The sequence below is a fragment of the Anolis sagrei genome, chromosome 1, assembly GCF_037176765.1.
Source record: "Anolis sagrei isolate rAnoSag1 chromosome 1, rAnoSag1.mat, whole genome shotgun sequence".
Classification (NCBI taxonomy): domain Eukaryota; kingdom Metazoa; phylum Chordata; class Lepidosauria; order Squamata; family Dactyloidae; genus Anolis; species Anolis sagrei.
In genome coordinates this window covers 327,239,433-327,311,521 of record NC_090021.1, presented here as the reverse complement: position 1 = coordinate 327,311,521, position 72,089 = coordinate 327,239,433, and the positions used below count along the sequence as shown (strand labels likewise).

The following is a 72,089-nucleotide window of genomic DNA, read 5'->3' as shown; positions in this document are numbered from 1 at the left end:
GACAACTGGAAGGTTGATAGTTTGAAGCCTGGGGTCAGGGTGAACACCTGACCCTTAGTCCAGCTTCTGCCTACCTAGCAGTTCAAAAACAAATGTGAGTAGATAAATAGGAATCGCATTAAGTGGCGAGGTATTTTAGGCACAGCATTTCGATCAGAAAAAAGGAGGAAGCTAACAAACAAAGAAAGCTGTTTGGCAAGGAAATGGAGCGACAGCAACCCCTGTGGCCAGTACTGAGCACAGTCTCCAAAAATGCCAAAAGATGGGAAAGCCTATGTATATACCTCTATCTGTTGTCTGTCTTGCCATTGTATAATCGGCACTGAATGTTTGCCGTATAAGTGTTCTGTGATCCTCTATCTGTTGCTGTCTTGCTATTGTATAATTGACACTGAATGTTTGCCGTATATGTGTTCTGTGATCCGCCCTGAGTCCCCTTTGGGGTGAGAAAGGTGGAATATAAATACTGTAAATACATAAGGGAGGAAGAAAAGAGCCACAAACTAAATGCAACCCCGGGCAACTCTGAACTGGATAAAATTACCTTCAGGCTATGTGTATAAGATATATGTGAAACATTATTGATACTTGTTTTCATATAATATGCTATCCTTTACATCTTCAGGAACACGAAATCTGTTTGTTTCTTGTTAATTTGTACCATAGGTCCCACAATCTTTAATATACTTGGAATGATGAATATTAAAGTCCAAAACACTGAAAGGGCAACAGATTGAAGGTCCAACTTCAGCGCATGTGATCTTCCAGACATGGGGTTGCAAATCTCTAGCTGCAATCGCTAGTGCTGAGAAATGAGGGGCGTTACGGTCAGGCCCGTAGCCAGGATTTCGTTTCGGGGGGGGCTAAAAAATTTTCAGGGGGGGTTTCGGGGGGGGGCTGAGTTTCGGGGGGGGCTGAGTCTGAGTGAAAGAGGGTCTAACCTAGCAAACCTTTTGTATCATTACCCCAATACCCCCATACATATGGGATATATTGAGAATGGTGATCAAATCATGATATTAATAAACATAACAGTTTAAATAATGCACCAGTAAGGCCTTTTCGCGAACCACCATGAGAATTTCGGGGGGGGCTGAAGCCCCCCGAGCCCCCCCCCCCCGGCTACATGCCTGGTTACGGTTCACAAACACCTGGAAGGTTTCATGAGCCCTTTCTATATTCTTGGTATTACATGTTCAAATGAATTATTCAGTATGGTTGCTCTGGATGCTATGAATTGGCCTTGTTCCAGTTTTTATTAGGTCTTGAGTAATCGCACATTCTCTTTGGCCTATGTCCAATAATACACTATGCTTTATGTGCTGGGATCTGTCTCTTGCCATAAATTTGCTTCATATGGATGCTGATATCGCAAAACATATTGTCATGAGCAACAACATCCACTTAATAATTTGACTTGCTACTTTATCTTGTATGATGTTAGGTTAAATGCAAGAGAGAGAGAGAGTAAGGTAGAAGGACGGGGCTATTGTTCATACAGTAAAGTGGGAAATATTAATAAAAATTATTTAACTTTACTGGCATTTAGATAAAGGATTGCTTTAAATAGAGTCAGTGTTGGTCTGTGAGCTGTATTTTCTTACTGCTAAAAAGCAATAGGATCAAAGGAGAAAAATCCATATCTACTGTGCACATGTGTGCCACTGTGAATGCAGTTGGTTATGAATTTTTAAAAGGAAGAATATCCTCATTCCTGCCCCTTCTTGCCAACCTTAGCCTAGCCTAATAGCAGATATAAAAATAGCCAGTGTAGTTTCAAGATAACAAAAGAGGATATTTCCTTGCATAAACCTGCATGCTGAGTAGGACTAAGGCAGATAAAGCCCAGGAGGACTATATTGTCTCGACAGTCACAAAACATTATTTCTATAAGAATGAGTTCATGCCGATTATAGCCGATGGCCAACAGCTAGCTGGACCTCTGCAGTTCATTTGTTATTCATTTATATTCCGAGCGCCAGCTTCAGCTGCACTGTGCTTTGTTGGAGCTCAACCATTCCATCCAAATTGGAATAGTAGTATCGGGAAACATGATTAAATGTGTTATCCATAGTGTCATGCAACAAAAATTAAAGTTTGACTAATACTGTATGGTCCGTAAGCTTACTTACTTATGGTCCGTAAGCACATCTTACTTGACTCCAAGGTTTTCCTCTAGGCTAAATATATATATCTAGAGCTGGCCAAAGCATTTAAATCATTTTTCTTTTCCTGGTTTTGAGAGTATGTTAAAGGGTTTCCTCATCAGAGCTCAAGTAAATACTTACCTATATGAGAAATTATAAGATGGTCAGCTTGATGCAGTGGCTTCAATGTTGGACTAAACAAGGTCAACAAATATGAAGAAAACCAAAGTCTTCCACTTTTATCCAAGAGGATTTCCCCTCTGCAATTATCTACCCAGTCATCTTCCCCAGTGAATTGGAAGTTGCCTTGGGGTGCATCTACACTGTAGAAAGAATACAGTTTGACACCACTTTAACCGCCATGGCTCAGTGCTATGGAATCTTGGGATTTGGAATTTGTTGAGGTACCAGCACTATTTGACAGAGAAGATTAAAGACATTACTCCAACTCGCAGGATTCCATAGCATTAAGCTACCCCTCTATTCTGTCATGCTACCCATGCTCTATTCTGCCTTTGTGAGACCAGACCTGGAATCCCATATTTCCCTATATGAGATGAGAAGATATTTATTATTATTAATACAAAAACTTTATTTATACCTCACCACCATCCCTCCAAAGGGGACTTGGAGCGGCTAACACGAGGCCAGGCCCAAAATTACAACAAAATAAAATACAGATACAGCAAAATAAAATCCAAAGAAGCAGAATACCATCAAAATAAATACATAACATAATGAAATAAAATAAACAGTTCAAAAATAACATTAAGAAGAAATTAGATGAAATGAAACACAGTGGGTGGGCCAAATGGACTAGCAATAAAATGGTAAAATTGATAAAACCCTGGATGAGATAGGTAGAATATGTTCTGAGGGAGAATGTATTTCTGAGGGGGGAACTTAAGTGGGTCAAACAGAGGGGGGTTAAAATCTTCATTAGGGGCAGGAGAAGAATGCATCCTGAGGTCAGGGTTATAGTTGGGACAGACCAGAAGTGGAAAATATATTCATTCGCCAAAGGCACATCAGAAGAGGTGGGGGTTGGCAGCTTTTGATTGTAATACTTTTGAGAACTCATCAAATAAATAAATGGTTCTTGTTTCAGGGGCAGCAACTCATCATATGTATATTAGTGTTTCCCAAACTCTGCTCTTCCAGATGTTTGGGACTTTAGCTCCCAGAAATCTTAATCATAAGTTGAGGCATCTGGCAGTTGATTTTGAGGGTCACTGGTGGCATTTGTCTACCCCTATTTTGTGTATTATCCTATAGTTTCCAGCCAATCCAGGACAGAAATACATTAAAACTCGTCCAAATGTTACCTGCTATCAAAGGACCAAGATGCTTCACACTACACAGTTGAAGCACTTCAGTGACTAAGTTCAATCCTATGGAAACCCGAGTCATGACTCACGAGAAAATACAGCATAGCACAACCCCTGTATCCACAGGTGATACATTTCCAGACTTCGCATGGATATGCAGAACTGCAGATAATGGTGAACCCTAGGAAAATGAAGGACTTCTGACCCAAGAATGCCCTAGAATTGCATTAGAGGACCTAGAAAAAGCCTACAGAGTGATGTATTTTGTGGGATGTGGAGAAATTAAACTGCAGTTGCCAGTTTTGGGGATACAGAGGTCATACTGTACTGCTTGATAATGTAGAAGGCAGTAGGAAGAGAGGGAGGCAAAAGGAGAAGAGGCATTCCAGATGGATAGACTGAGGAAGTGACATCCCTCACTCCTCAAATGCTGAGCGGGGTTGTTGCAGATAGGGAGGCTTGGAAGTTTCTCATTCATAGAGTCATCTGACATCAAAGCTGACTTGATTGCAGTTAACAACAACAATTAGAACTTTTGGCCAGAGAGCTCCAGCACTTCACCAAACTAAAACACCCAGGTTTTTTGGGTTTTTTTTTTTTTAGAATATAGCTGTAACTAAAGCATAGTGCTAACATTAAAGGATCCCTTCACAAACCTGTGATCTCATGTATGGTGAAAAACCAAATTATCCTTTGCCACAGTTAAAGCATGATTGCTTATCATCTGTACATTTACTCAGTGGAAAGTACAATCTTATCTTTGTGAAAATGACTGGAAAAATATGGAAGTTATAGTTTTATAAGGTCTTTAGCTTTCTCTGCCAAAGAGTGCTGGTGCCTCATGAAACTACAAATCCCAGAATTCCAAAGCAATGGGCCATGGAAATTAAAGTAGTGTCAAGCTGCAGTAATTCTACAGCGAAGGTGCATCCTAAGGAGGTTATCCAGTGACACGTATATATTGCATTCATATGTGAATATCTGCACCCAAGTTGTGCCTGGAAATGTTTCAGTACCTCTGCTTTCTACGCATAAAGATGGTGCTGGATCATAATGTCAGCTCATGAGTAAGGTTGTGTTTACTCAACCGTGGTATATAGTTGTACCCAGCTGATAATGACCTTCTAGCCTATCAGCTGCGGTCATGTGAAAACATAAGACTGGCATCACAGAGACTGAAGGACAAAAGGGAGATTAGCCAAACACTCAGCCACACAGAAAAGATGTGCAAAGGGCTTCTTCTAAATTTACATGATAATGTACCTGTCTTGTAATTCTGCACCAGATAGCGCTATTGAAATAAAAACATCTCCTTCAACAGAGGTGGCATATGCACCTGCCGTCTTTGCCAACATCCCAGAAGGCGGAGGCTTCACGTGCTTTGCCTGCACATAATCCGAAATGAGTCAGCAAGGCTTCCCTGCAGGATTGCTGACGAACGAGTCTGTGTAACGAGCAACGGCGGCGAAAGATAAGCAATGCGGGTCGGAGCAAGTGTCTGTTCAAAGGCCGGTGAAGGACACTTGAGGTGTGCTCATGCAAGCAAATGTGAATCCTTCCTTTCATGTGTGCTGTCCTTCCTCTCCGCCCAATTTTGGAATAAAGCTTGCAAGGAGCCCTTTCTTCTGTGTCAGAAATTTAGCCTCCAGAGTGGTTTGGCTGCATTAGCTGTTTGCAAACGTAAGCCACATTGCCTGCTGAATCATATCCTGTGTCCATAGTTTCAGTTTTAAAACCTTTTTTATTATTAAAGAAAAGAGGGACTATGTTCTTATAAAAAAGACATTTGTTGTTGGTTGGTGCCTTTTAGTTGTTTTCAACCTGGGACATCACAGCGCACAGTTTTCATGGTGATATTTTCGCAGAAGGGGTTTGGCATTGCCTTCCTCTGAGAGAGTATGATTTTTACAAGGTTACCCAGTGGGTTTCATGGCTGAGCAGGGATTTGAACACTAGTCTCCAGAAATATAATCCAACATTCAAAATGCTATACCATACTGACCCCCATAAAAACACATACTGCCTTTTTCTGGAAATCGAAAAAGAATAAACAATGCAGTTAATTTTGGACATTAGTACATATCTGTTCTTTTATGTCTTTCCTATTTGTGGTAATCTCAAATCCGTTGTGTTTGTTACTTAATCAGTAACAGTAGGCCACAACAATAAGAGACAGCATTTGGGGGAAAGGTCAATGCAATTCTAGTTTATAGCTACAGGGAATAACACCCAGACCAAGGAAATGAGAAATAATAGTACTATTGTGTTCTATTTTCCTAGGGTCAGATTTCATCAGGAATGCTTATCCAGTTTTGGGCACTACAATTCAAAAGGGATATTGACAAGCTATAATATGTCAAGAGGATGATGACCAAGACAATAAAAGGTCTGGAAACCAAGCCCTATGACAAATGGCTAAGAGATTTTGGTATGCTTTCCGTGAAGAAGACTGAAAAACTGATGTGAGATGACTGATGTAATAGTTATAATTAAATTTCTAAAAGGATGTCATGTAGAGATGGAGCTCCATGACATGGTCTAATGCAATTATTCTCAACCTTCCTAATGCCACGACCCCTTAATGCTGTTCCTCCTGTTGTGGTGACCCCCCAACCATAAAATTATTTTTGTTGCTACTTCATAACTGTAATTTTGCTACTGTTGTGAATCATAATGTAAATATCTGATATACAGGATGTATTTTCATTCACTGGACCCAATTTGGCAGAAATACCCGATACACTCACATTTGAATAATGGCAGGGGTTGGGTGTGGCGATTGATTTTGTCATTTGTGAGAAGAGCATTCTAACCCCACCAATGATGGAACTGGACCAAACTTGGCACATAGAACTTCCATGACCAACAGAAAATACTGGAAAGGTTTGGTGGGCATTGACCTTGAGTTTTGGAGTTATAGTTCACCTAAATGCAGAGAGCGCTGTGGACTCAAACAATGCTGGATCTGGACCAAACTTGGCACAAATCTTCAATATGCCCAAATGTGAACACTGGTGGAGTTTGGGGGAAATAGACCTTGACATTTGGGAGTTTTAGTTACTGGGATTTATAGTTCACCAACAATCAAAGAGCCTTCTAAACCCCACCAATGATAGAATTGGGCCAAACTTCCCACACAGAATCCCCATGACCAACAGAAAATATTGTGTTTTCTGATGGTCTTTGGCAACCCATCTGATACTGTCTTTCCACACACACACCCCTTGTCCCAACCCCTAGGTTGAGAAGTGCTGCTATAATCGATTTTAATTACAAGAAAAGAGATTTTACCGAAAGATTAGAACTTTCAGTTCTGTCAATCAGAACAGTTAAACAATGGAATTAACCTCACTGGACTTTAGACAGAGGTTGGATGGCTGTCTCTTGTGGGTGCTTTAACTGTGTAGACCTGCATGGCAGGGGGGTGGACCAGGGATGCAGTTATACTAGTAACACAATGAAGTTCAACAGCACTTTAATTCCCATGGCCCAAAACAATTTTTTTTATAGTCCTTAGCCTTCTCTGCCAAACAAATGCTGGTGCCTCACAAAACTGCAGCACCCAGGATTCTATAGCATTGAGCCATAGCAGTTAAAATTGTGTCAAACTGCATTAGTTTTACAGCGTAGATGTACAGTGGATGTCTTTGAGGTTCCCCCCAATTCTGCCAAATATGTGTCTGGTTAGGCCTATAACAGAGCGCACATAAATGCCATCAGTGGTTCCCCTTCACCTTTCATTTTGTAGAGCAGTGGTTCTCAGCCTGTGAGTCCCCAGATGTTTTGGCTTTCAGCTACCAGAAATCCTAACAGCGGGTAAACTGGCTGGGATTTCTGGGACTTGTTGGCCAAAACACCTGGGGACCCACAGGTTGAGAACCACTGCAGTATCACCAAAGTACCTATGTGTCTCCTGGAAAGAAATAAAATATTATTTTGTTCTAATAGCTTTTGGTGACCAAGGACATGGTACAATAAAGGACACATTAACCACACTAGCAATGGAAGAGATTATAAATGCAAATAAATGCATTATCTATGAACAAATTATGTTATCACACATGATTGTAGCTGTGGTGCCAAATTAAAGAGACCCAATTTCCTGTGACAGCCTACTACCACTGTAAAATGCATCCTTGCCCAAACCAGTCTCAATAGTTCTTTTGTAATGTTGTTTTCCTGTTTGCAGGGTCATGACTTCAGTAGAATCAACACAGCTGACTGAGGATGAGATTTTAAAAAAATAAATCTTAAAAAATATAAGAGACTGTTATGACAGCAGAGGGAACGTTTGTATCGAATAGCAAACATCCAAACTTCTAGGTTTCTATCTCTGGCCCTCTCTGTGGAATACTAATAACTTTCATGGTTGGCAAGAAAAAACAGTCAATACTGTTGATGGGAACACGAAAAGTTGCCTGTTTAGCATCTAGTCACACACAAAAAACGGAGGAGGCAGCTGCATTTCGCTTTCAGAGAGCCAGTGTGGCTAAGCATCCCTGATCAGATGTGTCTACTGTATTCATTCTCTAGACTAGTGCCCTAAAATGAAGGGAGGGCAAATGGCCGCTACAACCCCCGGTTTCCTCTCTGTCCCCTCCATAGTACCATCCCCAGGTGTGTTTGCAATAAGGGCATTTTTAAAATAAAATAATATATGAGTATATAACATTTCATGCTGTGGGTGGGCAGTTATAGAGGCTGCATGTGGTTTCTTGACTCTATGTTATATTGATTCTCCAGCTTAAATTATACAAATATCTCAAGCATCAGTTTTCAAAGTAGGATTGGTTAATGTGGCCCCACCATATCCAGATCTTGAGCAGACTAACTTTATTGTCATTGTACATTGTACAATGAAATTAAATGCTTTCCCCAGCACACATCACAAAAACAACACACCCATCCCTCCACACTCCAACCGCCACTGCATAGTCCCCAATGCCACATCAATGCGAAACCACAAAGTTCAATATAGTTACAGATCTGAGATAAAAGCTGTCTCAGTCTGTTTGTCCTTGCCTTTGTCACCCTGGACCGTCTGCCAGATGGTAATAATTAAAAAAAAAAGAATATGGCAGGTTTTTATTTATCGTATCATAAGCCGAGGGTACAGTTGCCATGTATTTTAGAACACAAACAAAGTTTAAAAACTTGGCATTATACTAAATGATCTTTGACCAGTAGCTGGCTACTTGGAGTGACTCTGGTATTGCTATAAGAAGGTCCTCCATAGTGCATGTGACTGTGCTGTAGTAGGTGATCTGTGGTTTGTTCTTCACCACACTCGCATGTTGTGGACTCCATTTTGTGGCCCCTTTTCATAAGGGTGGCTCTGTGTCTCATGGTGCCAGAGCGCAGTCTGTTCAGTGCGTTCCAAGTCACTCTTCTGTGTGCCCAAGGGGAAGTCTCTCATCCGGTATGATCCATGGGTTGTGGTTCCGGGTTTTAGCCTGCCACTTTTGGACTCTCGCTTTCTAAGGTGTTCCTGCAAGTATTTATGTAGATGTTAGAAAAATATTTATTGACTTAAGGAGTTGGTGTGCTGGTTGATATCCGAACAGGGGATGAGCCAGAGATGTCACTGCCTTGGTCCTTTCATTATTGGCTGCTACTTCCTGGCAGATGTCAGGTCGTGCGATACCTGCTAAACAGTATAATTTCTCCAGTTGTGTAGAGCGCAGACATCCTGTGATAATGTAGCACATCTCATTAAGAGCCACATCCACTATTTTAACGTGGTGAAATGTGTTCCACACTGAGCATGTGTATTCAGCAGCAGCGTAACAAAGTGCAAGGGCCGATGTCTTCACTGTAACTGGTTGTGATCCACAGGTTGTGCCAGTCAGCTTTCCTACAATGTTGTTTCTAGCACCAACTTTTTGCTTGATATTCACAGAGATAGAAAGTCACCAGCGGTTTCTCATTCAGTTGTTGATTCCTTTGAAGTCTCAGGTAGTACAGTCTCCATTGAGCCCTTTCAACCAGCACTGTCGTATTAGTGTCCCAGGTCAGATCCTCCTTAACAGTGATACCCGGCGGGAGGGGGGGGGTGATTTTAGGAAAAAGGGGATGAATTGTGTGTCTGTTGCTGTTCCGACATCAGTAGACACACCTGAACTAACAGGAAGAAAGTGAGGAGATCAGCTCTCTCCTTCCTGGTTATTTGAGCACTCCTGTGACAGTCAGGAGTTTGAAAAGAGCTCTGTGATTAGCTGTGACTGGTGGTGATGGCACCAACAACAGAATTGCTGCAAAGGTATTTAGAGTGGCTTGTAGATCCTCTTCTGAATTTGCACAAATGACGTTGTCATCAGCATATTGGAGTTCTATTTACAGATGTTGTTGTAACCTTGGACTTGGCTTTCAGTCAACTGAGGTTAAATAGCTTGCCATCTGTCCGAAAGATTATTTCCACTCTGGTGGGAAGCTTCCCATCAACAAGATGAAGTACCATAGCGATGAAGATGGAAAATAAGGTTGGGGCAATAACACATCCCTGTTTGACACCCGATACCACCTTAAATTGGTTACTTTGGGAGCCATTGCTTTCCTAATTAAACACAGTACATTTGTAGCAAAGTAGCATCAATTTTAAGAGGGCAAATGCTATTAATGAGGAAGAAACACAAAGCAAAGAAACAGTGGACTATATGTGTTGAGTATAGGCCTTAAAAAAGAAAGAAAAGAAAAGAAATAAATAAAAGCAATACTCTGTGGGTGTGCAGGCATGCACACAGCATGTGTAGCAAGACATATAATATTGTTAAATCAGAATTACAAGGTTTTCTCAGATGTACTGTATGAACTCTCAGTTCATACTCACTTCCAATGCCTTACAGACTACAGATCAGACCAAATCCCAGCTTCCCCATAACATAATAGTTAGAGCAAAAAGATCTGACAGCTAAATGAGCTGTCAAAATTTAAGATGCAATAAAAACCGATGTCTTCCAGCAGGCCCACCCAGTCAATTTCGAACTGCAAATTTTAAATTTCCATTCTATTGTTAACATGTTTTAATCTTTGTACTATTCAATTTGGTATACGTTTTGGCTGTGTTATCCCCCACCTTGAGCCATGATAGATAATAATGATAATTGTTGTTGTTGTTGTTCTGCCACTTTCAGCCAATTATATCTTCTCAGCCTAATTAGTTTGTGGGATTGTTATTAAAACAGAAATGAGGCCACGGAATGGGGAAAACCGACTTGTATTCACATGCAATATATAAGAAAGATATATATGGTATTGTTATCATAAAGAAATACATACATAATGTCTCAAACTGCAATCGTGGACAGTTACCTATGAGTAAGTGCCAGTAATTTAATTAGTTTTTAATAAATATATGTGCAATTGTGTTGGTAATTTAGATAGTACATTGCCCTGAAGGGGGGAAAAACCCTCTGAAAAAAGATCGACTGTAAATCAATCCCAATTTCAGTGCCTGAATCTCTTTTCTGTGGTGCTAGGGAGCCCTGACATATACAGATCAGTAAATGAAAAGGTAGGGGAGGATGAAAGCAGTAAAACTATATGTTTTGGCAAATATCAGAAATGAATTAAAATCAGAATTGACAAATTAGAATGAAAAATTAAATCAGTTTTGTTTCTGTGCAATATTATTAATGTTTTATTTTTATTATTTATTTATTTATTTGCTTTATTTGTATACCGCATTTTTCAGCCTATACAGGCGACTCAATGCGGTTTACATGGTACAGGTTATCACAACAATGTCAGTGCAATTAAAACACAACACATATAACAACAAAATCAATAGCATCAGTCAACAACAATTAACAAATCAAACATCGCCTCCGTGAAATCAGATCCGTTCTCATAATCTCATAATCTTATGTTCCATTTACCGTCTTCTTATGTTCGGTTGCACTGTTTAACCAAATGCTTGTTCATAAAGCCAAGTCTTGACCTTTCTCCGAAACGCCAGCAACGAAGGTGCCTGTCTGATGTCTGCTGGCAAGGCATTCCATAGCCGAGGGGCCACCACTGAGAAGGCCCTGTCTCTCGTCCCCGCCAAACGCGCTGCGATGCAGGCGGGACCGAGAGCAGGGCCTCCCCAGACGATCTTAATGTTCTAGTCGGTTCATAGGTGGAGATGCGTTCGGAGAGGTAAGTGGGGCCAGAACCGTTTAGGGCTTTATAGGCTAAAGCCAGCACCTTGAATTGTGCCCGGTAGCAGATTGGCAGCCAGTGGAGTTGGCTCAACAGAGGAGTGGTATGCTCCCTGAGTGCCACTCCCGTTAGCAACCTGGCTGCCGAGCGCTGGACCATCTGAAGCTTCCGGGCAGTCTTCAAGGGCAACCCCACGTAGAGCGCGTTGCAGTAATCAATACGGGATGTGACCAGAGCATGGACTACCGTGGCCAAGTCAGACTTCCCGAGGTACGGGCGCAACTGGCGCACAAGTTTTAGTTGTGCAAATGCTCCCCTGGACACCGCCGAAACCTGGGGCTCCAAGCTTAGCGAAGAGTCCAGGATCACACCCAAGCTACGAACCTGTGTCTTCAGGGGGAGTGTAACCCCGTCTAACACAGGCTGTAACCCTATACCCTGTTCGGCCTTACGACTGACCAGGAGTGCCTCTGTCTTGTCTGGATTCAATTTCAATTTTTTCGCCCTCATCCAGTCCGACACAGCGGCCAAGGAAATCAGAGGGGGTGAATCTATGTTCTTCAAAGAAAGAAAGATGGAGAGAGCACTGAGGCACAGTTCCAAAGCAGATTTCAAGTAAAATCCTACTTAATTATTGTTTTAATATTTTCAATGTATTGTTGAATGTTTTATGATGCTGGCATTGTATGGTGCTTCTGTGAGGCCACACTGAGTTACCCCCCCCCCCCCAACCCCTGGTTGAGAAGGTCGGGGTAAAAATATAGGAATAAATAAATAAATAAATAAATAAATAAATAAATAAAATGGGCAGTGCGTTTGCCGTCTGTTTTTAATACCTTTTGTTTCCCTCAAGAAGCAATTTGAAGTTGCACAGCACAGGATGTTCTGTGACATTGCTAGGAAATTCTGCAGCAGTTTGCTTTTGCCTGAGCTACAGGGAAGGGCAAAACTTCACTCTTCCTCTGTTCTACATTTGCACTTTGAACTCAGTTTCCAGTACTTAAAGAGAACAGAGGATGAAGGAGAAACTAGCAGGACAGAAACACTTGAACATTTTCAGAGCAGCTGTGAATATGGAATGACACAGGACAGGCATGTAGCCGGGCGGGGAGGGGGGGCATGAGGGGCTTCACCCCCCCCCCCCAAAATTCTCAGGGTGGTCCGCAAGAAGGCCTTACTGGTATATTATTTAAACTGTTATGTTTATTCATATCATGATCTGATCACCATGCTCAATATATCCCCGAATCAAACTCAGTACCCCCCCTCCCCCGAATCAAAATCCTGGCTACGGGCCTGACACAGGATTAACCAGGACCACCCCTTTCAAACCAAGTGTGTATCTACTCTGTAGAATTAATGCAGTTTTAACTGCCATGGTTCAATGCTATCAAATCCTGAAAGTTGTAGTTTGGTGAGGCACCAGCTACTAAGCAGGCTGTTCAAGTCCTGAACCAGTGCTTGACAGCTGTGATGGTCTGGAAGAGGGCGAACAAATTGAAATTGAATGTAGACAAGACAAAGGCGCTCCTGGTCAGTCGTAAGGCCGAATAGGGTATAAGGTTACAGCCTGCGTTGAATGAGGTTACACACCCCTTAAGACACAGGTTTGCAGCTTGGGAGTTGTCCTGGACTCATTGCTGAGCCTGGAACCCCAGGTTTCGGCAGTGGCCAGGGGAGCCTTCACACAATTAAAACTTATGTGCCAGCTGCACCCATGCCTTGGGAAGTCAGACTTGGCCAAGAAAAATTACATTACAACGTATGCGCAAAACTATATATAAATAGGTTCTTGTAGGTTTTTTTCGGGCTATAGGGCCATGTTCTAGAGGCATTTCTCCTGACGTTTCGCCTGCATCTATGACAAGCATCCTCAGAGGTAGTGAGGTCTGTTGGAAGTAGGAAAATGGTTTTATATCTCTGTGGAATGACTGGGGTGGGGCAATATATATATATACATATACATATACATACATACACACACACAAACACACATATACACAAATATACACAATATACACAATATACACATATACACAAATATATACACACACATACAAACACACAAAAGACATATACAGACTGGGCCACAGGGGACAGCTAGTAGTTTATAAGTCTAAAGGGAAAGGAAACTGCAGATACTAAAGAGACAGAAGAAAATATGATGGGAAAAGTGTAACAGTAACAGTTATATGTTTTTAGAAGAATCAAGAGTTAAGTGTAATGATAATAAGAAGATACTTGTAATGGTCAAGCATTGTGAACCCGAGAAATCTCCAAATAAACATTGTTTCAGTTCAGTTCAAATGCTGAAGACTTCTGCCTGTATTTCCTGGGTGTGCACTACAGCGGGCTAAAACCTGGAAACCTCAATTCATGGCTGATAACGAATGAAAGACTCGCTCCTGGGTACACAGAAGACTGGGCGACTTGGAAGGCACTGAACAAGCTGTGCTCTGGTAACATAAAATGCAGAGCTAACCTTAAGAAATGGGGTTACAAAGTGGAGTCCACGGCATGCGAGTGTGGAGAAGACCATCTTACTTACTTACTTACTTACTTACTTACTTACTTAGACGATCCCTCATTGTCCGAGTAGGATAATCCTCCAGGGTGATTATGGAGCCCTATCCTTGATCTGCATCATCTCTCGCAGTGAGGGCATTCGTTTCCAGGTGGAAGGCGATCCCGGTCGGGGTTGGCTTGACATACCTTCCTCTTAGCACGTTTCTCTCTTTCGTCCTCCATTCGTGCCTCTTCAAATTCTGCAACACTGCTGGTCACAGCTGACATCCAGCTGGAGCTCTCAAGGGCCAGGGCTTCCCAATTCTCAGTGTCTATGCCAGAGTTTTTAAGGTTGACTTTGAGCCCAACTTTAAATCTCTTTTCCTGTCCACCAACATTCCGTTTTACATTTTCGAGTTCAGAGCAGAGCAACTGCTTTGGGAGACAGTGGTCAGGTATCCGGACAACGTGGCCGGTCCAGCTGAGTTGATGGCGGAAGACCATCGCTTCAGTGCTGACGTTTGTCCGCTTGTCTTCCTGAGAGATTTGCAGAATTTTCTGAAGGCAGCGCTGATGGAATCGTTCCAGGAGTTTGTTTATTTATTTATTTATTTACTTCATTTGTATACCGCCATTCTCAGCCCTAAGGCGACTCATAGGGGTTTACAACAAGCAAAAATTCAATGCGGCATCAACAAGGTACTTAAAAACAGTTAACACAGAAACAAATTAAACAATTTAACAGTAATAAACATTCAGTGGCGTCTCATAACTAGAATCAGAAACTCATCAGTCGTAGTTCCATTTCCTGAAATTCATTGCACTGCTTATTCAAACGCCTGTTCAAATAACCAGGTTTTCACTTTCCTCCGGAATACCATCAATGAGGGGGCCAATCTGATGTCCATGGGAAGGGCGTTCCACAGCCGAGGGGCCACCACCGAGAAGGCCCTGTCTCTCGTCCCTGCCAGCCGCGCCTGTGTTGCAGGCGGGATTGAGAGCAGGGCCTCCCCGGAAGATCTCAAAGTCCTAGTGGGTTCGTAGGTGGAGATGCGATCGGATAGGTAACTTGGGCCAGAACCGTTTAGGGCTTTATAGGCCAAAGCCAGCACTTTGAATTGGGCCCGGTAGCAAATTGGTAGCCAATGGAGCTGGCGCAACAGAGGGGTTGTATGCTCCCTGTGTGCCGCCCCTGTTAGTATCATGGCTGCCATACGCTGGACCAATTGAAGCTTCCGAGCCGTCTTCAATGGCAACCCCACGTAGAGAGCGTTGCAGTAGTCTAAACGGGATGTAACAAGAGCGTGGACTACCGTGGCCAAGTCAGACTTCCCAAGGTACGGGCGCAGCTGGCGTGTTGCATGTGACGTCTGTAGACAGTCCACATTTTGCAGGCATATAGCTGGGTTGGAAGGACAATAGCTTTATAAACAAGCACCTTGGTATCCCTACGGATGTCCCAGTCCTCAAACACTCTCTGCTTCATTACAATGCAGTCTCAGCCCTGCCACAATGGAGGATCTTCTTATTGCAATACCAGAGGCACTCCAAGTGGTCAGCTACTGGTCAAAGGACATTAATGTAATGCCAAGTTTTTAAAACTTTGTGTTTTTTAAATACATTACAACTGTACTCTCTGTTCGTTTCTGACATGATAAATAAATAAAACTATATTTGCACCTAAAGACATTTGGGTAAATTCAACTCTACCCAGATTTGTTCATTTATTTAGAACTTTTGTATCCCGTTCTTCTCTACCTCCATGGAGGGACTTATTAATATTCAACCCTATAAGACTCATAGAAGCAAAGATATTCTTGGCTATCCCTGATTGTCTCCAGAAATTTCATCAAACTGCAAGTTACTAATTCCTCCCCAATGCTGGATCCAAAGAAAAGGGCTCACCTTACAGCTCATCTGGCATCCCTTTAAGGAAACTGACATTTACTCCTTGCAAGTCCTGGCAATTTTCCAGCATTACATTTTTAGTCTTCACCACACCAGCCTGGGGAAATAGGATGAGTCTGATGGCATTTAAATCATGATCTGCAGACCACAAGTTGCTAATATAACAGGTCTTTCAAGGTTGGCTTCTATGATTCCTGCTAGATTAGGGCAGTGTTGACACCCAAGCTGCCTACCTGTTGTGGCCCAATGTTGACAGCAATGATTTGTGGTGGCACTTTGAGTTCCTCTGAAATATTTTCTGAAATGTAGAATTCTCAAGACAATGAATTCTATAAAGAAAGGGCTCAGGCCTGTAGCCAGGATTTCGATTCGGGGGGGGGGGGCTGTTTGTTTCGGGGGGGGGGGGCTGAGTCTAAGTGAAAGAGGGTCTACCCTAGCAAACCTTTTGTATCGTTACCCCAATACCCCCATGCATATGGGATATATTGAGTATGGTGATCAGATCATGATATGAATATCTTTGGCCCCTGTCAACACTGGCATTATAATGCAGATGGAACTGGGTTATATGGTCAGTGTAGAGTCATATAATGCAGTTAGGCCCCTTCTACACTGCCAATGCAGTTAGGCCCCTTCTACACTGCCATATAAAATCCATATTATCTGCTTTGAACTGGATTATATAGCAGTGTAGACTCATATAATCCAGTTCAAAGCAGATAACGTGGATTATCTGTTTTGATAATCTGGATTATATGGCAGTGTAGAAGGGGCCTAAGTGTGTTGTATAATGTAGTAAGTTTGGATATAAAGATAAATAAATTTAAATATAACCACAAACCTTTTTATTTGGAAAATATTGGCTATAACCATATACATTTAGTTTGGTACAGGAAAATATTGGATTCACATCTACAGTGACAAAATAAATTGTTTAATTTTTGTACTTAAAATAGTTTTGAAGTTGGGCTTTATTCCTTACAGCTGAATACATAGATTTGGGGTGGCATCCAATTAAAATTGATTTGGTGTAAGCTGAAAAGCTGGATCGGCAGCAACTGACAGCTATACGTCTATCAGTCTTACGCAAAAGCCATTCAGTGGCACGGATTCAAATTTCATTTTTAAATCAGATGTACATTGAATTTCAATAAGTTCTTCATATTCTGGCATGGGCATTTAAAAAAGTAATTCAAAGATTTTTCGCAGAATCCCTACTAATGCTTTTGTGGAACCCTTGGCTTCTGCGGAACACAGTTTGGGAACTGCCGCCCTAGATGATCCTAGTAACCCTATTGAAATGAGGAAACCCTGCCAGACATTACTATAATGTCAGCACGGAGGATTTAGAACTCTTCTTAGGTCCCTTCTACACTTCAATATAATCCAGATTATCAAAGCAAAAATCCACATTATCTGCTTTGAACTGGATTCTATGAGTCTACAATAGCACATATTCCAGTTCAAAACAGATAATCTGGATTTTATATGGCAGTGTAGAAGGGGCCTAAGGCTGAATCTATACTGTCATCTAATGCAGTTCAAACTACAAGCGCTTCCACACAGCCCTTTATCCTAGGAGCATTTGTGTTTTAAAAATGTGAATGTTCCTGGGCCCCAATCCACACACACCCCAGAAAGCATGTGCTTTCTGGGATGGGTGTCCAGATGTTCTCACAGAACTTTCCAAGACAGCACCCGGAGCACCTCCTCCCCTTAAAAAACAAAAGAACTTACCTGGCCTCCATTAGATAGCTGCCTGGGCTCTCCTGGAGTGTAGAAATGAAGTACCAGGAGAAGGGGGGCAGGAGCGATTCCCCCCCCCCTTCTCCTGGATTTTCCTCCCCCCCCCCCTTTCTCCTGACAGCTCTCTAATGGAGGTCAGGTAAGTTCTTTTGTTTTGTAAACAGCTTTTCAGAGTTTTTGGAGAGGAGGGCTTGCAGTTTTCCGGACTAATTTAGCCTGGAAAGCTGTGGGACTACTATCTGGACTGCCCCATCAAAAGTCCAGAACTTTTGAGGGAGCAGTCCAAACACCAGAAGTAGTGGGTTTATCTCATGCCTTCCAAGAATGCACAAAATAAACCCACAGGACAAGATGGCCCCATTGCCTCTTCCTACCCGCTTTGGGGGAAGTAGCTACTTTTCACAAATGCGCCTTTCTGTGTGGGACCTCTTGCCACGGAAGGAAACCTGAACCGTCTCCTCTGTCATTTGCATGATTGTGCCAATATGTCCTGTTTTGAGCTACCATGATCCAGAGCCTCTGGGTCGCGCCCCCCCCCCCCAAAAATGGGGCTCTGCCATGACTATCGTGCACACAATAAACTTTTCCTGGGTAGGGCCAAGACCCCTCAATCATTTTAATTATTTTTCCTGTTGAATAGAGGGAAACCCATTCATCGCCACTCAATGCCCTTTGTCTCTTCACAAGCTGACTGCTCAGCAAAGCCCCCTTTCTGTGATTGGTCAGAATTGGGAGGGTCATCCAATGGGCTTCTCTACAGTTGATGCTGCCACAGTGGGAAATTTGAAATTATTCTGTATAAAAGAGGCTGCATTTCCGAATTCTGGCATTCTAGCATGTTTGTGAGAGATCATGAGCTAGCATCTTAAGGCCTTATATGGTCTGGGGCCGGCGTACCTGAGGACCCGCTTATCCCCCTACCAACCCCAGAAATTACTTCGGTCCGAAGACCAAAATTTGCTTGAAGTCCCCATCATCCGGACTTATCATCTGTCCTCTACTAGGCAGAGAGCCTTATCGATTGTAGCCCCTTATTTATTAAATTAAATATATATATATCCTTATCACATTAAGGGTGCATCTATACTGCAGAATTGATGCAGTTTGACACCACTATAAACAACATGACTCAATGTCACAAAACTATAGGATTCCACTTAGTGTATGTTTGTAAATTTGTACCACAAAGGCTCCTAGATAGTTTGAAGGATGCAGGCCAAACTTGGCACACATTCCCTTCATTGGGCAACTTAAAATCATGGACAGCTTTGAACTAAAACATTAAACACATCTGGAGCCCAGAGCAGAGAGGAGAAAATGGATTATATGGCAGTGTGGACTCAGATACCCCAGTTTACAGCAGATATTGTGGGATGTTCTGCCTTGATATTCTGGGTTATATGGCTATGTGGAAGGGCCCTGAGTCTACACTACTATATAATTCAGTTACATGTGGCTTTGTGTGGAGGGGCAACATTGGGAAATGCATATCTGGGCGATGTTGGTATGCATGTATATATCAATGCGTGTGTTTGTTGTTGTTAATTCGTTGAGTCATTTCCAACTCTTCATGGACCAGCCCATGCCAGAGCTCCCTGTTGGCCATCACCACCCCCACCTCCTTCAAGGTCAATCCAGCCACTTCAAGGATGTCATCTTGCCCTTGGTCGGCCCCTCTTCCTTTTTCCTTCCATTTCCCCCATCATCACTGTCTTCTCTAGGCTTTCCTTTCTTCTCATGATGTGGCCAAAGTGCTTCATCTTTGCCTCTACTATCATTTCCTCCAATGAGCAGCCGGGCTTTATTTCCTGGAGGATGGACTGGTTGGATCTTCTCGCAGTCCAAGGCACTCTCAGAACTTTCCTCCAACACCACAGCTCAAAAGCATTTATCTTCCTTCGCTCAGTCTTCCTTATGGTCCAACTCTCACATCCGTAGGTGACTACGGGGAATAGCATTGCTTTAACTATGCAGACCTTTTCTAAACCCAGCTTGAACGTCTGGCAACTCTCGCTCCAAGTATTGCTGGAGTCTTCCTTGCAGGATCTTGAGCATTACCTTACTGGCATGAGAAATAAGGGCCACTGTACGGAAGTTGGAGCACTCTTTAGCATTTCTCTTTTTTGGTATGGGGGTATAAGTTGATTTTTTCCAGTCTGATGGCCATTCTTGTGTTTTCCATATTTGCTGGCATATGGCATGCACCCCTTGACAGCATCACCTTTCAAGACTTTAATCAATGCTTGTATGCATGTATATATATACATATATCACTGTTTATGCCTGTGAGTGAAGAGAGCTTCAGGGGTGATTTGAATGCAATATTCCTGCTTCTTGGCAGGGGGTTGGACTGGATGGCCCATGAGGTCTCTTCCAACTCTTTGATTCTATAATTCTATGATTCTAAAGCAACCCTCCTATCAGCGTTGGCGCATGCGCGTTGCCACTCAGCTTGCCTTCCCTTACTATAGCGAGGGAGCAAGAGAGAGAGAGAGAGGAGTTGACGTCATGGTCTTGGCCAGCGCGCGGTGCATTGTGGGCTGGGAGGGGCCGCCATTTTCGGTGAGGAGAGGGGGCGGAGCCACGGGCTGCTCAGTCAGGCTAGGGAGCTGAAGCCGGGAAGAAGCGGCGGAGGTGGCGGTGGCGGTTTTGGGGGATCCCGCCCGACTGACAGCCGGCTGGGGTGAGTCACGGCTCAGGCCTCGGTCGGTTTCCCCTCGTAGGGCCCGCCCTTCAGCCCTCCATCCCTCACAAAAGCCAGGCCTGCTGCCTTTCCCGTCGTCAGGTATACCGGCTTCTTCTTTCTCCCCGAGGGAGGCAGTTGTGCGACGTCGCCACCTAGAGGCCAGTGCGGGAATTGGAGCTAGGGAGGTGTTTCTGGGGGGAAAGTTGTCTTGCACCAAGGGCCCTTCTGCACAGCAGTATAACCAGGCATGGGCAAACCCCGGCCTTCCCTCCAGGTGTTTTAGACTTCAACTCATAGAATCATAGAATCAAAGAGTTGGAAGAGACCTCATGGGCCATCCAGTCCAACCCCTTGCCAAGAAGCAGGAATATTGCATTCAAATCACCCCTGACAGATGGCCATCCAGCCTCTGTTTAAAAGCTTTCAAAGAAGGAGCCTCCACCACACTCCAGGGCAGAGAGTTCCACTGCTGAACGGCTCTCACAGTCAGGAAGTTCTTCCTCATGTTCCTCTCTTGTAGTTTGAAGCCATTGTTCCGCGTCCTAGTCTCCAAGGAAGCAGAAAACAAGCTTGCTCCCTCCTCCTTCCTCCCTCCATATATACATGGCTATCATGTCTCCTCTCAGCCTTCTCTTCTTCAGGCTAAACATGCTCAGCTCTTTAAGCCGCTCCTCATAGGGCTCGTTCTCCAGACCCTTGATCATTTTAGTCGCCCTCCTCTGGACACATTCCAGCTTGTCAATATTTCTCTTGAATTGTGGTGCCCAGAATTGGACACAATATTCCACGTGTGGTCTAACCAGAGCAGAATAGAGGGGTAGCATTACTTCCCTAGATCTCGACACTATGCTCCTATTGATGCAGGCCAAAATCCCATTGGCTTTTTTTGCCGCCACATCACATTGTTGGCTCATGTTTAACTTGTTGTCCACGAGGACTCCAAGATCTTTTTCACACGTACTGCTCTCGAGCCAGGCATTGTCCCCCATTCTATATTTTTGCATTTCGTTTTTCCTGCCAAAGTGAGTATCTTGCATTTGTCACTGTTAAACTTCATTTTGTTAGTTTTGGCCAATCATCTCTCTAATCTGTCAAGATCGTTTTGAATCCTGCTCCTGTCCTCTGGAGTATTGGCTATCTCTCCCAATTTGGTGTCGTCTGCAAACTTGATGATCCTGCCTTCTAGCCCTTCATCTAAGTCATTAATAAAGATGTTGAACAGGACTGGACCCAGGACGGAACCTCTGTTAGGAATTGTGGCAGTTGAAGTCCAAAACACCTGGAGGGAGGGCCGGAGTTTGCCCACGCCTGCATATAACCCAGAATATCTCTTTTATTTTTGGTTCCAAGTTTTTTTTAATTATGTCCATTTTAATTTACTTTCTCTACCTCTCTCCGCCCTTTTCTTTTAGACATTATTATTATTATTATTATTAACTTTATTTGTACCCCGCTAGCATCTCCCGAAGAACTCGATGCGGCTTACAAAGGCCAAGGCCTCAATGCACACCAAAACAATACAAAAACAATTAAAGCAATATTAGACAACAAAGCAACAACAATAAACAATACACCAAAACACAATAAAACTGGGCCGGGCCAGAGTAATGGGTACAGAATTAAAAGTGCTGATGTGACAGGTGGTATATAAGGATTATAGGGTAAGTGCAGTGTGCGGCAACCTTATTTATTTATTTATTTATTTACTTTGCTTATATACCGCTGTTCTCAGCCCGAAGGCAACTCACAGCGGTTTACGCACAATAAAAACAGCAGTAATTCAATGCATATATAACAATTGACCACTTAACACATTATCCAGTTAATAAACAACAAGCAATTACACTAAACAGTTATTACAATAACCAGCCCAATCGTCTCATCATCAAAGCGTAGTCCAGGTTCTTCGTCCATTGTTCCATTCCTATGTTCAGTTACCAATATTGCACTAGATTACTCGAACGCCTGCACAAACATCCAGGTCTTCAACTTTTTTCGGAATGCCATGAGAGATGGTGCCTGCCTAATGTCCGCAGGAAGGGCGTTCCACAATCTTAGTTCTAATAAAGTGCTTCTGGGACTTGGTATTGGAGATTTCCTATTCTGGGAAGGCACATCGGAACAGCCAGGTCTTCAAGTTCTTTCTAAAGACTGCCAATGTAGGGGCCTGTCTAAGATCTTTGGGGAGGGTGTTACAGAGTCGAGGGGCCACCACAAAGAAGGCCCTGTCTCGTGTCCCCACCAAATGCGCTTGCAACGCAGGAGGGACACGAGCAGGGCCTCTCCAGATGAATGAAGTGAATGCGTGGGTTCGTAAACGGAGATGCGGTCACGCAGGTAGGATGGTCCCAAACCGTTCAGGGCTTTGTAGGTAAGCACCTGCACCTTAAATTGGGCTCGGAAAATAAACGGCAGCCAGTGGAGCTCCTTGATCAGAAGGGTTGACCTCTCTCTGTAAGAAGCACCAGTTAACATCCTGGCCGCTGCTCGTTGGACCAATTGAAATTTCAGAGCAGTTTTCAAAGGCAGCCCCACATAGAGCGCATTACAGTAGTCCAATTTAGAGGTGACCAAGGCATGGACCACCCCGGCCAGATCAGCCTTCGCGAGGTACGGTTGCAGTTGGCGCACGAGTCTCAATTAGACATACTCTTTGTACCATAAGCAACAGAAATTACATTTGAAATATCAGTCTTAATAATAATAAAACTTTATTTTTATCCCGCTACCATCTCCCCAAGAGGACTTGGGGCAGCTTACGTGAGGCCAAGTCCAGCAATTATAGCAATGCAAATATACAACATAAAAATACAAAAAAATATTTTTTGTCGTGTCAGGAGTGACTTGAGAAACTGCAAGTCGCTTCTGGTGTGAGAGAATTGGCCGTCTGCAAGGACGTTGCCCAGGGGACGCCCAGATGATTTGATGTTTTTATCATCCTTGTGGGAAGCTTCTTTCAAGTCCCCGCATTTATTTATTTATTTAAAGCACTTATATTCCACCCTTCTCACCCCGAAGGGGACTCGGAGCGGAGCACAACATATACATGGCAAACATTCAATGTCTGGATACAATACATAAACATTAAAAAACATTTATCTAAATATTAAAATATACCATTTAAAATAACACAATTTAAAACCATCCTAGCCATGAGGAGCTGGAGTTGATAGAGGGAGCTCATCCGCCTCTCCCCGGATTCGAACCTGCGACCTGTCGGTCTTCAGTCCTGCCGACACGGGTTTAACCCACTGCACCACCGGGGCCTCCCAATTACAGCAATGCAAATATACAACATAAAATTACAACAATGCAAATATGCAACATAAAATACAGCAAAAATATAATAAAAACAAAATGCAAAAAACAATACAAAGTAAACATACCGTGTAGTATAAAATCACACTTTCTCTACCCCTCTCCCACTCTCCGCCCTTTTCTTTTAGACATAGTCTTTGTACCATAAACAACAGAAATTACATTTGAAATATCGGTCTTAATAATAATAATAATAATAATAATAATAATAATAATAAAACTTTATTTTTATCCCGCCACCATCTCCCCAAGGGGACTCGGGGCGGCTTACATGAGGCTAAGTCCAACAATTACAACAATGGAAATATGCAACATAATGCAAATATACATCATAAAAATACAGCAAAAATATAATAAAAATAAAATGCAAAAAACAATACAAAGTAAACACACAGTGCAATATAAAATCACAATAATTGAACACAGTGGGCGGGTCCATTTGCAAATATTAAAAAGTTTAAAAACACTGGGTCAGATGAGCAATGTGCAGTAGAAGTAAATGTATGCAGCATTTCGGAAAGACAATGACTGGAATGGCGATTCGACCGACGAAACTGTTTTACTATTTTATTTCTCATGGATGTATTTTTAAATTTAATTTATGTCTAATTGTAGTGTACAATTGTAATTGTTTGTACTGGCATTGAATTTTTGCCATTATTTATGTGTAAACCGCTTTGACTCCCCCTCGGGGTGAGAAAAGTGGTATACAAATACTGTAAATACATAAATAATAAATAAATAGTGTATCTGGGAGGAGGATCAGATGGGACAAAACAATGGGGTTTAATTGCACTAGAGGATAAAATAAAGTGCATCCGATCTCATTTTTTGCACATCTTAATAAATTTTCTAAATCATTTCTAACTGGGTCCCATATGCTCTTTAATTATTGTAAAATTTTATATTTTATCTATATTGTTCAATTTACAATTTGTTCGGTTTTGTATTTTATATGCTAATGTTTTTAATTGTATTTTATGTTGTTGGAGGCACAGAATTGTGCCGACTGTAAACCGCCTTGAGTCGCCTTCGGGCTGAGAAAGGCGGTATATAAATACGGTAAATAAATAAATTTGTCATTTCCACATTTAACGTATTGACTCCATAATTATACCAGTTTGTCAGAGTCCACTTTGTTTTATCTCTCCAACCCCTCACTAAAACAATTTGAGCATATGCTATTCATTTGTCAACTAACCTTTCCTTTTGCGTACATTATACACTCCTGGTATCCTTGCATGTAATACATTTCTATTGGCTATTATTATTTGAAGATTTATCATTATACTAATTTCTCTTTCGATCATTTTCCAATATGCCTGTTCTCTATCACATTCCCACATAATTATTATAACAATGAACTTTATACCCCGCCCCATCTCCCAAAAAGGGACTCGGAGTGACTTAGAACCATGAAATAAAAAATATTAGATAATATAAACACAATACATAACATCAAATTAAGATAAAACAAAAAATTAACACAAAACATCAATCATCATCATCATCATAATCAATAATGATGATAATAATAATAATGGATAATAATAAATAATAATTTATTATCAAAATATTCGAACTGCAAAGACTCTGGTACAAGCCAGTAAAGGTGGTTCCATGGGTGAGTGGCACACTGGGTGTAGTGCCTAAAGACCTTGGCCTGCACTTAAAAACAATTGGTGCTGACAAAATTACCATCTGTCAGCTGCAAAAGACCATCTTACTCGGATCTGCACGCATTATCTGCTGATATATCACACCATCCTAGACACTTGGGAAGTGTCCAACATGTGATCAAATACAAAAGCCAGCATAGAGATCTTGTTTGCTGTGTACTAATCTTGTTATTTATCAAATAAATTATTTATACCCTGCCCTATCTCCCCAGATGGACTTAGGGCATCCTACAACCAAACAAAAGATACAATAAATGATATACACAGAAAGTGATCCCATAAAAGCAAAATAGCACAATAATATAAGCACAAATAAACAAATTTAAAACCCTATAAAATCAATATATGATACTATTTAAAACCAGCCAATCCTATAATTAGAGTATCCAGATTATAATTATAGTTATAAACAATTATATAAAAGCTCTTTGAAGAACATTAAAAAAAATCCTAGCCATTGCTATGGTAAAATAAGCCATAAAATTCAGTTGATGATTATTCAATATTCTTACATTTTGCCATTGTCGAAAACCTGTTTAAAAAGCCAAGTTTTCAATTCCTCATTTCATATGATTAAACACACCTCTTTGTTTACAACCATGCCAACACCTGTCCTTTACCCCTGGTAAAAAGCGTGAAAGTTGTGCAGGAATCCTGTACCATTTTTTGTAACATTTTTCTTCTTCACTTAGTATATTATATTTTTCTTTTGCTATATTACTTATTTCCCTCTGGATGTCTTCCCTCTCAATTTCCATATCCATTCTCCAAATTTGAATATTTCTTCAATTAGTTCTTTTACTTTTGTACAAGTCTGCTGCCACTTTTTTATATAATGCAGAATATGAAGGCAGATACACCACAATATCTGCTTTAAACTGGGTTATCTGAGTCCACACTGCCATATCCAGTTCAGTTTGGATTTTATACAGCTGTGTGGAAGAGGGTGTTACACTTAGAATCACAGTATTGGAAGAGAGCTCAAGGGCCATTCAGTCCAACCCCATTCTGCCATGCAGGAATACTCAATCAAAGCACTCCTGACAGATGGCCATCCAGCCTCTGCTTAAAAACCTCCAGGGAAGGAGACCTCACCAGACTCCCAGGCAGCATATTCCATTCAGTTCTTGTGGGTTTTTTCGGGCTATATGGCCATGTTCTAGAGGCATTTCTCCTGACGTTTCGCCTGCATCTATGGCAGGCTTCCTCAGAGGTCTTCTCCTGACGTTTCCAGACCTCTGAGGAAGCCTGCCATAGATGCAGGCGAAACGTCAGGAGAAATGCCTCTAGAACATGGCCATATAGCCCGAAAAAACCCACAAGAACTGAGTAATTCCGGCCATGAAAGCCTTCGACAAAGCATATTCCATTATTATTATTATTATTATTATTATTATTATTATTATTATAACAATCAAGAGGTTATTCCTAATATTTAGGTAAAAATTGTTTTTTGTTGGCTCCATTACTCTATTTTAATTGAAACCAGACACTTTTCGGGTAATATGGGGGATTTAGGTAGGCTGTTAAGAATTGTGGGAGTTGGAGTCCAAAACACCCGGAGGGCTGAAGTTTGCTCATGCCTGATCTATATAGTCGAAATAATGCTATCTCCCCCTATTTTTATTTTACGTTTGCATATTGATGCTCTTTCAGGGGCAAGATGCATTTTTGGTGGTTCCATATACACTGGAATTAATGCAGTTTTTTTCCTATTTTTATTTGACATTTGTATTTTGAAACTGTTTCAGAAGCAAGATGACGTTGTTGTAACTTGGTATTAGTTGATGGTTTAACACAAAGGGTGCATCTACACTGCAGAATGAATGCAATTTGTCACCACTTTAACTGCCATAGTTCAATACTGTGGAGTCTTAGGAGCTGTAGCCTCTGCCAAAGAGTGCTGGTGCCCTCACCCAAATACAAATTCTATGATTCCATACCATTGAGCCATGGCAGTTAAAGTGGTGTCAAACAATGTTAATTTGACATTGTACATGCACCATAGGAGTAGTTCATAAGGTAGGCCACTTAACAGGGAGTATGTGTCCGTGTGTCGATGGATTGTGGATGACTAATGGAGGAAGAAGGGTGTATCAATAATTTATTACTGTCATAAACCACCATAAAAGAAAAAAACATTTCTTTTATGTCCTATAAAACAAGGTGGCATAAAGTGCAACAAACACACAAATCCATGTAATACTGATAGTAACAGCCAGCATGGTGTAATGGCTTCAGGGATGCACTGCAACTCTGGAAACCAGGTTTCAAATGCCTGGAAAGGGGGGGGGGCTTGGCCAAGTCACATTCTCTCAGCCTTAGAGAAAGACAATGGCAAACCTTTTGAAGAATTTTTGCCAAGGAAATCTTATGACAGGATCAGTATAGGTCACAAACTACTTGAAGGCACACAACAATAAGAGTAACAGGAAAAAATAAATCACCGTGATCTACATAAGCCCAAGGAGGTTTGTGCTTCATTCTAGGTCCCATGTGTCTCACATGGCTACCTGAATATTTCCATTTATTTGACTTTATTTTTATCTTATAAAAGGGCTCTTTATTGTTACTGAAATCTGAAGAAGTGCAGGGTATAACCCTCAAAAAGGTTTAATAAAGCATCCCAGAAGAGGAAGGAAAGTCAGGTTTAGAGAAGGAAGGGACAATAAGAAGCAGACAGCCCTTTTCTTAAAGTATATGTGATGGGGAGGGAAGATGTCTTTGAGGGATTTGGGGAAGTGATGCTTCATAGGAGAAGTGAGATACTGCAGTTCACTGTCAAGATGAGGCGAGGCCATTGTGGTGTGGATAACATGGATGCTTGATGGAGAAGGGGGTGTAACTCTGTGGAGGGTTACGTGGAGCATACCAGAAATGGAGGAAAAGCAGGTGTTAGAGGAGAAAGAAGCCTTGAATACATGGAAGAACAGGCAATAAAAAGCTGGTTTTTCAGCTGTGTCTTAAGTGTGCCTGTGTCTGTCTTCCCTCCATGGATTCTCTTTTTTTTCCATCTCCAATTACTCATGCAAAACAAAAGGCTGGGCCAGGCTCCTGTTAGTCCTGGCTGGTCTCTGAGGAAAACAGCTAGTTTCATTAGTCTGTTGATGTTCAACCGTGGATCATTTGGAATGAGTAAAGTGGACAACATGACTTCAGGGGAAAGGATGCGGAAAGGAAGCAATTGGATCTCTGTGTGTAGAGGATGTGCCGCTTTGCCAGTACCCACCCAACCCCCTTTCCTTCCTTATTTTGCTTACGCCTTCTCACTCCTGGTTTTTTAATGCCATTGTTGTTTTTTGACAACACATCTCACTAAGAAAATCTGTAGAAATCATGGCATGTTTCTCATTCTTATTTACCTTATAGTCTGTATTTATATCATGGATAGATATCTTTGGGTATTATGTTTTTGCTTTCCCCTGAAATAAGGAAGGAAGAGCAGAGACAGTTCTTGCTCAATTTTATGTTTGTATCAGCAGGATCATCAGCTGAGTACTGTCTGTTTTTCTTTTCAGTCTTTTTGACTGCTGTAAGGCTTTGGAGAATGGAAATGAATTGAAGCAAAGGTTGCAACTTATTTTGTGTATATAAGCGAGAAACACTGTGATACCTGGTTTCAATCAGTAACGTAATATATTTAGAGAGCTTTAACTTTTTCATACATAGAAATTATCTATGTTATGGAGCCCCAGTGGCGCAATGGGTTAAACCCTTGTGCTGGCAGGACTGAAGACCAACAGGTTGGAGGTTCGAATCCGGGAAGAGCGTGGATGAGCTCCCTCTGTCAGCTCCAGCTCCAAATGCGGGGACATGAAAAAAGCCTCCCACAAGGATGGTAAAACATCAAAACATCTGGGCATCCCCTGGGCAATGTCCTTGCAGAAGGCCAATTCTCCCACACCAGAAGCAACTTGCAGTTTCTCAAGTTGCTCCTGACACAAAAAAAAATCCATGTTATGTGTACATCATAAAAGACTTTCTGGAATACTTTTTTGGAAGAAATATGGGGCCATCTTTTAATTATTAACAGGAAATATGCCACAAATACTTTGAAAAGGATACTTGTCGAAATATCTATATAATTTTGTATCCTTGCTTAAACATTTTTGCATGGTGCTTCCAATTCGCCACATTGTCATGAAATGAACTAAAACCAGCAAATAGGATTGCAGTCTAATACCAAGTTACCTTAGAAAGTTATTACTGTGCATAGAAGAGCATATGTTGTAAATGGAATTCAGTAAGTGCTTGTGAACTGAGCGATATAAAACAGATGAACCACATAGTTATTGAAGAAGTGAATAAGAGCAGTTTGGATAAACTACTGCAAAGGATTCTCCTTCATTGGAGGTTTTTAAACAATCTTAACCTATCTCATTTGAGACCGAGATCTTTTTCTACCAACTACCAGAAGTTGTCTGCACAATGAACAGAATATATTAGTCATAGAATTTAAATGTATCTTAGAATAACAAATCTATCATTTATCAACAGTGATGTTGAAGCAGATTCATTAGGCAAAGCCATAAATGTTAGTAAGCCAGAACAACTATGTAATACAGGGTGAGGCAGCATAACTTCCTTTTTTAAAATGCACGCCATTCAGTCGGTTGAAGACGTAGTGGAGCGCTAGTGGTCTCGTTCAAGAGGCGGGAGTATAAAGTTTTGTCCTGACACAGTTCAGTTGCCTACCTTTCAAGCGGATTTGGAGTGGCTGGCCCACTCTCCAGATTTAGCCCCTTGTGATTTTTTTATGGGGTTTTTTGAAATCCCGTGTTTATGTGAACCGTTCAGGGACCCTACAAGATTTGAAGACCAACATCCAGGAAGAAATTGCCAACAAAACTCCTGCTATGCTGGCAAGAGTCATGACAAACGCCAGAAATCGGTTTACTCAGTGTATGGAGAATGGGGGACGCCACCTACCTAATTTGATCTTCAAAACTACGTAAAACAAAACTTTAGGTATGCGCCTATATTATTTCAAAAAATCTGATTCATACAATGGGTTTTATTAAGTTTTGAAAAAAAAGAAGTTATGCTGCCTCACCCTGTATAGCAGGCATATTGCAAAACAGGAAACTGTAAGAAGATGATTTCAGATTTGAAGAAGCCTAGACCGGAATGGTAACAGTACAGCCTAAATTAGAATTGCTTAGAAGCCCAAACATTTCAATTGTCATTTTTTTTCCAAAGTCATTGATACAATAACATTTCTATATTGGGTTACAGCAGTCTCTCTAACGTTCCTGTTGCTATGAAAATAGAATTGATCTACACAGTTATGTACTTGTTTAAAAATACATGCCACACAATAGCATTACAATAAAGGAAAATTTACGCAATTGCGGAATTTTTGTTCTTTGTGGGGTTTAAGATTAAAGTACAATGAAAAGCAAAAAATGATATAAAATAAGGAGGTTAAAAGAGAAATCTAGGTCATTTTAACCTCAAAGGAAGCCTATAAATGTTTAACAAGAACATAAAAAATATCTGAATATTAGAAAGAATGAAGTGGATTACAATGTGAAAAATCAGAATAGTTTAATGTTTGAGACATTTTCTATCAGACTCTGGTAAAATTCTCATCTACCTCTTTCTCTTTGTGGTTCATTTATTGGGGGGGGGGGTTTTGCTCAGCTGGATGCCCTTGGGATATTCCATTGTATCCTCTAATGCAGTTCTCTGGCTTTTTACTGCAGGCAAAATTCCCTTTGGACATGAGGATTAGTGCAGCTCTTCTGTCCCCATCTTTCTGATCTGCTTCTGAGGCACAGTTAGCTTAGAATTGTGTTTGCTTTTTACTCCTCAATATGAAACTCTGCTAATGTGTCAAGATAGCTTCTGTATATTATTTTAAGACTCAAAAGCAGCAGTGAAATACCTGAGGCAATGTGAATTGACACTGTTTGTCTGGAAGAGCTACTGAAATATAATACTATGGGATTCCCCCCCCCCCTTAAAGTGGTAATTGAACTGCAGTTTTTAGAATAATCACAAAATGGAAGTGTGCCCTCCTGGTGGAATTCAAATTTATTCTTAAGGCAGACAGACTGTTCATAGAGTTGCATGTGTTGCTGCATTAGAAGCAAATTTAACTTGGTTTTTATTTCATGTCTTCTTACTGACACTACTGCAGTGGTGTTCCTTGGTGTCCCCTTTTTGATGGATTGGAATGTATATTAAACTTTTCCCATCTATGTGCCATTGTTTTTGTTTAAATATTTATTGGCAGATATTCTATAATTAGAAATAGCTCCATGTGTTCCCAGTGATTTCTTTCTTTTAATTGATTTGAGAGACTCTTCCACTTTACTTTTTGACATTGTTGATGCATTGTCATTCAAATTTCCCTTGAAGAAATTAGTTGTCTTTTCATCTCTTTTTTGTATTATATTGCTTCTGTCATTTTTCTGTTCTGTCTGGATCACATACTGTATTTCCTTTTTAATGATATAGCATTCTTATATCTTCGATTTTTAAAAAAAATTTAAAATCTCATGATAGAGGTCTCTTGTTCTAAATTTTTGTTTTCTTCTGTTTCTTTACATTGATTATTATAATAATTCTCATTATTCTTATGTAAAGGTTATTTGAACAGGCTCCTAACCCAATTTCTGTCACCTTTTCCTATCTTTAACAAATACTTGAGTAGTGAGTTCATTTTTATAGTTACTCTGTGTAGTGATATATCTAGGATATAACAATTGATTTGTATTTGATTAATGTCTATCTTAGCTTGCTGACTATACTCAATAGAAAGTAGGAGACATAAACTACAGTGTTGGAATAAAAAGGAATACTTATTTGTGCAAATCTGATACTACGTTTAAGACATTGAAATTTTACTAACTAATCAAGTGTAATGACCTTTATACATTCACTATGCTTCTACTCCTTAACAGAATACATTATTAAAACAGTTCTCTTTGTACAAACCTGCACATTAAATCCATGTTTTCATTTGGTTGTTTTTGTTTTATATATCACTCATTTTGATTTAAGGGTGCCTTAAGGGTAGTTCTTTAAAAAGTGTCAGTATTTCTGCAGACTTGTAAAAATGTTGTTTTACTGCCTAGATATTTTGTTCAATGGCATTGACCTAAAAATGTCTAGTTTCTCATTGAGCAAAGAAAAAAAGCTTGTCTAGACTGGTATTGACCTGTCATGAATGTATCTCTGATTTTTAGTGGGATACTTCTGTAGAAGTGAAGTCTTGAATATTATAATTTGTATGCTGTCAAAACAGATACACACTCCATTGGAATACATATGAAATGCTTAATTTGTAATTTCATTACATTTCTTTGACATTTACACTGGAGTGGACACCTTAATGTGCTGGGAACCAGTTCTACATTATCTTCTTCCTGGTTTCTTAGTCCCGTCCCCCCCCCCCCCCCAAAACCTGTATTACAGATTGCAATTATGGTATTGTTAAAAAAAATGTCAGCATTAAAATAGGATCAAACTATTAGCAACACTAAAAACAGTTTACCACATAAAATTAAAATGTTTCAAAGCAGTTTTAAAAAGAGCACAATGAAAATAGTACAGTGTGCTAATGAAAATTCTTTCCTTAACCCGCAGTTCTAATCCTTTAAATATCCTCAGTTTTTCGGTCTAGGAACTTGCTTCACAGTAGACCAGGTTCAGAATTGTCTTCAAAATTGGAAGTAAAATTGTTTTTACTTAGGTGGGCATGCATGCATGCATACCTGTCAATGTGTCCTATTTAAATCTAAACTACTGCTCTTGAAAGCCTCCATAAATAGAAAACAGTTTTTTGGTCATTTATACAGGAAAGTGAAAGGGAGCGTATTGCAAAAGCAGCATTGGAGAGGCTACACTTTGTCCACTTCCAATTTACACCTTGCTTCTGAAAAGAAAGGCTGCATGTAAAAGCAGGAAGAAATGTCCATGGTTGATGAAGATGTACACTCCCATCCACAGAGCTATGGTCTTTTGGGCACCTGTGAACTTGCTGGGTGAATCTTTGGATGCAGCCGAGCATTTTTATCTAGGACTGTAATAATAAATTGAGGCATTGTTATGGTGAACTATACCTAGTGATATTTTTTGTTTAGTTCTCTGTATAACAGTAATGCAGAATTCCGCCCTGACAATTAATGAAAGGGTCATCAGTCAAATGGAAGGTTTGTCCACCTGATGAAAGTGTGCTTCTTCTAAGAGAAGAAGCAAAAATGGAGGGGAGATTGGAGAGCGAGCAATCAGCTTGACTTTGCGCATTATCTGGTTGCTGCACCAAAAGCTCTGGGGATGTCTCTTCTCTCTGGTCCCAGAACCCCTGTTTCAACCTTTTAAAATGATATGTAGCTGGAACCCATTAATTCAGTGTGTGGTTGAAAGAGCAAGGGATAGAACAATCAAAAGAGCAGATTATTGAAAAGTAAGGCATTGACAGGTGGAAGACATCTCTATGGTCTTTTCATGTATTGTTTTCATAATATTTTTCTTAAAAGTAGTCAGTTCTTGAAGTCCTGTAAAAATAAAAGTTCTTGCTGTTAGACTACAGCAAAAATGAGCAATTCTAGCATTCTAGGAAGGGAATACTAGAAGTAGTTGCATCTATTCTAAAGACCTTATTGTGCATAACCACCAGGTGCTATTGAAGGTAGTAAAAGAAAAAAGGGTCACTTCCAATATATTTTCAAAAAGAAGGCTTACATTGGGAGTTAGAACTTACAGCAAATACTTTATTATATAGAGAGCAAAAAATACCAGGTGTCTTAAGTGCGGTCTTGAAAAAGTTGAAGCATTAGGTATCACATTGTAAAGCTACATTAGATAATGGAACACACCAAAATATTTCTGAATAAAACAAACTTACAATTCATAGGAAAACTTTTGATTGTGTAGATAATATGAAATTATGGTTCACTGTAAAAGACCTTGTATGAATCTGTACTCTGCACATAGTTACTAATGAAATTTACGGAAGAAAGTGCAAAAACTGGGCTACAGTTGAATATTTAAAAAATGAACACAGATGATTTATACAACTTTAGAATGATGATGAAGACAGAATTTTTTAAAAAAGATGTTCACTTCCTCAGATCAGTAACTAATCACAGTGGAATTTCTAATTGGGAAATCAGAAGAAGACTAAGACTTGGAAGGACATCTATGACATAATAATTGGTGCTGCCGAAAAAGTGTTCTACAGATATGATGGACTGCCATTAATGGGCCTAGAACAAATCAAGCCTAAACTCTTCCTGGAAGCCAGAATGAACAAGCTGGGTGTATCATACTTTGGACATAATGTGGGTTAAAATGTTTCATTTGAAAAAATATTAAAGCTTGATAAAGTACAAGGTAATAGGAGAAGAGAAAGATTTCATCACAAGTGAATAAATTCAATCAAGCCACAGCCCTGAGTTTGCATGATTTGATCAGAGCTATTAGTGACAGGGGCTCTTAGGGGTCTCTCATTCTTCAGGTTTTCATAAATTGACTCGACAGCAGATAACACAGAAAGACTTTATAGGTCAAAACCAACATTTGACTTAACCCTGGAAACAAACTGGTAGTCAGTGGATTTAATGTGATGAGGAAGTTCTGTATTCCCTCTAGTTAGTAGTTTCACGTCAGCTGATATTTTTAAATCCTCTTTAAAGTCTCGCATGTAGAATATCTTACAGTAAGTCAAAATGTATATATAAGGCATGTGCCAGATCTGTTCTCCAGGCAAAAAAGTTGATGCACAAAATGTAACGGCTGCTTTGAGTCTCCTTGTGGAGAGAAAAGGTGGGGTATAAATAAACATAATTTGTGCTTTTCCTACATGGCAGGGAGTTGGACTAGTTGGCCCATGTGATCTCTTCCAACACCATTATTCTATGATTCTATATTAGTAGTAGTAGTAGTAATAGTAATGCAGTCATGGGCACTGTAGAAACTTGGGGTCCCAGACTCTGAACTGAAACTTCAGGCCTGTCTTTTCAAGGAAAGTATGACCCCATATCTGGTTTATTTTTACACTAACCAGAATAATTGATCGCTGATAATATAATAACAACACTGTTTATCTCTTACACACCTCTCTGCATTGATGAAGGCAAAGAACAAAAGAAGCTTAAAATACAACACATAACATCAGTTAAAAAAGAGGTAACATTGGTTCTAGGACAATATCACATTAGCGTTTTCTAGCAGAGACATCCATTTTCCTATAGTGTGGCTGCCTCCTTCAGAATTCTAGGAAATGTAGTTTAAGATGGGGCCTTTGGAATTCTCAGGCAGAAAGATCCTTGGCTTCCCTAAACTACATTTCTCAGAATTCTGCAGGAGGCAGCTACATGGTAAGAAAACAAGCATCCCTGCTTTAAAACACTAATGTGATATTGTCCTAAAATAAAACAATGCAAATACATATTAAAGCAATCATACTTTAAAATTCATATTTTTTTTTTAAAAAAATCTTGTTTGTATGTCTGCCTATAAAAACTGGTCTTTAATGCTTTCTAAAATTTAGACATTCAGCTGTCAAACCTATTCTAGCAGATTGTTCCACAGACTAGGAGTGGCTAAAAAAATTCTCTGTGTGACAGTTGCAAGTATAGTCCTGACTGACTAGAGTAAAAGTCCCTCAACCTAAACCATGCTGGGCTTTAAAGATAAAAATGAATGTTTTTTACGTTGTCCAGAAACTATTTGACATCCAGTGATTTTAATATTAGTGTAATATACTCACTCATAGGTGTACCAATAACTCATATGACTGTTATTTATTGAACACATTGAAATTTCCAAACTTCTTACAGATGTAGCCCAATGTACATTGCATTGCAGAAATTCGGCCTTGAAGTTACCAACATGCACTACCATTTTTATGTTCTCCAGCTCTATGAAAGAGTACAGCTGATATAACAGCCAAAACCAACAATAGGCACTCCTGGCCATTGAAGCTATCTGAGCTGTCATTTTGAGTGACAAATCCAGAAGCACTCCCAGGCTGCAAACACAGTCTGCATTCAGCTTCAGTTTGTTCTCCTTCATCCAACTCATGGAGAAATATATGTGGATGTTATCAGCATACTGATAGCAGCCGCCTATTGCATCTGGATTATCAGTCCCAGAAGCATGTAGTTGTTGAACCGCGCTGTGGATAGAATGGCACCTAGTGATATGCCATACAATCGGTTTCTCTCTCTCTCTCTCTCTCTCTCTCTCTTTTTTTTTTTTTTTTTTGAGAAGCAGCAGTCATCAAGCCCCACAATCTGGAATCTACCTGAGAGGTAGGACCAGAAACAATGGAACACAGTGCCTCCAATTCCCAGACATTCTTCATTCATATCTTAGGAGATCTTTTAAAAATTTGTCTCCAGTTGTTTAATTTTGGAATTAAAGCAGTGACTTTCCTGATAAAATGACAGTTTTGTAAAGGCAAAATCAATTCCGGAATAGTTTAGTCTAATTCCCATTATTTTTGACAGTAGAAGCCCATGACTTGCCGTTTGACATATCTTTTCTTTTTTCCAGTGGGATGTTTGGCTCAAGCTCTAATGAAATATTGGCAAATGTGGGGTAGCCATTTATATAAGTCTACTTCCAGAAGGAATACTTATTATGGCATAATTAAATTCTGTTAACTTGTATTGAATTATATTTTCTTGGTGGTGGTATATGTCTTCATGTTGACTTTATCGTAAAGTTTTTTGGGGCAAAATTTATTCAGAAGAGGTTTGCCATTGCCTTCCTCTCAGGTGGCAAGAGAGTGACTTCCCAAGGTTACCCAGTGAGTTTTGAACCATAGTATCCTCATCCAGCATTCAATTCATTATACTTGGCACTGTATATTTTCTTAAATGTATACAGTTGTTGGAGAAAGCTTAACCGTTTGTCTTGGTCTTTACTTATATGACCTCATTAGCTTACTCTACCCCAAATTCTACTTTGTGTGCCCAGTTCTCACAAATTTAAAAGAAATGAGACCTTCTAGGAAGATAGTCTGTAAAGAAAGAAGCATTTCCTTAAAACTGGGGAGCTGGCTATAATGGTGAAAGGATAGAATCTCTGCATTGCAGTGTTTGGGACAGTTTTATTGACACTCTGAGTCATTATTATTCATCTGTTTATTGAAGTGTTACATTCCAACTTTTTAGGCGAAGGCCTGTATCTCAAAATGTAGTTAGTTTCATGAAATACCAGGAAGATTACGCTTCTGAATTACTTACAGTAAAATCTGCTTGCAGTGCATCCATTCCAGCTGTTCCCCTCCAACCTCAATGCTTTTAGTTGAAGTTATATCTTCAGTTGTATCCGGTTGCTAAGGATGTGAGAACTATTTCAAAATTAGGATTCTATGGAATCACAAGGACAGGGTCTGGAGCACAGTCTTTCCTACCCAGTTTCTATTCTTATGACAACAGTACGTAATACCCGCAGGAACTGGCTTCTATGCTGTTAGTAAGTGACTCAGGTACCCATGAAAGTGTGTCAAAATATAATTCTTGTCTATAGAGTTTGCATCATGCACTGAGAAACATTGGTTCTATGTGCCTGTTGACTTTTCCATTCTTCCTCTCCTTATTCTGGGATTTCTTCTAATGTATTTGGCCAGAACAGTGTCCTCATTTCTTTGTTCTGTACTGGATTTTGTTCTATATTTTATCTCTTCCCAGTAATAGCTTTCTAGACATTAATAATAGTATCCCACTAGAGATATATCTCTTCCCTAATTTCCTGTGCATAAATATCATTCCTCAAGGTTCACATTTTTTTACCATAGGCATTGGATGAAAGTGGAGTTCCCTTCCCTCTCAAATTATCTCAGAAGATCTCTTATTTGAAACATGGGGGTATTGATTTATTCCAAATACATTTTTCTTTGCCTTTTTTTTCTTTACATTTGCTTTCAAAAGTACATAACCCATTTTGTTATGTATTTTGTGCTATATTCTAGTGAAATTACAATATTGTGAATTAAAGTACCCCCCCCACCCCCCCAAAAAAGTCAAAATGAACACATACCTACTTCATCTCAGGAAATAGTTTATGTTAATCCTAGAATGCAGTTATGTTCACAACTGAAGCAGATATTTCAGACGGGTTGTGCAGGTGCAAAGCACCTACACTGACAAAAGCATGCCAACAACAAAACAACGTATGGAAGGTTCTAGGAAAATTTGTGATATAAAGATCTCTGCTGCAAAATAAAATTAGCTTTTTTGCATTAGTATTCTACTTTGCATGTGATAAATAATACATTAGAAGATGGCTTACTATTGTGTAGATGGATTTACTTTCTCAAACAAGAGGTTGCAACTGACTGAGAACAGAGGATGGCTATACGTATCACAGTCAACGTGGCGTAGATCAAATGCTTACCTTTCTCTCTTGAAATTTTGAGAAATGTGGAGTGGGAATAGCTTTCTGCACATTAGTTTCCATGATTGCCAGTGCTCTCCTTTTTCCATATATTAGTGAAACAAATCCTGATCCAATTACTTGTAAGAAGAAAGAGTGTGATCAGGAGAACCTCTGATTGGAACAGTGATATCCATACTTGAAACCATGGCTAAAGATCAGCTTTGAGAATCATTGGTATCAGCATAATCAGTGCACAGGCCTCAGAATGATTAAGACCTACATTGCTTGAAAGCTCAGAAAATAAGTGATACTTAGACAATTAGTCCAAGTGAGCTATTTTTGTACTAGAACAAGATTTGATGCTTCTTCACTGGCAAGATATAGTTCTATTGGTTTGGTATTAATTGGCGGATCAACACAGGGATGTAGCTATCAACATGAAGACCTATGTGGAGTCCCTCAGGGTTCAGCATTGGCCCCAATGTTGTTTAACATCTACATGAAACCGCTGGGAGAGATCATCCGGAGTACAAAGTTATCTGTACGCAGATGACGTCCAGATCTGTCACTCCTTCCCACCCATTACTAAGGAGGCTGTTTAGACTTTGAACCGGTACTTGGCTGCTGTGTCAGACTGGATGAGGGCTAACAAATTGAAGTTGAATCCAGACAGAGGTCCTCCTAGTCAGTTGAAAGGCCGAACAGGGCATAGGTTTACAGCCTATGTTGTATGGGGTTACACTCCCCCTGAAGAGGCAGGTTTGCAAGGTCTAATATGTATCTGATGCATATCTGTACTTCTCTTTGTGTTTTCCCAGAATGTATGACAACATGTCCACAATGGTATATCTAAAGGAAGAAAAGTTGGAGAAGCTTACCCAAGATGAAATTATTTCTAAGACTAAGCAAGTGATTCAAGGACTAGAAGCACTAAAGAATGAGCACAATTCCATCTTACAGAGTTTACTAGAGACACTGAAATGTTTGAAGAAAGATGACGAGACCAATTTGGTGGAGGAAAAATCAAGCATGATACGGAAGTCTTTGGAAATGTTGGAACTGGGACTCAGTGAAGCACAGGTAAAAATAGTAGTGGTTAAATGTTACCTTGCTTTGAGAAGTTTTTTAACAATTAGAAATCTCGAAAAGCACTGGAGTAATTGATGCTGACCCACATATACAATCAAGTACCATGAGTTTCACAAAAAGAACACTAATCATCTCTGGTGCTTTGTAGGTAATGATGGCCTTGTCAAATCATTTAAATGCAGTGGAATCGGAGAAACAGAAATTACGTGCTCAGGTCCGTCGGCTATGCCAGGAAAATCAGTGGTTAAGGGATGAACTAGCTAACACCCAGCAAAAATTACAAAAGAGTGAACAATCTGTGGCTCAGCTGGAAGAAGAAAAGAAGCACCTTGAATTTATGAACCAGTTAAAAAAATATGATGATGATATATCCCCTTCCGTAAGTCATTTTACAACCAAATGCATATTTGTTTTAATTTACATTTTATTTGCTTAGATAGATAGATAGATAGATAGATAGATAGATAGCTCACCTGGCCCGGACATGGAAAGGATTGACAGTTTGATAGCTCCATGTCAATTCTGTGGGTGGTGATGCATTGCCAGTCTTAGTTGGTGGAGCAGTTTGTCTGGTAAATTCTGATAACAAACGAGATATATCTATCTCTATATATCACAGTATGTCTGTCTGTCCATACATTTGTCTATACAACAAAGACTGTTTCTAGGTGAACTTTTTGATTTCCAATGTGGCTCTCTGTGATATCACTTGGAAAGAAAGGTAACACGTATATGAGTAGAAGAGAGAAAGGAAGGAAAGAGCCAGAAAGAGAGCCATGTTGCAGGAAAGTAACAGAGACAGTACTTTCCTGCAATTACTACTATAGGGTAGATTTTTTTAAAATCCTCATTTTCCTTCCTAAATCTAATTGCTGTGCCATCTTGGATCCTTCCATTGAATGAATTGGATTTACACAGTTGTTCACTTAAGCTTGTCTTCTGTAGTAAGGGAGGTGGAAACATTTTTCAGTCAAATATTTTACATCTCAAATATATGAAAAAAGTTTTGTGGGGTTTTTTTTTTTTTGCAATTTGATGATACACATAATATATATGTTCATATCAGTTTAGTTAAATGTGAACGTTTGATTTCTGTGTTTAGGAAGATAAAGACACAGATTCTACCAAAGAAGCACTGGATGATTTATTCCCCAATGATGAAGATGACCAAGGGCAAGGAAGTAAGTGAAATTTATGTGTTCATGCATGTGTTTATATTGTGTGTGTGTGTATTTATAGTGAGGGCAGTGGCTGATCTTTACTTTTTAGGCTGCTCCAGGCCATTAGTGCATAGTACACAATACCAAAGTCTCATAGATGGCTTACCCCAAACAATCAAACCAAAGACAGTGGATTGTCATGACAAACAGTCAAAAGCCCAATTTGAATGTGAGGATTCTTTGCGGACTTGAAGTGCTTGGACTGTTCATTTAGCATAGACAATGACATATTGTTTCATTCTCTGCACCAATCCTGACCTTAGCTGCAATACGTATATTGGGTTTTTCTTTTTTGGTGAAGATATTGGGTGATTTTTTTTTCTGTTTCTAAAAATACATTGCTGTAAGCTATGTATTTAAACCAAAGTATTTAGGGGATCTGAATAACTACTAAGAACTGTAAGTTTTACAAAAGACCTGCTTCTGGTGAGATATTTTTGAGAGCAAATGGGAAAAAAATGTAATGAATTTGCTAGCAAATCATGTTTCAGAATGTTCCCAAGGTGGGAAGAATTCTGATAGCATTTAAGCATTTGTGAGGTCTCAATGAAGCTTAGTTCCTTCATGCAAATCACACAAACCTCATTTTCTTTTCTCAATATTTTTACCTTCCCAGTTCAACAGCCACACAGCAGTGCAGTGGCTGCAGCACAACAAGGTGGCTATGAGATTCCAGCAAGGTTAAGGACTCTTCATAACCTTGTTATTCAGTACGCTTCCCAGGGCAGATATGAAGTTGCTGTCCCCCTCTGTAAACAAGCACTTGAAGACCTGGAGAAGACTTCAGGCCACGATCACCCTGATGTTGCCACTATGTTGAATATACTTGCATTAGTGTACAGGTTGGTACCTCTAACAGGCGGTGGAAGTGTTGCGAGCAAGCTTTTAGGCCTCTTCTACATAGCTGTATAAAATCCACATTATCTGCTTTGAAGTGGATTATATGGCAGTGTAGACTAAGAGCCCTTCCAGACAGGCTCTATATCCCAGGATCTGATCCCAGGTTTTCTGTTTATCCCAGATTATCTGTCTGTGTGGACTCATATAATCCAGTTTAAACCAGAAAACCTGGAATCAGGTCCTGGGATATAGGCCGGACTGGAAGGGCCCTAAGATAATCCAGTTCAAATCAGATAATGTGGATTTTCTGCTTTGATAACCTGGATTATCTGACAGTATAGAAGGGGCCTTTTGCGGTTACAATACTGATGTGTTGCAGGAGGGAATTATTTACACTGTGAAAAAGACTTGGTATATTCTTGTTCTGGCTCATTTTAATTTGAGAACATGTTGCTGTCCCTGTTAGTTCATGCAATATTTTAATATAGATTTTTATCCAAGCCACCTTGAGTTCTAGGGATTGAGAAAAGATAGGAAATAAAGACATATAGATAAAAGCAATTTAATAAAAATTGAAACAAATTAGAATAGTTTGAATGTCAAAGAAGAATAAACAACGGAAACATTGTAAAACATATTAAACAATTTAATTATTAAATAAAATAGTTTAAAAATCTGCACAGTTTTGAACAAAGTTCCAAAAGTTTTGATAAAAGTCTGTGTTTTAACTTGACTTTTTGAAAATTCTTTCCTTTTAGTTTCTTGAAAGTAGTTCTAAAGAGTATTTTGAACTGGATAGCGCATTCTTACTTATCTAGTTGATATCAACAAGAGGTCAAGGATCAGTGAAAATAACACTTGAATTGAGGATACAACTGTTCCTGGAGATTGGGGAGGGAAGGGAGATAAGAGTGGAATTGGTAAAGTTAAGAAAATAGGACATATCAAATTGAGAGAAAATTTAAGTAGAATATCATTATCTGTTTATTCTATTTAACCTTGGGCATTGTTATTGAGATTTGTATCATTCTTCTTGTGTTTACAATAATAATAATAATAATAATAATAATAATAATAATAATAATAATAATAAAATAGCAGGAAAAAGAAGGAAAAAATAAAACAAGAGGTCAAGAAATCGAATTCAGCTTTAGTTGGACCCTCTGGTGCCTGTGGTAGCTCCGAATTGAATTTTGGGCTTATCACCTGGTAGGACAAAATTGTAATTTAATCTTATACCATCACACGGGCCTAGTTTTAGCACTCTGTGAACTGTGTCATGTGCTGCTTCAGGGCTAAGCTGTTTGATTCCTCTTTAAATGCTGCCATCTCTCATTGTTGGGTATACTGACTGAAATGGATAAAAGTTGTGATCCAAAACATCTGAAGGGAATGAGTTGCCTCTTCCTGCATTTTGCTGTAGTTTCACTAAATAAGGCAAACTTCATTAATGTAGAGATGAAAAGAGCAGAATCTGCCTTGAATGCTGGCACAAGCCAACAGTGGCAAATACTTGTGCTGATTCTTTTGACTAAAAATGTTAGTGTTACATTTCAGAGATTAGTTATTCATGACTCTTTTCCTTCTATAGGGATCAGAATAAGTACAAAGATGCAGCAAACTTACTGAATGATGCCTTGGCTATTCGTGAGAAGACCTTGGGCAAAGATCATCCTGCGGTATGTATATAGGATGGGGCTTTGGAGGTCCTTCCATACTTCTCTTTTACCTGTAAATTCCACCTGTTTTACTGTGAAACTCATCTTGATGTTAAATTCAACAGGAACATTCTTAAACTCTACTTTGTTGTTGACATCATTCAGGTATGAGGCACCTAGTAGTACGTTTGCACTTTTAATGATTAAATACGAATCACTTCAATAGTAATTCATTTAAATTACTTTCTTGATACAAATGTGGGTCTGATTGTGAGTTATTTTACATGATTTGAATGTACTCCAGAATCTGAAAAATATTTCCTAGATTCTTATTAAAATTATGCTCATTTAATGAGAAACAGTAAAAATCTGTATCAATGTAAGTAACCTAATAAGTAAACCCAAATTTAGTAAAAATATGAAAAGCTTTTACATAAAAAATGGAGCTTCCAGTGATGCAGTGGGTTAAACCCTTGTGCTGGCAGGACTGAAGACCAACAGATCAGAGGTTCGAATCTGGGGAGAGTGCGGATGAGCTCCCTCTGTCAGTTCCAGCTTTCCTTGCGGGGACATGACAGAAGCCTCCCACAAGGATGGTAAAACATCAAACATCCGGGCGTCCCCTGGGCGACGTACTTCCATACAGCCAATTCTCTCACACCAGAACTGACTTGCAGTTTCTCAAGTGGCTCCTGACACGAAAAAAAACCACATAAAAATGTTATAACTATTGCAATTGAGTCCTTTCTTCTGTCTTTTTTTCTACAATTCGTATGTTACCTCGGTTAGAGTAAATGCACGTATTTCCTAATAATCGAAATCTTATCCCAATGTGTTTATGTTATACGTCTCATTCAAATTAGTCTGTCTAAAGTTGTCTCACTTAGGTTTTCAGCCTTTGGGCTAGTGTTTGGTGTAGGGAGGAAGTAATCTTAGTACTATGGAACACTCCTTCTGTGCTGGGGTTTGTGAGACAGCCTGAAAAAGAAATCATGATTTAGTTTTTGGGGGTGAAAAAATCTGTTAAGTTGGTGAGCTGAGCAAACAGTATTTACTATAATTGATAATACTAACCTTAGGTTATCAAAAGTTATGCATCTTGATTTTTCCCTTTGCTGCAATTAATCTGTACTTCCAAAATAATAAATACATGACCTACTTTCCTTTTAAATAATTTTTGTGCAACATAGTATTAGACATTTTATTTTATTTTTTCTTTGCAGGTTGCAGCCACCTTAAACAATCTTGCTGTGCTTTATGGGAAAAGAGGCAAATATAAGGAAGCTGAGCCTTTGTGCAAGAGAGCTTTAGAAATCAGAGAGAAGGTAATATAGAACAACTCTTTTTTTCTTTTTTGCTGACATGCTGAAAACTGAATGTTCATGGTACTTGGATGTTTGTACTCGTTGAAATACTGATGTTTGAAATAATTTATCTTAAGCTTATAGGACTGCTTTTTGTGTATTTTGAAGATATGGCACAAATTGATGTCAGCGAAAAAATGCTTGTAACATGACATGGAAATTGGGTAGCAAGATACATCTTGAAGTCTTTGATTTTTTTTCTCTAAGCAATGTCATAAAACAAGCGTACTAGATAAAAATAGTGTTGAAGGCATCAACATACACTGCATGAAAAATGCTATAGAAATTTAATATTTATTTCATTCATTTGTTTGTACAAGAATGTTTTTATTCCCCTTTGATGTTTTCATACCACTCCTGGTATGAATCCAATTCAATACAATGAAGTTACTAAACACCATTATGTACAAAATCAAAAATGTGCATATGCAGTAAACAATAAATCAGACAGATAAAGCAAATACTTGACTGAAGAGGAAGGCCTTTGTTACATATCGAAAACAATATTTATTAATGCATTAATTTATTATTTTTCTTGTTACAATAATACTTTAAACCAGGGGTCAGGAACCTTCGGCCCTCCAGGTGTGGTGGACTTCAACTCCCACAATTCCTTGAGGCACGGCATTCGCCCCAAAGGCTTACCTTGGCCTCAAGGAATTGTGGGAGTTGAAGTCCACCACACCTGGAGGGCCGAAGGTTCCCCATGCCTGCTTTAAACTCACCAGTCTAGTGAAGAAGCAGCAATATTTTGTTATTCCAGGAAAGTGTTTCCCAACCTGTGGTTTGTGGACCACCAGTGGTCCGTGATAATGAAAATATGGTCCACGGCCTCACCGTTAATTACTACACTGTTTTCTCGAAACCATATAACAACAAGAGCAACTGTCTCACAAAACCCTCTTATAGTGCTGAGGCAACGGGGAAGTCAGGAGGAGAAAGGCTGACTACCCATGAAAGATTACTACTACTACATCAGCTCTGGGTTATTAAGTATGGTTTTCTATGGGCGAGCAGATGGCAACTACTGGATGGCATATGTTCTGTATCAGAAACTAGAGCTGATGTAGTCTATCTGATGCAATCTTCTGAATCAGCACCCCAAATAACCAAACCAAATCTAAAGTTCACCAAAAACTAATTCGTAACCCGTTTGGTACTAATATTGAAGAGTTGTCCCTGGTCAAAGTGGTCTCTGGTCAAGTCGTCCCTAGTCAAAAAACGGTTGGGAACCACGGTTCCAGGGGAACCTCCTCCAGATACAAAATAATTGGAAAGATCTGAAAGCATGAGTTGGAAAGTAAGTTGTTTTGAGGCACCTTAGTTCAGCAGTGAAGCTCTATAATAAGGGAGACATCTTTCAGAAAGTTGTGTCCAAACTTTCCAGAGAGAGACATCCTCCTAAGTGAGAATGAGGAATGAGGAAACCAAGAAATGAGTTTTACTGAAGTGAGTTAAACGAAATGCAGTGGAAGAGATACACCAAGAACTGTGGTTTTATATCAGGAATTAGCAATTGCCATGAGTCAAGAAATACAGCTAGCTCAGGCATGGAAAAACTGTAGCCCTCCGGGTGTTTTGTACTTCAACTCCCACAATATTGGCTGTTGGGAATTGTGGGGGTTGAAGTCCAAAACACCTGGAAGGCCAAAGTTTGTCCATGTCTAGTGTATGTTTTTGAAAGGCTGCATAGCCCTTACTGAACTTCCCAGAATGTTTTACAAAATGCACACACCCCAGAAGTTGGGAGAGGGGGTGATTTTGCCACAGATAGAGGTCAACTATATGGTTAAAGAAAGTCCTCTTGGCATGGCAGGATGTGGGGGCATGGATTTGGAAGGGACTTCATAGGCCACTGAGTTCAACCCACTGTTCATTGGAGGAACTCCCACCAGTGCTTCTTCAGCTAGTCAGTCTCTTTTTGAAAATGTCTAAGCAAAGAGACTCATCACAGTTGGTTCTATTGTTGAGTTCCTCTTTCTTTCAAAAACTCACTTCTCACATTCAGTCACAATCTATCCTCCTGTAACTTAAAACCATTAGACCTGGTCCTGCACCCTCCCCTCTCTTATAGCTCTTTAGATATTTAAAGAATGCTATCATGTTACACCTTAGTCTTCTCTTCACTGTGCTGAACATGCCCAAATCCCTCAAAGTTTCCCCATATATTTGTTCTCCATACCTTGTATCATTTTTATTGGCCTTCTCGGAATCTGGTCCAACTTGTCTATATTCTTAAAATGAGATGCCTAGAACTTAACACAGTACTTCAACTGAAGCTTAACTAAAACTCAATGTAGTGGGACTGTAACTGGATAGGAAAATATGGTTCTACTAATAAAGACTAAAATAATACTGGTACTGGGTTGTTGTAGGTTTTTCTGGGCTATACTGGTACTTGCCTTTTTTGCTGCAATATCACACTGCTGGGTCACATTCAACTTAAAATCAACAATTGTATTAAAATTAGATATGTAGCTTTCATTGGGCATGTGCAATAGAGAAAGGTGTTCATATTTTATGTCTTTATTTGTAGGTCCTGGGGAAAGACCATCCCGATGTTGCCAAACAATTAAATAATTTGGCCTTACTATGTCAGAACCAGGGTAAATATGAAGAAGTGGAATACTACTATCAACGAGCACTTGAAATCTACCAAACTAAATTGGGACCAGATGACCCCAATGTTGCAAAGACAAAGAATAACTTGGTAAGTCCAAGCAGTGGGAGCAAACACTGAGAAATGCAATTCTGTATTTATCTGCTAAATGGGATCCAGGAAACTATGAATTAAACAAACATAATTGCTGGTATTGGTACTATTCCATACAAGCGTTATATTACAGCTTTCATGCTTCTGATTATACAAATGAAAGTAAATTTTGTACAAGTTTTGTTTTGTTTTGTTTCACATTCTAATGTAAGATCTAACAGAAGCCTAAAAACCAATCAGACTACATACTATAGGCCTTCTAAAATCTCTAGACCAGTGGTTTCCAACACATGGGTTGCAACCCTAAATGTGGTGTCGCCAGGCAGTGGTGATCTGAAACTTTTGAAAAGAGAAAACAAAACAAAAAATCACATCATCCAAATATCACCATGCTTGCATTTTGAGTTTTCCTCCCCTTTATTTCTACATATCTCTGTGAGAACAGATTTTCAATGCTTCTTCAATTGAAAACCAAAACAAGAAATAGATTAAATGGTGAGGATGACATGAGGTTGGCCTTAACAAAAACTCAGCTGTGAATTTTAACCTTGTTAATAGAGCCCTGGTGGTGCAATGAGTTAAACCCTTGTGCTGGCAGGATTGCTGACCGAAAGGTTGGCGGTTCACACCTGAGGAGCTGGGTGAGCTCCTGTCTTTCAGGTCCAGCTTCTCATGTGGGGACATGAGAGGAGCCTCCCATAGGCTTGTAAATCATCCAGGCGTCCCCTGGGCAAGTGTCCTTTCAGACGGCCAATTCTCTCACACCAGAAGTGACTAGCAGTTTCTCAAGTCACTCCTGACACAAGAAAAAAAACTTGCTAATTAGTTACAATTTCAATCACGTTTAATATTAAAAAGCCTATTTTAATGTATCGGGGTCACAGGTCACTTTGCCTCTATAAAAGGATGGGAACAACTGCTCTAGACTCTGGGACCTAATTCACTCTTATGAAGTGCATTGGGACCAACAGTAAGGTAGACTCTGAAGCCACAGATGGCTTGTATTCTTATACGAGGTGCTGTTTCTATTTGCTTGCACTCATGATCATGGGATTTACTGATATCTTTAGGAGATGTCTTGTTCATATACTGGCTTTGTTTGATGCCAGTGAGAATAGGAAGCAAAGCTAACACAATGTGTGCCTCAGGATTAAGGAAGAGAAGGCTTCCTATAACCCATGGACTGGATGTTCCTAACCCTAGTGCACTCTTTCAGATGGAACAATGATTTGATTTGTGTTAAGGCGCTTCTTTTGCAAATAGAAAAACACATTTATTTATACATTTATTTATACCATAGCTTTGTGTTGTGCAAATATAGGCAGTCCCTGGGTTACAGACAAGGAAGGTTCTGTTGGTTTGTTCTTTAGTTGAATTTGTATGTAAGTCAGAACAGGTACATTTTAAAGTGTAATTCCAGCGAATCTATCTATCTATCTATCTATCTATCTATCTATCTATCTAATTTTTGATAGCATAAGGGTTAATGCCACTGTGATATTTATTTCGCTGCCTGTACCCATGTTCAGAAGATTTCACCTTACTTTCTGTCCTTGTGATAATTGAATTTTGAAAAAATTGGCTTGTTATAACAACAATTGGTGATAAAGCTTCAATAGAGACACCTTTTCCCCATGATAATTCTTTCAAGAATGAATTTCCCTTCATTTTCTGTTGTCTCACCCCCATTCTTAATGTTAGTTTTTTAAAAAGATTCTGTATTTAATTAATTTAATTAATCTTAATATTGAGAAGTTAATTTAAAGCTTACTATACATGTGTTATATTTTCCAGGCATCCTGCTACCTGAAGCAAGGGAAATTTAAGCAAGCAGAAACTTTGTATAAAGAGATCCTAACTCGTGCCCATGAAAGGGAATTTGGCTCTGTAGATGGTAAATATTTATATTATGAAGATAAATCTCTGAGAAATTGAGCTAATGAAGATAATGGATGTGTCCAAATAAGGGACTGTCATCTTAACACTTGGTGACTTATTTGTCCGGAGCTAAAATATATTCTCCACGTTTACCTTGTCATTCTTTCACGTATTGCTGTACTTATCAAACAGCTTTTCCATACTTCATGGCAAATTAAATTCAGAATTAAAGCAGCTGGAACATAAGGGAATGGAGATAGCATGGACTTCTTTGCTTTAAATAGCAAATACTATCATACCAATTTTGTTCCAACTCTGACTTGGCAAGTCATTGCAGAATTCTGAAAAATGTGTTAAGTTATGACAGTAGAAAGAATGACAAGGTAAACGTGGAGAATATATTTTAATTATGCAACTTATGCCATTTGCTGGATGGTTTACATATTCTTTAGAACTTGGTTTTCTAACAGTAATTGCTTTGTGCATGAGATGTCAAATGTATCACTGTGATGAAAGTAAAATCTGTCTCTGATCTAGCAAGCAACAAAGTTTCTGTCAGCATATGCTACTTGCCATTTGTTTGCCATCAAGGTTTCTTTGAAAGAGCATTTTTACACCTTTACATCTGATTTATAGATATACAGGGTTAGTCAAAATGCATAGGCCAATAAGCCATTCAATTGAATGGCTTATTGGCCTATGCATTTTGACTAACCCTGTATATTCTTTTTTTGTTTCATAGCAGGTGCAAAACAAGGATCTTCTTTGTTATATCCCTTGCTGTGACACAGTTATGAGCTCATCTGATACTCCATTTTTTCAGGAATTGAAGGCTTTCCTGATCCATTTACAGAATAGCAATATAACTGTTTTCCAGTGAGTGGGTGGTGTGCCTTAGAAGTTTGCATATGTGGGTGGATAGGATACACACACACACACACACACACACACACGCACGCACGTATCTTGCGCTTTCAATAGTATCACTATAAGTGCTCTTTTGGAAGGTTGTTCTGGTCAAATGTAAATATATTTTACTTCACCTAATATGGGAGCCCCCGGTGGCGCAGTGGGTTAAAGCACTGAGCTGCTGAGCTTGTTGATCAAAAGGTCGCAGGTTCGATTCCGGGGAGCGGCATGAGCTTCCGCTGTCAGCCCTAGCTTCTGCCAACCTAGCAGTTTGAAAACATGCAAATGTGAGTAGATCAATAGGTACTGCTCTGGCGGGAAGGTAACAGCGCTCCATGCAGTCATGCCGGCCACATGACCTTGAAGGTGTCTACGGACAACGCTGGCTCTTCGGCTTAGAAATGGAGATGAGCACCACATCCCAGAGTCAGACATGACTGGACCTAATGTCAGGGGACTACCTTTGCCTTTACCTTTTTTAGTATTATTATTATTTATTGTTACTAACTTACATCTCAGCTTGAGACAAAACAACATAATAAAATATACCTATAAAAGCACTATTAAAATACAGTTAAAATGCACCCAGAAAAGCATATATTTAAACATAAACATTTTAAAATATAGGAGACAAAAGAATAATATTTTATATTCTCTTATTTTTACACAGATGAGAACAAGCCCATCTGGATGCATGCTGAAGAAAGAGAAGAAAGCAAAGTAAGAGAAATTCTAGGGTGGGAATTTCCTTCTTTTCTTACAACTTTGAAGACACAGTTTAATATGTTATTCTTAATTTAGGGAAAGCAAAAAGATGGCACAACCTTTGGGGAATATGGAGGCTGGTACAAAGCTTGCAAAGTTGATAGGTGGGTATGTTTTGCTCAAAGCTTTTGAAACGTTAAAGAGATTCACTGAAAGACTCTACAGTGCAGAGTCACAACATCATTGTGACTGCTTGCTGGTAGAACTAAATGTAGCCTTTGTGTTTAAGATGTTCAGTTACAGTATGTTGACCTCAATCGTTTTAATTATTTTCCAAATCTGTGTTTTTCTACCATTCATGTCTGTTTTGTTTCAAATGCTGTTGTGTGCTAAATACCAGTATATCTACTTGCTCATGCAGTACTTTTAATTGGATCTGGAAGTGGTTTTCTCTCTAAGCTACTGTATAAATAGGCAACTGAATTTTAATATCCCATTAGACTAACTCAGTTGAGTGACTTCCATTTTGAAACCCTAGACTCTATGAAGAAGTGAATATGATGCCTCATGTTTTTGACTGTTAGATATAAATTCTATCTTAATAACCTAGAAATACCAGAAGCATTGCTCTATGTGTACCTGTTTCATCTTTACTCTTGACTATAGAAGGAAGCCCACATAGTGCACTACTTTCAAAAAATCGTTTAATTTATTAAGCCTTTGAGAACTGGGAAGGGGAAAACAGTGAAAAAAATTCAGTGGTGTATTTCTGTAACTAAAGCCAACAGCATTGGGACTTTCTTCACCTTTCTGTGCTGATACAGATAATTGCACTAAAATTTTGCTTCAGAAGTGTTCCTCCCCCTTCACCTGGATTTTAGGGTAAAGGGAGGGCTGGGAGTGGAAGGGAGAATAATCTGTTAAGGGAGAAATAAATGGCAGAAGAGTTGAGGTCCAGTAGATGTGTACTACTGGGTGCTGGTCTAAGTCCCAAAGTAGCTAGAATGTAATGCGGCATTAAGAGTGGCAGTGAAATTGTACTAGAGGCCTGTTCATAGGATAACTTGTGTTTTCCTGAATATAGGAACACCTGATCATCATGAGTGATCTGTAATTGCTCAGTGGCTGTAATTATTAAGTTAGGTTATTTTCTGCTATCACCAGCTATTAGAAAAGTCTAATACGCTTGACCTCTGAGAGAGTTTGGAGCACTTAAATGATTAGAAATTACATAAGGCACATTTTCTGAAACAGTTGGCAACTGGACCTTTGTGTTGGGAGCAGCACCTTGATGCTTGGAGTATTGTTCCTACTTCAGGAAATAAGAAGATGCACCAAAGAAAGTAGCACTTTTTTTCTATCACCTTTGTTGCTACACCTCTCTGTTTCTTCTAATGTGTGTGTGTGTAGTGTTGGTGTAATCTTAAACTTTTAAAGTGGCAGCTTATTTGAAGGTGTTTTCCTTTCTGATTAGAATAAAAACTGAAATTTCAGATTTGTTGCAGCAAGAGACTTGCTCTGGATGATCATGTAACAGACATGATGTTCTGTACTGGAAATTATTTTGGACTAAAAAGCTGAGCAGGGCTGATAAGGGAAAATGGAATAGGAGGTGTGAGTCATTTTCTAGATTACTGATTAAGAATTAATTTAGTTATATAATGAAAATGAATAGTCGTGAAGACACTTCTTCCAGTTTAGCAAGGGTCCTCTAATAATGATGAAACAAATTCTGGAAATTTCCTCAATATGCAAGCTTTTAAATGCCCGCATTAATGCCATCTCATCGGAAGCCAAGTGCAAAAGTGTGTAGTATTGTTCCTTCTTTACAGTATCTTTCTGCAGAATAATGGTTGCATTTTTCAAACAGATAGCTACCTCATTACACAATTAAACCCATTATGTAGGTTTTTGGTAAGCCTTTACTGAATATTTGTAAAATAGAATTGTTTAAAGGACTTTTGTCGTGTTCTGTTGGCTAGAAAATAATTGTAATGTTTAAATTTATAGTCCAACAGTCACAACAACCTTAAAGAATCTCGGGGCACTTTACAGACGTCAGGGCAAATTTGAAGCTGCTGAAACATTAGAAGAAGCAGCAATGAGGTCTCGCAAACAGGCAAGTGCCAGTTTTCTGACATTTCTCATGTATTGTCCACTGAATTTTCATTTGCCAAATGATGTCAAACAAACCAGAATGCTTTCACAATACAAAAACTATAATTTGGTTAAAATTTAATGGCATGCTGTATGGTGACTGTTAGGTTGAAGTCATTATTGACAGCACATAACAGCAATGTCTTTCTGCAAACCAAAAAACAGAAATCATAACACATGGCTCATTCTGTTGTATCCCACTATGTTTTGGTGTGTTTGGAGTTCATGCAGTCAAAGGTTTTCTTAACAATTTTTGAGTTTGAAAGAAATCTTGAAAAAAATAACAATACATATTGTCAGTGTTAGAGAATCATGTTTAAAGCAGCTTGCGAATAACATCTTGGAAAAGAATGCAGAAATCACAGATATGAGAAAAAAAATCACAGACGTGACGAATGTTCAAAATATACATGATTGCTATCAATTTAGAACAGAATTCTTCAGATGCCTTATAAATGGCATCTTACATTAAAGAACTGAAAGGGCGTCCCGGTTTTTGGACATCAGGTGTATTGCTATTCAGAAATACAGTCTCAATGCACATTGTTACCTGTGTGCATCAATCACTGGCTCCCTATTTAGTCATGTAACTGCAGCCCTTTTACTGAATATGGATGTTATGGATCTGCCCAACCCTAATTCCCTCCAGATGTACATATGCTTGCAAAGACATACGTTTCCAATAGGGTTTCAGAGAAGGGTAATAACAAACCTGTCACTAATGGTTAGGACTGAAATCCTTGACGCCATAAATCCGCCAGTACAGGCTTATTGTGGAACAATTTTTTAAGGCAGGAAAAAAAGATAAAATCTTAATACGTAAGTAGAAGCACTTCCACTGTGGGATGAGGAGTTCCTTTCCAGCTGGGGATTTTTTCCACCGTGTTAATTTCTGCTAGAGAGGATGTTCTGGCTTTCATGTGTGTGTGGGTGGGAAAGGGAATGAACCAGTGGGGGGAGCATGACAGGCCTGGTTCATGCAGAACTACCCAAGAAAGCCTGGATGATGATATCACAGCTTACTAAATTCAGAAATGAAATAGACTCTTGACTGCACATAGAGTCTCTTCACTCTTCTTGCATGATGGGAGCATCAGATTAGAATATCTTCACTTTAAAAAGTCCCTTACTCCACATAAATTAAAAAAACACTCTTTAACTACTTCAAAACAGGGTATTAAAGCAATGTCAGATCACGTTCCTTTGTTTGTGGAAAGGGACTGTGGATGCAAAGAGTTTGATCATATGCCCAATTGTCAAAATATAATCTTTGTGTAGTCTTTCAGCTCCTGACTCAAACCATGAAATTGACACAACTGGTTATACCACATGGATTGTCTGAGAAATTATCCCCTTCCGATAAAATTATTTTCAATCTGTTACTTTTACTGGAACAATTGTTTTTATAGGTTAAATAAGACAGAAATGATTTTCTCCTTGAATGTGTATAATAAATTCTACAAATTTATGCTTCGTGTACACATAATGAAAACTTACTATGCAGTATTTTTTATAGTTTTTATGAACTTGATAGCATTTGCTGTCCATGACACAGAAGTACTCATTGCAAAGTGAGGTGTCCTTTCCTTGGCTTACAGGGTCTTGACAATGTTCACAAACAGAGAGTTGCCGAAGTCCTTAATGATCCTGAAAGTATAGAGAGACGGCGAAGCCGCGAGAGCCTCAATGTCGACGTGGTAAAGTATGAGAGTGGCCCTGATGGAGGAGAGGAAGTGAGTATGAGCGTAGAATGGAATGGGGTAAGTACAGTACACAGTGTAGCAAAGTAACTTCAGTCATTATACCACCAGAGCAGTTGAGAGATGTCACTCTTTTGAGCCTTTTGAGATGTTCTTAGCTCATACGCACCTTCTGATTTCAATGAAAGTAAAAAAACAAAACCTAACCTTTCAAAATAATTGGATAACATAAATCTCACATGAGGAAAACCTTCTAGGAATTAAAATCTGGATATGCACTTCAATGCTGATTGAGTGTCCTGATTTATGTCTAGGACTTAATCTTAACTAGTTTGTTCGTTAACTAGTTTGAAAGTACTAGGATGACAGTTGGTTTGTTTTGTATATCTGTTGTATATCTGTTGCTGTCTCAAAAGGTTTTCACTAGCCAGCACTGCTATGCAAGTAAATTTGAATCAGTGTATATTAATAAGCTAAAAGCCTAAATTTAAGAAGAAAATCATTTCTCTTTGAAATGTAACCCCACTAGTCTTCCCACCTCATGAGTCATGCAGCAGAACCTAGCCTGTGTATGCAGCATCCCTGCTGCTTCTTAGCACCATGAGGATGTAATGATAAGATCCACCCAGCTACATACATAATGAATTACTGCTTTTCATTACCCTGGAAAGCTTGCTTGATGAGTCATTAAAGTGATACTTTTTCTTCCTTGCAATGCCTAATGTAGAATTTGTACTGCATACATTACAATAATAAGGCCTTCCTAAGACTACCATTATTGCTAACATGCAACTAAAGCTACTTTTCTGTTTAATGTCTCATAACTAAAACCAGTAGACTTGATTTGTGTTACAGTACACGACACACATTCTGTCTGTGATTATTTAGTACTCTACAACATATGTAGTCAGATTGCAGGAGACAGGTTTTCCAGGTTTTCTTGCTTTTGAAGGCCATATTTTCTATAATGGGAGGCTTTTCAAACTTCTGTAGCAGTAGCTACAACCTTTTTGTCACTTGTCAACGCTTCAGTACTTTGCAGATGCCTGCAGCTGTCTGTATCTTCTCTTTTTGATGTTGGAAATGTTTCTCTTTCTCTCCTGTTCCCAGATTGGCTTTGGTGTTGGTGGTGCTAAGACAGTCAATCAGCATATAAAGCAAATACTGCCATGTTACTAGTGCCTTAATTTGTCCCCTTGGCATTTGAACTGTGTACTGTACTGTTCCCTATTTTTCTCCCCTCTTTTATACTTCGCATGCCTTTGGATTTGCAAGGGGGAGGGATGAAGCATTTCCCCTCCTCCATTTGTTTGTCTTTTAAGAACAAAGCATGTTGGTTTGGGGCTTACAGGAGCACTCAAGAAAACAATTAAACAGTATTTCTAGGTCAGTGACAGCCATATCTAATAAAACCATCAAATAAGAAAGTGCCATTTGCCAGAAATTTCTTACTTGGAATGTGATTAATACCTTTCTCTAATTTACTTAAGGAGATGTGCTAATTTATTTTTCTCTTTTTAGTATAGTTTTTGTGTTTAGATTCTGAACAGTTTTTATTCAGTTTTCCATTTCATGTTGCCTTTTCTGACATTCATGTTGGCATACACCTGCAGGTGCTTGTTTCTCTTTGTTTGGCACATTATTTATTTATTTATTTATCATAATCTCTCATTTAATACATTTATAAGCAATTTTCATATTTTATCTATTATCACTACTACTAAAATATATATACAATACAATAAAAAATAATACAGTAATGTAGAATACTATCATGGTCTTTTGTAAATGTTCTGTAACTAAACATTCAAGAGACTTGCCACAGTTTCTCTACATAACTAATCTATTTGTTAATTAGTAACATCACATTTATTACCTTGTCTTTTCTCCAGATAGCACATAGAAGTGTTAAATTGCAGTGACTTTGTGGGATAATTTAGGCTGTATATACACTGGGGTAGGATCAGTAAATAGGTTTTTTGGTCTAATAAGAATTTAAATCCAGGTCTCCCCAGTTCATGGCTATTGAATTTGTCTATTATGCTGTATTGAGTACATCTACATTAATGGAGTTTGATGCCAATTTAACTGCCATGGTTCAATGTTGGAATCCTGGAATTTGTAGATCGGTGAGGCACCAGCATTCTTTCACAGAAAAGGCTAATGACATTCTAAAACTACAACTGTCATGATTCTTTAGCATTCAGCCATGTCAGTTGAAGTAGTGTCAAATTGTATATATAATTTCTACAGTGTAGTATATGCATCCGTGAACAATATTAAATTTTCAGTCTTGGTTTTGATGCTAAGTACGGGCAAATTCTGTAATACTTTGTTCTAAGTTGGTGTTGGTCAAGCTGTGTTCCTTGTGAGTTAAAAACAAGGGAGTCCTCCAGTTTAATTTCAACTATTGCAAATAGTAATGCAGGCGTATTAGTCCAGATTAACTACAACCACAGGTATCAAAGTACAGGGTTAGTCAAAATGAATAGGCCAGTATTGGTTACAGTAAACATAGATTTGGCCTATTCATTTTGACTAACCCTGTATATTGCAGATGTTATCTTACAACCTCTGCTGATATTCTTTAAATATTCTAGGAGAGCAGGTGAGATCTCAGCAGAGTGGAGGAAGGGGAATGTCATGCCGGACTAATCTTACCTCTTTTTTGACAAGAGTTACAAGTTTGGTAGACATTCCTGAAGACATATTGTCAGACAAACTAAACAACCAAATGAATGCTTATCAGGGCAGAAGGTTGAGCTGGATGGCACTTCAGTCTCTTCCAATATGATATTAACAGTCTGGCACCTGTTCAGAGTAACACGGGTAACCACGATGGTAAAACATCTAGACAGTAAGCTGTATGAGGCAGCTGTATATATTTAGTTGGGATACTAAAGTATAAAGAAGCAATATGACAGCCAACTTCAAATATCTACGATTCATCCTGGAGAGAAGTGACTTAATGGGCTTCCTCAGGATTGTGTTCTGGGATTGGTGGTGTTTGGCATCTTTATAAATGACTGGATAGTATAGTGAATATCCCAGGGGACCGGGACAGAATTCAAAATAATCTTGACAGTTGGGAGACTTGAGCCAAAAATAAAAAATAAAAAAAATTAAAAGGGATAAACTTAAGGCAGTGGAAAAAGAGATAAAATGTCCAAATAAAGTATGAATGGCATCTGGTTTGACAACAATATGTATAAAAAGGATCCAGGGGTTTTAACAGACCACAATATAGGCATGAGATAAAGTTGGCAAAACAGTCAGTGAAATTTTAGACTCCATCAACAGGAGTGTGTTTTGCGGATCAGGAGAAGTAACAGTACTACTCTATTTCTCTTTGGTGAGATTTCACCTGGAATACTGTCCAGATTTGTGCATCTTAGTGAAGAATGATATTGACACTTTAAAATTTGTCCAGAGAAATGGGTAACCAAGATGGTAAAACATTTAGGCAGTAAGCTGTATGAGGCAACTGTAGATGTTTAGCTTGGATCAAAGAAGACAAAGAGGCAATTTGATAGTCAATTTTAAAAATCTGAAGGAATGTCTTGTAGAAACTGGAGCCAGTTTGTTTTCATCTATTCCGGAGATTAGGGCATGAACTAATGGATTTCAGTTACATGAAAAGAATTCCATCCAACTATGACAGAGAGCTCCCTGACAGTAAGAGTTGTTTCATTGTGGAATGGAGTATGTTGGAAAGTAATGGACTCTTCCATTTGAGGTCTTGAAATAAAGATTGCATAGGCATCTCTGAATGTTTTAGCTATGTATCCTTGTATAGTGCAGGATTGGACTAGATGGCCTTTGAGATGTCTCCATGACTTTGATTTAGTGTGTTGAGCAAATGCGTCCTGTGGGAATTGTTCCCTTCCACTGAATTAGGTTACTAAAGATAATGGATGTAGCTTGGTTTTGTTTACTGTTGAAACTTTTACTTCCGATTTGCAATCAAGGATATAACCTTCCTGTACCCAATGCCAGTTATTTGGTTCCAAGACACAGTCTAAAAGAACATTTGTATAAACAGGTCTAAATCACATCAAGTACTCACATGAAAATCCTTTTGTGTGTTGCTATGAGTTCAATGAAGAAAAAGCATATAAATAAAATATTCTTCACATCAGTGGTTAGGTCATTGGCAAAGAGGAAATTCCCAAATATTTTCATCAACTATTTCCTCACTTTCTCATTTGCAATAATTGAATAGTCATTTACAGTATGGGTTTGTTTACCTGAGTGGAAATTGCAAGATATATTTCAAATTTATACTTATGGCTTCTTTTAAAGCAGTCATATACTTTGGTTTGTTAGGCAAACATCTTAGAAGACAATGCAGTGTTGAAATATGCCTTAATTTCAATGTGATTTGAGTTAGTCTCACACTTAAGTGGGAATGTTTGTAATATTTAAATTACATGGTTTTTTTTAATAGAGAAGTCATTCCCCAAAGGTTTGACTTCTTTTTTCAGTTAAGTTTCACTTATGACTTCCCACAACTTGACTTATTTATTCCTCCATATTATTCCAAATATGGAAACTGACTTAAGCAGAATATTATAAAACAACATCTTTAGAGCACTGCTGCATATCCCTTATAAAGGACTTAGGTTTTCCAGAAGAGACACGTATAGCCTGTATTAAACTTGGTATCTGGAGCTTAGGATTTTGAAATACTAAAGAGGCAGGATCACTGAACCCAATATATAGGACATAATTTATTTGGTTTGCATTTTCAGTGCATTCACACTAACACTTCACTAAAGTGCCTTTAGCCTAATAAACTTCATTAGAGCATGAACATTTCTGTCAGTTTTCAGGAGGGAAAACCAGTCAGGAAAATATAGGTACCTCTTTATCTTTATCTGAATAAATGAAATAGTATTAAAGGATTCAAAACAAGCACTTGTCAGTATACATTCATACAGATGTTTTAGAAAGTGCAAGGAGTGGCAGTAAAGAGTAGAAATTTCCCTCGCAGTACTATCTTTTGATACACACTAGAAATCCTAGGTCTGTATGATCTGAATCCAAAGCACAAATAAATATTTAGTTATTCAATATCATCTGGTTTTTAAAAAATGAATGGCGAAACTCCAAGAAAACATTTCCATATCTTAGCTAACGGGAAAAGTCATTCTTACTTCCTTTCACTTACTGTAGTTTAATGTGTAGGGTTCCTGCTTTGATAAACGCTGCATTGAATCCTCTATGTATGTGCAGAGGTACTTTAGCTATAGGCAAAGGATTTTTGATATCCTTCCCATGGGTAACGGGACCCTGCTCCCCTGTGGTTTTCTACGGATCACAGGCATGATTGAGCCTCTTCTGCTTTACAGCTGTGCACATTTGAGAGCACCTTCTCTAGACAGATTCATTAACCTTCACTGGCTTAAATACTTTTTAGCATTTTTATGTTTCCACAATGCAGGGTTATTAGTGGTGAGCAAACTGTTTTTCAGAGGAATTTCTCCACTGTTGTCAATCTTGTCATAAAGAAACCCTAATAAGCATCTGAAGAATTCCAGCATGTCTGGGAATACAGTTTGAAGGTCCCAGTAATATGAATTTGTTGACTGTGTTTTGGTTATAGATACATCTTTTCATATATATTAATATTCCTAATTTTCTTTTCATCACTTTTTCTTTTGGCTTCCATTTTTCTTTTGAATTAGAAACTCCCTTGCCATAATATATACCTTTGTTTTCAATTAAATTGTAGGTGACCATCTTTAGTATCCACAGAAAAAAGATAAGTTTCCTTAAGTGCTTAAATACCACTTATTGGTGTTTAATAGAAAGACAACAAAAACCATACCTTGAACTCTAAAATATCTGCTTGGATTTGGTTTTATATATACCCAGGAAACTTAAATTATTATTATCATCATCATCATCATTATTATGTTTATTTATACCCCACTTTTTCTCTCTAAAGTTGTTGTCTTGCTTTGGATTTGTAAAGAGCAGTTGGCAGAATTCAAGACCCTGCATAACTGACCTAGAAATACTGTTAGGACTAACAAGCTCAACATTGAAAACTGTTGACTTTCCCCCCACAACAGTTTCATTCAGTTTTTTTTCTCTCTCTCTCCATTTCTATCCGACAGGCCTAGATGCCTTTTCTGATTCTTATACTGTCTCCTGCATGGCGGGTGTGCACCATCTTCAAGCTCTAACTTCTCTTCACTACTGACAGCTGTGTATTTAGCAATTCCTTAATACTCTGATCAGAGCTACACTACTTGTAAAAAATGCCACTTCTTCAGTGCTGGTGTCTGTCATTTCAGATAGCGGGGGTCCTCTTTTTTTCCTGTACATGTGTAGCTTTTGCCAGATACGTATCTAGTTCTACAAAATGTGGTGTTACTTACCATTTGCTGTGTAACATGAAAAAAACCCCTACGAATGAAGTTTAAAAGTAGATGTTTCACTACGGTGAAAGGTAGTTTAAAAGTTTCTTGCAAGGTATTCTTACAATGGCATGATGGTGACCTTTACAGAATAAACAGTCTAAAAAAAACAAATATAAAAATGTAAGGCATGTGCTCACAGTGCTTTAAAGTGTATTTAGAGACCTATAACATGGTTTAACATCAATATGGAACTCTGGATGTTTTCACTTATGCTTATACTAAAGTAGCAATGCTGTTTAGTCTTCACGTGAAACTTCAGCAGTTATGCTTTTCTCTACTAATCTTGGTGTTGGGTGACTTTGTGTATTGTCTTTCTAACTTCTAATAAACTCACTCCAACTGATGTCTGCGTCTGTCTTCTGAGTAGTATTTTCTGCCCTTCTCTGAAGCTGCTGTAGTCGAGGTTTTCTAGAAACAGCAAGGCATTATACATTTGCGGTCAAGTACACATGTGTTTCAAAGATGGAAGATAACAGGTTTTTGGTCAGGCAAACCTGACTTTGGAAAGATTAAAAATCTCCAATTACTGGGCCATAAAATGTATTATTGTAACATCCCCAGGCTCACTTCATATCTCTCTGAAGCAATGTTAATGATAAAGTACAAGAATATTAATTTTGAAAAAATTGGTGACAGTACTGTATATGCTTTTGCTGTTTAATAACATGCATGTTTACTGCACATGGTAATTAGATGAGGTAAATTCAACAAAAGCTTTATATAATGCTATTGCTTGGTGGTGGGCTTTTACTGTGACTGCTTCTTGTTTAGCATGGAGTGCTATGGTGACTTGTAAGTATCTGTCCTGCTGTTGAAATGTATAGAAATTTTGCGAGAGATTGACTTATACACAGGACTTAGATACACATTGCTTATTTGTATACTTTAATACTAAATGGACTGCATAAATAGATGTACAGATCTCTGTAGTCTTATTGAGAGTAGTCCAGGACTTTTTCCTGAGCTGAGCAAGCTTCAATGAAATGTATGGAAACTGTACATCTTCTTAGTGAAACTGTCTTAGTAGTGTGTTGAATTGTCTTTAATGGAATGTTGCAGACAACTGTGGTAATTATAATTTAATTTTTACTCATTTGTAGTTTGCATATTCCACAACAATTAGAGTAAACAAACATAACAAAAGATTAAGCAAACATACTTTGTTACATTTTGGTTCAATTATATGAGATAGTTTTGCCTTGGTCATATGAGAGTGTAAAGTCTAAGTAACTGGTTCTAGTAATTGCTCAATTTGTGAGAGAAGGCCAAAAGCTTTTGCAGTTTTCAATGTGCTCATTTTTTTCAGGATGGCACGGGATCTCTAAAACGCAGTGGTTCCTTTAGCAAACTTCGTGCTTCAATTAGACGCAGCAGTGAGAAGCTGGTTAGAAAGCTGAAGGGAGGAAGTTCACGAGAGAGTGAACCAAAGAATCCTGGGTAATTATTATTTCTAGATGTATTGAAACACTCAGGAGCTGAGTGGTGTCCATCATGGTGTTAAATGATTTCCCCCCCTGATGTAATGTCATATTGGCACTTATTGAAAGTCACTCCTAACAGTATTACTATGTAAAAACAAATTGTTTTATGTTATGTAAATTTTGGAGAGAATTGTCCAAATATTCCGTCCTGTTTTTCCACACAGACTGACTACTGATGCACTTAGCTGAATTTCTGCAGTTTCCCCCACAGCAATAAAATATGAGAAATTCATTTTATTCTAAGAACAAGACTAAAACATATTTGGTTCAGAAGAAATGTGGTTAAGGAAAATTACATACTTATACAGTAGCAAAATACAGTACGTCGCTATAAGGAGATTCACTAACTTTTAAAAATATAGTAAGTAGAGACATACTCTCCATTGTGATCACTGATTTCTCCTTACAAGCACAGTATTGCACTGGCCTTAATGAAATTCTTTGATTTGAAGAATTTTGTGTTGGCTGTTCATAGACTATGAATTTTAGAGCACCTGACCTGACATTAAATCTGCACAGTCTGAACCTCCCTCATTTTTCAAAACATGATAGGATTCAAAGTACTGCTTTAGGTATTTCCAGGGATTCAGCTATGTCTCTCTCTTGGATTCAGTTACTTTCAGCAACAGAGCCCTGAGCCTTACCAGCCTTCCAAAAACACTAGGAAATAGTTGTAAGGCACGAGTTGAATGGGTTTTTAATAGAGTTTTCATGCTGTGGTGAAATATAGCATGTTAGAGTGGGTTGAGTGCTAAAATAGGACATAAGGAGACCAGGATTTGAATCCCTGCTAAGCCATAGCAACCCATTGGTTGACTTTGGACAAATCACACACTTTTATCCTCAGAGGAATGCAATGGCATTTCTCCTTTCTGTACAATTCTTGCCAAGAAAATCACACAATAGGTTCAGAAACACCTTGAAGGGAAACAACAGCAAAGTGAAACTAGCAAACCTGCCTTCTCAGTTCAAAACTCAAATATTTCTCTGTTAACTCGTATCTATTGTACCTGTTATAATGTTATTTTCTGCTTAACCTCTGATCCTTTAACTTGAAAAACTGGAATGTGTTTCCCTATTAAAGTTTGGACCAATGTTTTACTGAACTTGTGTGAAGAAATTTAAAAGTTCAGTCTCCACCTAGTGGCTTACTCCTATTATTAGTCAAATCTCCCAGATAATTTTTTTCCTACCTCATTGACGTCTCCTTAAAGGGGATTTCATTTGTGTTTCAAGAATGGTATTGATATTAACCAGTTACAGATTCTTAGCACAAAGGAAAACTCACAAGTAAACTGGATTATTGAAGTCTTACATCAAACTTGAAAAATATATGAGTGCACTTGCCAATTTTTATAGTTCTATAGACAGGAGTATACATTTCTTGTTCCATAATTAATAAGTTTTTAAAGAAAATAATGTGCATGATAAAACATTGATTCTGTTCATTTTTAACATTTTACCATTGTAGCTGTGGATTTTAAAAATATTTATTTTTGAGTTTTGTGTTCATACTTTATGTAGCGTTATGCATTTATAGATTAACATGTATGTTTTACTGTATTTTTGTATAAATAAATAACACAGAGGTGTCAACATTGCATGACTTACTGCTTCTTTGTGTTGCTAACATTTGTGTTGCATTTTAATGTATGTCTATTTGTAGTTTTTGGAGACTTTGAAACATACTGCCTAAAAGGAAGCATAATTGTAGTGATACTGTAGGCATGGTCATAAATGTTACGCCCAGTAATAGAAGCATATTTAAAATTTGTCCATACTGTTTATTCCTGATTTCTACAAAATTGGGGGGGGGGGGGGTTGTAATAACATTGTTTACATGATCATGCTGACCAAGTGTTGGAGATACAGTTTCTCTCAGATACAAAGAACTTAGCCATAATGGTGGAATATTTTATTTTGAAAAGCACATGCTTGTCTCACTTGTGAAATCTCACTTAAGGAACATTTTGCCATATGACATGTAGGATGCTTGAAAAGAGTGTTGCAGTTTAGGGCCTAAATCCTGAAGTTCCTTTCCCCTGGAGTAGCCCCATCAAATCAAACTGATTTATCTTTATGTGGATTCAGAATTCCAAACTTGATTCAGTTTGTCTACTTCAGTTGAGGTGAACCAATATATTCCAACCCAGGTTTATTAGTGGAAGCACCCATTTTTTTAGCTTACAAAGTAGACTGTCAGGAAGAAAATATTGTAGTGGAAAAAATCAACCTAGAGTTTACTCTGGGCATTTTGGTTAATTTATTACTTTCCTTTGTTGGCACCGATCTTCTAGATGTGCCTAAAGGTCCACTTGCTATTACTGTTGTACAGTATTAGTGCAGGTGTTTGTTGTTTTAATAATAAATTGATAGATTAATTGTATAGAGCTGGAATGGGTAAACTTTGGCCCTCCAGTTTTGAATTATAACTTCCAGAATCCCTTATCATTATCCATGTTTGATGGGGCTAATGTGAATTTTAATTCAAAACCTTTTGAAAGCTAAAGCTTCCATACCCCCCAGTATAGAAAAATTGTGCCAATTAATGTGTTTCTCCACCACTATACATTTTGTGATTACTCCAAATAATCTTAATAGCAGACTATATCTCAATTTTCAGGTTCCTTCCATTATTGTAGAAGGAGTTAAATATTGGGCTAAACCTTTTTGAAAACTTGGAAAACCAACATGGCAGTTCTTTGTGGTTCTTATAATACAGTAGCTGGAATCTTGTTAATGAATTGGGATGATGTACATTAGACTTATAGTTCACTTTTTTTGGTCATTGAGGAGGCTGGAAATCTGTTCCAACTACACACACCTGCTCCTTACCACACCTTGTAAGTAGTAAAGCCTCTGCAGCACAGTTATTTCCATATCGCTGTAGAACAGAAGCCGGAGTGAAGGCATATCCTGTAGCTAGAGAGACTGCCAAGTCTCACAGCATGTCCTAGTACAGGAAAATGGATGAAAATGACTCTCTTGTTTTCCCCATTATCTGCCAACATGGGTATAGCTGTATTTGTGTTTTAGGGGTTTCTTTGGGGGGGGGGGGGGTTATCAGCTGCACTGATTAGCTGTTTGGTTTTGTGGTTGTTGACATCAGAAAACAGCCATGGGGGCATAACTATGTGATGCACGTACATTTACTGATGCAGGGTTCTAGCCATTGTTTAAGCTGTAACTTAATACAGAGACCGGTTAGTTATAAATAATGCCCCAGTCAAATGTCTCAGCTAGAGCAGACCTGATGAATCAGTGAAACTTAAAGGTTGACCTGTCAAATTTATAATGCTTTAATGGATTTACTCTAGTTGGGAATAATCATTGGATGTAGCTCATTTGACTTCAGAGTAATAATCTCTCAGCAAATTCTGTTAGACTGTTAAATCAAAGCTTCCAGTGTATCATGGATCCCACTGTCTGTGAAAAAGACAAATGCTCTCATTTTGGTTCATGCTTCCTTTAAAATTGAGAAGTAATCCTAACAAAACTTTTCTAAGTTTTGTGAAAGCCTAGTAAAAGACTCTAGTTAAATACTGTTTAGTGATCGTGATTATGCTGAAATATATCTGAACATCTTGAGGCTGGAGATGGATAGAATCAAATATATTAATTCATTGTTAATACCAATGCAGAATTTCCATTCTGCAACTGAAATCATATTTAAAGCTTTCTGTGCCAGTAAAAACATTTGAATGTCTGGGTGAATTGTTTTGAGGCTGTTCGGATATAGGAAAAGCATATTTTATAAATGTTATATCTAAAACGTTTTCATGTATAAAATATATTAGGAGTTGTATCACAATGAAGTTGTTTCATGCATGTGTTCAAAGCTCTCCATTTTCAGCCTTTCTGATTGGTTTATCCTTGCATGTTCACTGTCCAGCATGAAGCGTGCGAGTTCACTGAATGTTCTTAACATGGTTGGCAAGGCATCTGAAGACCATTCTCAAGTAAGAAGCCCTATAATATTCTTGTGCAAGTAGTGTCCTAGCAGGGCTTGGATTGGAAAGCTTTATCTGACAGTAAAGTGGTGAAATTCTGGGATATTCTTGGATTCCATTTCAGAGTTCCACTGGATGATGTGGAGGCTACTCCATACAGCAAACACTTTGCCACAACACTGTACAAGCAGCTTTAAAGTTTCTGCTATGTTCACAGCAAAACTAGTTTTTTGAAATGGCCACCACCAGCTATTTTCATTTATAAATTGGTCTTCTTAATTAAGATAATTCAGGGCTCTAAGTTCTCACACACACCCTTTTGGCTCTACTGTCTCAGAGCAGTCAGCCAAAATAATAGACATCAGATGCTTAGCTCTTGCTCCCATAGACAGAAGATGAGATGCCAGAACTGTTCAGGTGTACAGGAGGACATAACATGGTATGTCTTTGTCCTTTTTTGTAGCAAGAGAAAAACTATGTTCTTGTCTAAGATAAATAATGGAAATCAACTTCAAAACACTCCAGTGGAGACAGACAACTGCATGTGAAGCATATCTTCCTTCATTGGGTTTATATTACAGATGTGCATGAAATTACCCTTAATAAAAGCGTCTGATACGGACACAAAATATAGCAAGGGTGACAGGCAGACCATGACAGTGTTGCTGTCCCATGGCTTGGTGTTAATAAAAGATTCATAAACCTCTTGAAGGCTCTTCTTCCACATGCCTATTGGACAAGCGTGTTAGAAGCCATATTCTTCGTGTTCAGTATTAAATGATGTCTCTTGTGTTAGTATCATTGTTGCTATTTAATGTGTCAAATCGCAAGAGATGTTACATTTTTGCAGATACATATGTAGATTCAGATTAAACATAATTTTAAGTGAGAAAGGGATCCTAGAAAATACAATTGCTCCCTTTCGTTCTGGATGCTCTTGACTCTACTTTGAGGTTGGAGAGAGTCCACCCCAGTATTTGAGTCATTACAAGAAGATGTAGATGGAAGAGAATGCCAGCTATTTTGGTGAATAGGAGCAACTGCACAGGCATAGTCCTCTTCAGAAATTGGGCAATAGCCTTAATAACATTTCATTTTAAAGTTCTGGTTGATGGAAAGGGGAATGGGGAGGAGGCCTAGATAAATCTTAAGGTGAGCTAAGTCCTCAAAACAGTAGACCTTGCATATTATTTGTGTGAAATTATATTTTTATGTGCTGCACTCTTTGCCTGTACTTCATTTAACAGCTTTACCTAAATTATCAGTGTCCTGTGTTGTGCCTGTTAACTAACTTGTAACCACAACTAATTCATGGTGAAGTAGAAGATGCTTCAACCCTAACTTATTATACTTGTTAAGATTTTACAAGAAAAACAAAATCTTTTGTAGAGGCATTTCCAGTTGTTTGATATATTGTTATATTGATATGAAGTTCGTCCCCTCCCATCCACTGACACCACATTCAGTTCTAAAAATTGAGCACATTTGTGTACAGGACAAGTGTTTTAAAATAACGCTAACTAGATCTACTTTGTGTTGGATATTCAGATAGTAACAGATAAATGACAGTAAAATAATCTAAACAAGTATATGGAGATCACTTGTTGAATAGCTGCCCTGAGTCCCTCTTTGGAGGTCGAGAAAAGATGGGGTACAAATGTTCCAAATAAATAAATATACTTTTATTTTTGGTAGAGTCTCTCAACTCGCTAACTAGGGCTAGGTGCTTGAAAACATATGCTTGGAAGGAAAGGACAAGACACTTCTTAATTTAGGGATTTGTTTTCTGTATTACTTTTGAACACACATTCCTTTCACACACATTTATTCCTGGTTACCCAAAGTGTTGTTGTTTTTCATTTTAGCAGCTTAATTTAAGCCCCAAAAGCAACCTAAGATCCTGGCTTGTTCAAAGACCTTAGAGATAGCCACAGTTTGTGGTTCACTGGAAACAACCAACTTTATTTTGTTGGAAACAGAAGCAGACTGCATTGAATAGGGAATCAGCCAATTCTTGTAATGGAAAAACAACCATTTAGCCAAATCTGAAAAAGGTCTATGTGTGGATGATTTAAATGTGGATTCCTTTGGAGCCCAAGTTACATGAATCAGGAATACAAAACAGGCAGGCAATGCATCCATTGTGAAATTCAGTCAAACCTATTGAGAAATTAGATCATTTTTTTTTTTTACTTTCACTGTTGTTTGCTTGGGCTTTCTTGTACTTCTTCAGAGTTTGTATTTTTAAATGGCTAGAACCATTTGGAACTGTGCATAAACTCTTTCCGTTCTTTTTCCCCATTGCAGGGACGAACTAATTGTCTGACAGACTCAAGAGCTCTGAGTGCCAGTCACACTGATTTGGCCCACTGAGGTTCTGGGACAGATGCTAGCTAATATATATATATATTTATATATATCTCCCTTGCGCATTACAAAACACTGAGGTTCATAGGTTTTTTTGCGGGGGTCCCCCATCACTGGGTTTTTTTAAAGAATTGTTCAGGTTAGAGACATCATTGAATGGACTCTTGTTCCTAGGCCATAAAATAAGTAGGTTTTTAAAGAACCAGAGTTAATGACTAGCTTTTTTGTGGGAAACGAGACTGTTTATTCGTTGCTAGTTATCTGGAATTTTGTCACACATTCTCATGTTGCAGTATGCAAAAATAGGGGAGTGGGAACCCCCAATACAAGAAATGTACTGAAATTTTAAAGAGTGCAAAAGCATCTTTGGATGTACAGTTTGAAAGCAAGTGTGTTAGTAACTATTTATAAAATTAGTGGAATGAGATAATCTACATTAAGATGGTTGCAGTATAAAATCTGGATTCTGCACAGAAAAGCTTGTGTTGTCTTGCTAGTCAGTAGTGATTGGGCTTCCTGATCTTTAACCTCTAAAATAAAATGCTAATACCTTAGAATGGAATAGCTATGATACCACTTCAGATTGTGGCACTTTTTGGCTGATCACTTGTGGCCTTCGAGGGCATAAAAATCAATGGAAGCTGTGCAATTAACTTAAACTGGGAGTGAAGAACTCAAGAAATAGTCTAAAAGCCAGTCAGCTCACGAGTCTTTACTTTGTGCCAGTTGCCCGGAGCACTCCATATTCTCTTTAGGCTGAAAATACTGTTACGGTTATCTCTTTCCTAGTTATATCTCTGTCCATAATGAGAACACAAAAAGATAAAAGCAATACACGACTGTTACATTTTGAAGCTGCTGTGCAAAAGGGCCTGTATGGAGAAACGCGCTACTAAAATTGTCAAAGGCAAGACTTGCTATTGGCAGTTTTTTCCTTCATTCTCCATTTGCTTACCCTTGGTCGATGCACTGTCTGTTCTCAGGGGACCAGGTAGAAGAAAGTGAATGTTTTGTTATTTGGTTTTACAGTCGAATGAAACAAATGTTGTTTTTTAAACAAAACTATCTCCATTTTGCAAAATTATTTGCAAGCAAGATGGAGAACAAAGTATATCATGGATATAAAATGAACAACTGGCCAGTGGAAGGATTCCACAACGGTAGTTTTGTTTGTCAGATGAAAGATAGCAATTCATTAAATTAGTTTGCAGGGCTTTTATGTCACTAAAAGTGCGTACTTGTTTTGTAAATTCTCGTTTTTAAACAGACTTGTAAAGAATGACAATGTTTGTGTGGTTGGTATATATCAATTGAATCCTTCTGTGGTAACATTTTTGTGATCATGTTCTTTGAAGCTCAGTTCTGTTAAATGGGTAGAGCTCTTAAGTGGAATATTGGAGAATACCTGTGAAGGTGAGAGAAGCATACCTGCGTGTACATAATGGAGATCCTTACATTGTTGTTTGCCATCTTTTGTTAAACTCTGAAGTTCTGCACATAATCTACATTGGCCTTGGAACATTAGTGGAACGAAAGAACAAAAAAACCGAGTACTTAATGCCTAAGGCTCACACACTCCATCCCTAAGCTGAAAGCTAAACTTAGACAACTGTGATCTGTTTACTGCCCAATATTCTTCCTTGATGATGTCTCCATTAGGCATTCCCTCCTGTAAAGGCTACAGATACTTGGTGTGATACCTTTCAGCACTTCCGTACAGTGAAAAGGACTTCATCCAAAAACCCCGATGTAAATGCACTGTTGTGATCTGGATGTGTCTCTGATACAGGTTCTGATAGAATGTCAAGCTGTTTTCAGATGCTTGAAGTCTTGTGGATAAGTAAATAAGAAATACTAAACATCTTTTAGAAACTAAGACTAGATCTGTATTAGTGCTTCAAAATAAAATCTTTTAGGCTGATGATGTAGTCTGTTTTGTGCTTAGAAATTGGTGTTACAAGCATAGAAAAAAATCTTGTCGTCACTCTTTGTCTACTTTAGCACTTTACTTTCTGATTGCATTTTTGAAAAAGGAATATAATTTCAAGAGAAAGAACTCATGAACACTTGTTTGTGCTTGCTAACATTTAGAATTGTATTGTCCTGTGTCTTTACATGCCATTATTTTCAAATGGAATGGTCACACTTTAGCTTTGAAATGGGCATAGGTCTTAAAACAAGGTTAGATTTCATAGGCTTGCCATGAAGCTTTAGAACTAAACCGATTTTCATAAAGTACAATTCTTTGGGTTGGCCACAAATATGCATGAGAAAAACTCCTTCGTACCTTTTATTTTGATCCAGGATATAGCTACCACATCATTGGAAATGGACCATCCCATTAGGTTTCTCAATGAAAGCACTTATTTCTTACCTCAATTGTTTTATACTTCCAATCAATTCAATGGGTATTATATACATTTGAAGAAAAAGGTTCCAGCTCATCCTTTTCATTTGTACAGTAGGCCATAATTACATTATCACACACAATAAATTGGGGCCTTGTGTTAGGTGCTGTGTCTCACCCAGCAATTACGTGAAAAGATTGCAAATGAACTGTCATAGGTTTAGAACCATTCAGGTAGCAATTATTCTGAAATGCTTGGCATGACTTTGTATAAGCTTATAGACAATAAGCTTAACTTGTGGTCATCTCAATATTCTATAAGGTCATTTCCATTCTTTATCATATTTCTGCATCCTTTTTGGACAGGTGGAGGTATTGTTGAAGCCTCCTATCCTCTGAATTATATTGCACTGAGAGGATTTTCCAGTCCAAAATTGTTCCTAAATTCTCTAGCAAGTGCTCTCAGCCATTTTCTGGTCTGAGTCTTTT

General features: G+C 38.7%; 1 protein-coding gene across 8 annotated transcripts; it reads left to right on the top strand.

The window, feature by feature from the left end:
- Positions 1–20,322: 20,322 nt before the first annotated feature.
- KLC1 (kinesin light chain 1) lies at positions 20,323–71,177 on the top strand. 8 transcript variants are annotated; one of them, XM_067463025.1, is made up of 16 exons: positions 20,323–20,456; positions 39,613–39,874; positions 40,032–40,262; positions 40,986–41,064; positions 41,720–41,945; positions 43,535–43,622; positions 44,825–44,926; positions 47,502–47,675; positions 49,473–49,572; positions 51,136–51,185; positions 51,267–51,334; positions 53,181–53,289; positions 54,950–55,087; positions 62,762–62,892; positions 66,829–66,895; positions 69,194–71,177. In XM_067463025.1, the coding sequence occupies exons 2-16, from the start codon at positions 39,614–39,616 to the stop codon at positions 69,257–69,259; spliced, it is 1,890 nt and encodes a 629-aa protein (XP_067319126.1). In that variant the 5' UTR covers positions 20,323–20,456; position 39,613; the 3' UTR covers positions 69,260–71,177. The 8 variants fall into 8 exon arrangements, with proteins under 8 accessions (XP_067319126.1, XP_060610879.2, XP_060610872.2 ...); XM_060754896.2 differs by having other exon boundaries at positions 54,926–55,060; XM_060754889.2 differs by having other exon boundaries at positions 54,926–55,087.
- The last annotated feature ends 912 nt before the right edge of the window (positions 71,178–72,089 follow it).

What these genes read in the sequence shown, in the direction of transcription:
- KLC1 (XM_060754889.2), top strand. Translation starts at nt 39,614, where the DNA reads ATGTATGACAACATGTCCACAATGGTATATCTAAAGGAAGAAAAGTTG. An exon ending in AGATGACCAAGGGCAAGGAA is followed by an intron (nt 41,065 to 41,719) that starts GTAAGTGAAATT and finishes TTACCTTCCCAG; the next exon opens with TTCAACAGCCACACAGCAGT. An exon ending in TGGGCAAAGATCATCCTGCG is followed by an intron (nt 43,623 to 44,824) that starts GTATGTATATAG and finishes TTTTCTTTGCAG; the next exon opens with GTTGCAGCCACCTTAAACAA.